The following is a 66,449-nucleotide window of genomic DNA, read 5'->3' on the forward strand; positions in this document are numbered from 1 at the left end:
TCGGTGGTAGAGGTCAAACTTCTCTGCCTTGGGAAAATGGCTATGATGTATTTTTGAGTTGGGGTGGTGGTAGTGGAGATAAGTTACAAAGAGGCATGCATGTTTGCATCCATAAACATGTATTATGTGTATGTATGTGTGCAAACTATATGCATGAGTGTTTAAAAAAAAAACACAGGGCTGAAAATATGGCTCAGGAGTAAAGCACTTGCCAAGTATACTGTGAGCCCTAGTATCTCAATCCCCAGGACCACATACCAAAGATAGATAGATGATAGATGAGATAGATAGATATAGATAGATGAGATGATAGATAGATAGATAGATATAGATAGATAAATAGATAGATGATAGATAGATAGATAGATAGATATAGATAGATAGATAGATAGATAGATAGATAGATAGATAGATGATAGATAGATAGATAGATAGATAGATAGATAGATAGATAGATAGATAGATAGATAGATTCTCCAAATACTTGGTGATTGTTGTCTCTGGTTGATGGGATTTAGGGGTATCTTGTTACCTCCTTGCTTCACCCACCAGCTTACAAGAGAGCATTGGCCACAGATGGTGAGCATATTCATTTCCCCACAGAAAACACTACCCTAAACCTGGTGGCTTAAAACACAGCCCAAATGTACTTACTAACCCACAGACTGGGCAGGCGCAAGTTGGAAACGGTTCTCACCGAGCTTCTGTGGCCTCTCCATCTTCCGAGCCAGCGAGAGCCAGCCGAGCCTTTTCCACTGGGTTTGGGCCTGTTTAAAAACGATAATTTAGAGAACCACACCTGCTGGCGTTAGGCTGTTTCTGTAAGTCAACTAGTGTTTAGAGGGAGGTTGGTGTTCAGAGTACCCAGTTCCCCTCCCACGGAAAGGAGATTCAAATTCCCTCCTCTGGTGATGGTCTCCTAGTCCTCTGTGGGCAAGGCTGGAGCCCATACAGCTCTGTGTTGTGTGCTGTTTACCAGCAGGTCCACGTGGAGCTGGCCACATGACCCATTTTGTCCAGTTCCTCTTCTGGTTTACAATGGCTTTCCATCGTGGAAAGCCTCACAGGAAGTCATGCTGAGGATAGAAGATGGAAAGTGAAGGGATGTACGGGGCAAGGAAGAAAAGAGAGCACGGGTTCAAATAGAAGGAGGCTATAGCAGTCGGGAAAACTCCAGAGGCCTGGGGTACAGTCCAGTGGAAGAGCACTTAGCCAGGATGTGTGTGCCCCTCAGAACAAAGGGGGAAAAGCCGCTGGGCAACCATGTAACCAACACTTCAGGCAAGACACAATCTGCTTCCTTATCCAGGAAAAAGTCTCCTGTCCCTTCCCAGGACTGTCCCTGACTCTGATTTCTATTCCCATAGATTAGGTTACCTGCTCTTGAATTTTATGCAAACAGATTAGGGATTCTTTCACTCGGTGTGTTTTTGAGGTTTATTTATAATCTATATGGGTCAGCAATGCGTTCCATTTTCTTATTGAAATAACACTCCATCTATGAACTTGTCTTAATTTGTTTATCCATTTTCCTGTGGATGGACACTCGAGTTGCTCCTGGCTTGAAGCAGTTGTGGTTGAACAATTTTTGTTCATAAAAGGCCACTGCACTGATAATCACCACCATTTGCACAGGCCCAAGGAAACAGCGTCCCACCTTTAGCTCGTTATTATGGAACGGTAGCCTGAAGTCTGGTGCTTAGGGGGAGCTTTTGGTACGGTTTGGTTTTGCAGTCGTAGGAACAGAACAAGGAACTCTGTGCACCCTAAGCAAGTGCTCCACCACTGGCCTACAACCCCAGCCCCATGAACCAGAATTCTGAGGCAGAGTTTTGCCTATCAGAATGTGAGGAGATGGCAGGGATGCAATAAGGACGAGGAAGCAGCTGTGTTTTAGATGTCCTGTGTTTTGTGCTTTCACTAAGTGTTGTGCATGGGATAGGGGACCCACTCCCCTACTTGGAGGATGTGTGGAGACATAGGAAGGGAATGGGGGAGAGGAGAGTAAGAGTTTAGGCGTGCCTCGTTCTAGGACGTGAGCTGTAATCAAAACAGAAACAAAAGGTAAGCTGCTGGAGAGAAAGCACAGCGACAGCCTTTGACATTAAGGAGATAGACGCATTTTGAATGTCAGATCTGGATAATTCATCCATATGGGCTTGGATTCTCCAGATAGAGAGTCAGTCTCTCTCTCTCTCTCTCTCTCTCTCTCTCTCTCTCTCTCTCTCTCTCTCTCTCTCTCTCTCTCTCTCTCCCTCCCTCCCTCCCTCCCTCCCTCTCCCTCTCTCCCTCTCTCTCCCCCCCTCCTGTGTGTCTGTCTTTCTCTGTCCATATCTGTGTGTGTGTATATCTGTCTCTCTGTGTCTGTGTGCGTGTGTGTGTGTGTGTGTGTGTGTGTGTGTGTGTGTGTGTGTTTTGTCCTAGAAACCAAGCCCAGGGTTTTGTGTATGCTAGGCGAGTGCTCTACCCCGACTCCCGACTCGATCCCTGGTAGATTCTTCAAGCAATGGAAGGAATTGGGTAGGTGGCAATTCCTTCCATCAGTTTCCGAGCCCTTGCTGCTGGGCAATGGCTAGGAGGCAGCAGTTGGCCATGCTGAGAGACAGAGCATGAAACTAACACAGAACAGAAGACAATAAAACAGAGTGACCCTGGTGTTGGAAATATAATTTTTTTACTGAAAAAAAAAAGATTAATATTTCCATTGGGCCAAAAATTGAAATTACACTCTTGGCAGAAAATATTATTGCTATGGCAATAAAGTACAAATAATTTTTAACCTTCACAGAGAAGAGATTCCTGGCATTGTGCCTTTAAAGAGAAATGACCATATTTTTCAAATTTGATAGTTTATTCTTAAGTGTAAGTCAGTCTGATAATGTAGTAAAATGACCTTATAGCTAAAAAAAATTTCTAGGGTTTTCTTTTTCTTTCTCCTTTTCAGTCTGGAAAGCACCAGACAGCTGCCCTAGATAAACTAAGAACATATCCCCTTTGGAATAGGTTAGCTTAAAGTTATTAAAAATAGTCTCCACACCAGATCTTGATATGGACACTCTTACACCCCTTGGAAATATCTCTTCTGAAAATGTGGGTTATCTTCACAACACTCAAAGTATAAAGTTGCATCCCTGGGGCAGTCTAGAGAGCTTGACACAGAGCAGGGTGAGGGTTGTTCTGTTTGAAAACTGAATATTTGATAATTGCTTGACTGCACTGTTAAAGGCAAGACCCCTGGACAGCAGATGGCATTAATCACTCTGGGCAGTGGACCCTCAAATCATTCCTTGCTGACAGAGTCTAGCTGATACCTTAAGAGATAAAGTCTAAATTATGTACACATTAAAAGGTTAAGCTGGGAATGGTGGTGCACAACTCTAATCCCAGAATTCCAGAGGATGAAGTAGGAAGGTCACAAGATCAAGGCCAGCCTGGGCTACATGACAGGAACCTATCCGGGGTGGAGAGCAGGGAACATTAAATATTAGGGTCTGCAAAGTGCCCAGGCAAACCAGCAGGGTCAGATCATTCACTCTCTAGCAAAGGACTGGTGGGAATCTTAACAAATGTGCAGTTGCACAGGTCTCAGCCCAGAGAGCAATGGCATCCTCTGAGATTTTCCAGTGATATGACATCCTGGGAAGTGACATGCCGTGCCATTAACACAGAAGTTAGACAAAAAGTCCTCTTGAGTTTTTAGAGGGCTCAAGGGAAGATGAGTGCCCCGACGGAGAACTCTTTACTCATAAAAACCGTGAGTTCTAAACTAATTCATTAGTAACATACGGTAGAAACATGCCCGTTTTATGGAGTGGCTTGTATTTAATACTACACCACACTGGGCTTCCTTTATTTTTAAACCTTCTCCTTTGCTGTTGACACCAAAACAACTGGTTATCTCAAGATAACAGGGGAGGTGACAAGATTGTGAAACTTGAAATAACCGAGGTGTCAGGAAGGAATGGGATGCCAAGTCAGGAAGCTGAGCTGCCACACACAGAGAACACACTGGCCCCAGATGTTCCCAAAGAAGCAGCGACCGGGAGCACTCAGCTCTTGATGGGCATTTACTTATTCCTCACTTTCTTTCAGGCCCAAAAATGGTCCAGGACAAATTGTCTCTTACCCCAGACTCACCAGTGGGAGGCAGAGTCAGGACTGCACATGCCGATGCTCATGGTGTCTAGCCTGGGCTCTGTGCTCACAGGGCAAGAAAAAAAAAAAAAGAGGTCTCTAGTCAACCCCTCAGTTCAGTCTGTGAGCTCCAACTCTCTTTTTTTCTTTAAATCTTTCAATGAAGAAGTCTCAGGGTTTAATACAGTAGCACATAAGTGATTAGGACGGGCATTTTCAGTAGCTGCCAAGATCTGTGAGAAGGAGCCCAGATCCAAAGCTCAGAGCTCTTTGTATGTGCAATGTACATGTATGTATCCATATATGCATGTGTGGGGCAAATGCACATGCATGTATATGCACAAGAAACCCAGTGTCTTCCTCCATTGCTGTTCACTGTATTTACTTAGGCAGGGTCTTTCACTGAGCCTGGGTCTCACACATAGGCTAGCCTAGCTAACCAGCTTGTCTTGGGGATTTCCTGTCTCCACCTGTCTGCTTCCCTGAGTTATGAGTGGGCCACCATTCCCACCCAGCTTTTACTTAGCTTCTGAGGATCCAAACCTATACTGTATGGCAAGCACTTACCCACTCTGAGCCATCGCCAAGTCCCAAACTCAGAGCTTGTCTCTCAGGTTCCTGGGGGTCAAGATTATTCTTTAGCAGGTTGGGTACGACCATGCCTAGCACTCTCAAATGGTTGTATGTGGACACTACTTAACTAAGATGCAACAAGACAGTGTTCAAGTTCAAATTCTCTTCTTTCTAATAAGACCTCTGAGTATCTAGATAAGGACTTTATTTTCTGGTGGCACTGAGAATTGAACCCAGGATCTTACACATGCTAGGTAAGTGTTCTACCAGTGAGCTATGCCTCCAACCCCAAGACTTTGGGGTGTTTTTGTTTGCTTGTGTGGAAAAACAGACATGTCCCAGTCTGGTCTGAGTTCATGATCCTCTTGCCTCAGACTCCCAAGTGCTGGGATTATGTCTTAGTATTCTATTGCTGTGAAGAGACACCATGACCACAGCAACTCCTATAAAGGAAAACATTTAATTGGGGTGGTGGCTTACAGTCTCAGAGGTTCCGTCCATTATCGTCATGGTGGGGCATGTCAGCGTGCAGGCAGACGTGGTGCTGGATGGGGAGCTGAGAGTCCTACATCTTGATTTGCAGGCAACAGGAGTGTGAGACATACAAGACTTGAGCTTCTGAGACCTCCACAGTGACACACTTCCTCCATCAAGGTCACACCTACTCCAACAAGGCCATACCTCCTATAATACCACTCCCTATAAACCAAATATTTAAACACATGAGTCTGTGGAAGCCATACCTGTTCAAACCACATAGAATATAAGTGTGCAACATCAAACAAAGCTAATGATTGTTTTTATATTGTTACAACGCAACAACAACAAAAAAGACATCACAGTCTGGTCATTTTTACTTTCTGCCTACATTGCGGGTTTTACTATTTCAACAATGATAGACAATGAAAGAGATCATTTTGCCATGTCATACATCGTGGTAGATAAAAAATACAGGCCCAGGACTAAGGAGAAGGCCTAAACTAGATAGGGTTGTTTTACTTCTTTAAGCCTTATGACCAAAGGCTACATAGAAACGGCTCTTACTTCTCCCCATCCAAGCACACACTAGGACATATTCTATCCCTCCATTAAATTTGGACAGCACATTTGATTTGCTTTGGCCAGTGAAAGATAAAGTGAAACATGTCAGTCCTGGGTAGCACTTAAAAACCAAGATGGCGTTCCCATGGCTCCTTTTCTTATCCCGTGGCAACTGCATTGGCCTGTGTTCCAGAGAGACAACAACTTGAAGCAGGCTCACAATGGGATGACAGCATGGCCAAAAGATAAATTTAGAATATTTAAAACAATTAGATGTTTGGTATTGTTTGCGGTGGCAGCGGCACCTAATCCAGGTGACCGACACAGCCTCACTTCCTCATTGGTCAGCGGGGATGTAACAATATTCTTAAGATGTTGTAAAGCTTAAATAATACATGTTTTTAAAGACTTAGTACACTACCAGACACACAAGTCTTCTGCAACACTAAAAACTACAAGAGGCCTGGGGATGTTGCTTAGTTAGTAGAGTGCCCAGGGTTAAATTCCCAGTGCCCCATAAAGCCAGGTGTAGTGGCTCATAGCGATAATCCTAGCACGTGCAAAGTGGAGACTGGAGATTCAAGGTAATTTTCAGGAACACAGCACGTTCAAGGGCAGCCTGAAATGCATGAGACTCCATTTTTTTTAATTTATTTATTTTATTTTACAATACCATTCAGTTCTACATATCAGCCACGGGTTCCCCTATTCTTCCCCCCTCCCACCCCCTCCCCTTACTCCCAGCCCACCCCCCATTCCCACCTCCTCCAGGGGAAATTCTCCCCCGAGGACTGCGATCAACCTGGTAGACTCAGTCCAGGCAGGTCCAGTCATTTTTTTTTTTTTTAATTTGCAAAAAACCATCTCAGCTCATCCAACTTTTTTTTTTTAATCTTTGAGACCAGGTCTGTGTTGTCAACTCCACAGAACCTTGGATTATCTGGAGCCTCTGGGCATGTCTACGGAGATTAGCTTAACTGCGCTAATTGAGATGGGGAAATCCACCCACTGTGGTTGGAGAAAGAGGGCTAAGGAGCAGCAGACATTCATCCTCCTCTGCCTCTTGACTAGATGTGATGTGGCAGCTGCTCCAAGCTCTGGCCACCTTGACTGCTCCGCCATGGCGGGCTGTCCCCATGAGTGAGCATAAGCCCTTCCTTCTCCTGAACTGCTCCGCCATGATGGGCTGTCCCCATGAGCCACCAGTGAGGATGATCCCTTTCTCCTGAAAGCTGCTTTTTTCCCCAGGGTATTATATCACAGCAACATGATAAGAAGACCTGATCTAACTCTTCAACCAGCCCAGGCTGGCCCCAAACTCACATTCCTTGTGCCTCAGCCTCCCTGGCACATGCATGCACCACCACACTCAGCTTTCCTCGGGTCTGTAGTGAAAGAACAAATCTCCCACCCCTCAAGCAGCCAGTAAAATGGTTTTCCTCCACTTAGACCCACAGGTTCTCACATCCAAATACAGACATTTTCACCAACATATGTCAATACTAATGGTCATAACTTCCTCTCTATTTATCATCTCTCAAAGGCATATGTTCATTCTAATAAGAAATAGAACCTACCAATCTAGGCTTTGCTTTTCCAAACTAGAATAGCAAGTGTGTCTGGAGAAGCTACTAGAATTCTTTATTCTGCCCCATTTTAGCTGATGCTGAGACAGAGCCTTCTCAGGAGAGATTAATGTGTGCTTCATCATCAGACATTGTCCTGAATAATGAATCACCCGTTGGTCTCCTAAATCATAGAACCATTACTATGTAGCCAAATGACAACTGGTCTTTCTCAAGTCAAGGACCCGACAGAACAGAGGAAAACACGTGAGCCAACAAATACAGTGTTTATTGTTGTCTGTTTTCTCAAAGCTTTAATTTGCTGCTATGCTAAGTATTTAAAAAGTTTGTTCTTAGTTCCCTCGCCACACGTGGTCTAGCCCAAGGCATGTCTCAGTCCATCCTGGCTGTCATAACAAAAATATGACAGAAGTTGATTGTTCACAGTCACGGAGACCGAGCGTCTATTGAGTATCCAATGAGAGCGAGTTCCTGGTGCTGAAATGGCCAGTTTCTCACTGCTTCCCACCAGGCCTTAGGAGAAAGGCAACTCCCTGACACCTCTTTTCAAAAGGCACCGATCCCACTCAGGACTCTACCATCAGGACCCACAGGCCTCCCAAGACCCCACCTCCAAACACCACCACATCAGGAATCGGTTTCAAACATTTCAGAGGCCGTAGACACCAGCTCTGTTTTCAAGGTCTCATAATTACGAGGATAACAAATTCACCTGAGTTGCTAATTAGGTGAATTAACAATGCAAGGCAAAAGGTAGACCTCCAATTCAGTGTTTTCACACTATACCCATTTTCCTAATCTATAATAAATGCATCAAACCTTTGAAAGCCCTGTAGAACCATAGCCTAAAATAGTGCTCCTACTTAATTGCTCCAGGTTCAAGCCTTGATGCTGAAAAAAAAAGTATAAATGTGTGTGTATTACAATATTTAAGTACATATATGTGTATTCCAAATATATATATATATATATATATATATATATATATATATATATATATATATATATTCTGAAGTAGCCATGGAAAAACACAGACACTCCGCAAGCTAAATTAACACCTAAGATCAGAGAAGGTGGGAGTTCACAAGGAAACTTGCCACATTAGATCTGCACACCTGTAAGTGGTATCTTGTATGAACTCTGGCCTTTTCACCCAGCAGACGGGGGTGGGGGGGGGTGGGGGGTGGGGGGGTGACAGATGACTAGACGAAGAGCATTTGAGAACATCCAAATGTGTGTGGATGGTCAGTTGGAGGCAATAAATGTTCTCACCACCCTTTTAATCTGTTTCCATCCCCATAATTATCTGCTTTGAATGGATTGTTAGAAGAGAGCATTGTCTAAGCTGAGGAATAAATTACACGGTAAAGATCTTCACGTTGGGAGATAATGCCCTATGGTATTAAACCATACAGGTCAAGACAATGAAGGGTGGGTGATATTTCGCTGCTCTGACGAGGTCCATCCTCTGAAGTACCATTTATATATGCTGTCAGACTTCCGAATACACCCTCTATGTGACTTCTGGAGGACTGTGTGCTCAGCATTACCTAATTTCCTCATAAACCTCTTGCTTTTTAATCAGCTAAGTGGCTCTCTGCTGAATTTCTCCCATTTATTGATATATTGTGAGTGCTGAGGTTATGCCCAGAAACTAAGTAATTCAATGTGGACGAAATGGCGCATTACCATAATTATGATAGAAAGGAGAGGCGTGCCCAGGCATACAGAAGAACTTGAGGAGACCAATGTTTACATTAAAGCTTCCTTAAACGGCAGGCTCTGGTGCTGCAGAGAAAATGACACTCCCAAGAAGGTTTCCCACAGAAACCTTCCCGGCAGCTCTCATGTGGTGGCTGGTTCAGCATCTCCTCAGGACAAGATCTTCTCCCTTATTGCTCACTGCCTGGGGCCTTGATGCTGGCCACAAGTTACAAAACCGGATTCCATTTGCACCTTCACCACCAATCTCCATGTGAGTGAAATGTGTCTCCACAACTGTTAATTGTGGATAATCCCTGCTGAGGACCGTCCTGATGATATGCTCTTGAAAACAAACACCAGAGGGTAAGGTGTGTACATCTTTAATCCCAGCACATCCAGATGCAGAAGCCAGTGGAACTCTGGTAGTTAAAAGCCAGCCATGACTCCACAGTGAGACCCTGTCTAGAACAAAACCAAACTCCACTAGGCTAGTGAGACGGCTCTGTGGGTAAAGAGTAAGCCTGAGGAACTGTGTTCAGATCTGAAATGCCCACACTAAAGTTGGGTGTGGTCACAATCATCTGTAACCTCGGGTCTGGGAAGCAGAGACAGGCAGGTCCTGGGGCTTGACTGGCCAACAAACCTAGCTGAAACAGTGAGTTCCAGGTTCAGAGAGAGACCCTCTTTCTTTCAAAAAAATAAGGTAGAGAGCAATACAGATAGACGCCTGATGTCATCCTCTGACCTCTACTCACAAGGAGGCACACACAGGCAAACAGATCTGCACACAAATACATACACACCTTCATTCTCTCTCTTCCCCCATTTCTATCTCTCTCATCTCTCATCTCTCCTTCTCCCTCCCTCCCTCTCCCTCCCTCCCTCTCTCCATCTCCCTCTCTCTCCCTCTCCCCCTTCCCCTTCCTCCTTTCCCCCCCTCTCCCCAAATACTTTATTTTAAAAATCCTTTAACAAACAATATTGAAGCAATGTGAGATTGCTTGCTGTTACAAGGAATCCTGAGGCCACTACAATTGTTACAGTGCCGCTTGCTGGAACCCCCACTGGTTAAATACATATTAATTGGGTGTCAGACACCCCGGTATCAGGGGAGAAATGGTGCCTGCCCATCCAAATACAGTAATAACAACGGCATCAGCAAAGTCCCTTCTGAAGAGGGATGTAAAGATAGTGTCACCAGTCTAGTTGCAGTTCGCCACGTGGGGGAGCCAACGAGCAGCTCCCCATTTGAATGGGTCCACAGCAGGTGGTGGTGTTTGGGGAGGCTCTAGATTCTCGAGTCCAGAACCTTTGGAAATGTGGCCGAGCTGGCATTGATGGGAGGTAAACAGCAAACACTCATTGAAAAACCTATTTTAAGTACATTATGGAGAATGAGAGACTATTTCATTCAGAAATCTTTAACACTCACATTCAAAAGTATAAAACTGTAGCCAGGAGGTGGTGGTAAGTCTCTGAGTTTGAGACCAATCTGGTCCAGGATGGCCAGGATACACAGAGAAAACTTATCTCAAAAAACAAGCAAACAAAAACCCTGCAAACCATTGATCACTGCAAAGAACTCATGCACCCACTCAGTCCCAGTGCAGCCCCCAAGCAGGTATATCTGCCTTTGCCTCACAGGACATCTGGTTCTGAAAAGCCGCACATAAAGAAAATTGTGAATGTACCAAGATATTTAATATCTACAAAAGAAAGTCATGCTGCACCGCTGTAATCCCAGCACTCAGGAGGTCGAGGCAGGAGGATCAGGAGTTCAAAGCCAGCCTGGGCCACACAGTAAGACAGTCTCACAAGAACAAGAGCTGAGAGATGGCCCAACGGGTAAGTCACTTGCTACTTAGGTGTGAGGAGCTGAGTTCGAATCCCCAGAACCCACATAAAGCCAGGCCTTGCAATGGGATGCTATAATCCCGGCATTCCTGTGGTGAACTGGGAGGAAGATGCTGAAGACCCTTCAAAGGCTTGTGTCTCAGCTAACTGGTGTGTATGTGAGGGGACAGTGAAGAGACTGCCTCGGACAGGGTAAGAATGGACATCTGAGGCTGCCCTCCGACCTCCATCTGAGAGCTGTGGCCCATGCATGCCCACACCCATACATATGTGAGTGCGTACACACACACACACACACACACACACACAGCTAAAATCAAGATACACACATACAAAGTTCCGAAACAGGTTAATCTCAAACAAACACACACAGTGTGATTCTGTTTCCATGAGTTTAAAGTCTTTTAATAATATGAACATTTACCCCAAATTTCTTTATTATGCTTATACAAAAAAATGTACATAGTTTTCCGAAGGTGGCATTCTGGTGGCTGACATTATGCTGAGGCTACACGGTGACGCTGTACTGAGGAACTGTCAGAAACCTCAGAGCACTGTAAACCTGTGGGAAGAAGAAAGACACATATCCTCCCACAGCGGGGATTCCAGGACTCCAGCACACATTCTTTCTGGAAAATCATTAACATTGTATTTTTGTCTTAACGATAATACATTTTTCAACCAGGGACAGTAACCAGATTCTCATCTTGCTGTGAGAACTTGCAACAGGTTAATTTTCTCAACTGTGGCTTAGTGAGATGAGGTCCATGGGAGTTACTCCTGGGCATCTGAGACATTTCTAAAGGGTGACATGAGTGGACTGACTTGGAGAACTCTCAGAGTATGGTGTGGGGCTGAATGTAAGGGATGCCCAGGGTAAAAGGCTTTGAGAGCCATTTGCTTTGGAACTCGGAACAGGGGAGCAGGGGGTGATGGGGGAGGGCGATTTGTTATAAAAGAGAAAAGAACACGATTGGGAGAGGATTCCTGGATTCTTGCATTCATTAGCTGCTTTCAAAGCAATCCCGTTTTATCTTGGGAGGTCTCAAATGCTGCCCCCACCCATTTTCCCCACCACATGCCATCAGGGACCAGGCGTCATGGGTGTCTAAATTCCATGGACAGTGACTGTCGCCAAAGAACAAAAACCTGAAGCTTCCAACAGGGGAATCTTTTTTTTTCTTTTTTCTTTTTTTTTCCAGAACTGAGGACCGAACCCAGGGCCTTGTGCTTGCTAGGCAAGCGCTCTACCACTGAGCTACATCCCCAACCCCCAACAGAGAAATTCTATTGCACAACCATCCCAGACTGTCTCAACTTCTAACTACCTGAACAGCCCTGAGGCTAGGTCCCCCATCCCTCCTACATGTGTCCCTGAGACCCCAGCAAGGGCCCCGCACATGTCTCTCTGACACTGACAGGTACTGGTTGGTACTCAACACACAGAAACACTACCCTTGGGTTCTGCTCTGTTTTTGTATTTCTAGTTCGGAACCGTTGCTCAGCGTTCCTTTCTAAAATCTAACCACAGATGCCATCCGACGCAGAGGGTGTTCCCTCTAGGGCTGAGGTCTCCTCAGATACGTCCTTGGCAGGGGCAGGCTCTGCTCGCGCTCTCCTGGTGCCACATGGGGATCTGTGGCTTGTCCAGCTACAAGACTGCAGAGTGGCTCTCTGAGAGACCGCTCTCCTCCAGCTTCAGTCCCAGGTTGTCGATCCCGATGCTGGTGACGGGGGGCACGCTGCTTTCCGCTGGCTCTGCCGTGCGTGTCGGGGTGGAGCAGTACAGGATGAAGCCCACCATGATGACCGTGAACGACAGGATGTAGAGCCCTGAAAACTGGGAGCAGAAAACAGTTACGTTCCCTCACACAGCCTGGCGCCGCGGTCTCCTGCCAACTGTTCTTTGAGATTCACCTTCACGGTCTCTTTCTAGAAGAGGTCAGAGGAGATGCCAACACCCCCAGCCCCCCTCCTCCCATATACTGGTGAATACAGGGCTCGGACACGGCACCTGGCTTGACTGTTAGCTGGGTCCTTGGATCTTTTTTGTTTGTTTGTTTGTGACAGGGTCTCATGTAGCCCAGGCAGATCTCAGACGCACTGGGTGGCCAAGGCCGACCATGAATGTCTGATTTCTCCTTCCTTCCATGTCCCAAGTGCTTTGGGCCACCACATCTGGTTTATACAGTGCTGGGCATTCGATCTAAAGCTTCATACATGCTAGGCCAATACACTACCAACTGAGCTACATCCCTGACCAGATCCTTGGGTCTTTAGGGGGAACCTCTTTACCTTTCTCCATAGTGATTCACATATTGGATCCCATCAAAAAAGCACTCTCACAAAATGGAATCATTTCTTGGCCAGCATGCATTTGGCCAGCATGCACACCACGAGAAAACCCAGCTTATGGTTTTGTTAGCCAGCACAGGCCCATCTGCTCAGGACCATCTCAGCCTATACTAGTCCAGTGAATTTCATCTGAGTAAATTCAGATTTCCAGAGCTAAAGAGAGTCAGGACATCATTTCTCAGGACACTCTGAAGTCCAGTGGGGTGACCAGGACAAGGAAGTATGGGGAATGGTTCCCACAGGAGGCATCTGCTTCCCCTCTCCAGAAAGACCAATATGGAAGGAGCCCGGGCCGACAGGGCCGCCACAAGGATGGAGGGAGTTTTTGGTCCCTAACCTGGTCTTTCTTTTTTTTCCTTCGTTTTTATTTTATGTGTATGGATGTTTTGCCTGCATGCATGTCTGTGTACATTTGTGCAGGCCTGCGTAGGTCAGAAGAGGGCATCGAATCCCCTGGGAATGGAGGTACAGCCAGTTGTGAGACACCATGGGTACTGGGAAGTGAGTCTGGGGCCTCGGGAAGAGCGGCCAACACTCAACCACGGACTCATCTCTCCAACCCCTTTTCACCTCTTCTTTTTAAGACTGAAAATGACCTCCCAAGGCAGAATGCCAGAGGAGGGAACACCAGTCCACCGGCATGTACCCCACAAATGGCATCCTGACACACCCCAAATGTTAAAGTCAGTTACACTGAGTAATTTGTGTACTTGGTCTTCTTTGAAGCAGAATTGTTTCTGAAGTTCAAGTTTAAATCAATGCAGTTACCCCCATTTATCTGTGATCTTTCAGTTTCAGCCGCCCACAATCCACAAGGATAGGCCCAGCACAATAAGAAATGGTTTGGGTTTGGTTTGGGGGGTGTTATTGTTGTTGTTTTGAGTCAAGTTTTCATATAGTTTAGGCCATCTGGATTATAGTCATGAAACATCACACCTCCTAAGGACTTGATCTGCCTCCCTGAGACAAGGCAGCCTTCCCTAGATTGGGTGATGACATAAACCCAGGGACACCCTGGCATGGCAGCACACACCTGTAATCCCAGTTCTTGGGAGGTAAAGGAAGGGGACTTGAGATTTCAAGACCATCTGGACTTGAAAGACATAGAAAGACACCCTATATCAAAATTAAATAAATAAATAAAACATAAACTAGAGAGACGGCTCAGTGGTTAAGAGCACTTGCTGATCTTTCAGAAGACCAGAATTCGGTTCCCAACACCATGTCAGACATCTTACAACCACGTGTAACTCCAGCTCCAGAGGATCCAGCATCCTCTCCTGGCCTCTTCAGGAACCCACACAACTGGCAGGTATACAAAAGAATAGACACACAATCGTACACACATGCACAAAATAAATTTTAAAAATGAAATAAAATAACAGCAAAAGCCAATGACAATGACAAGCTGGACAGCTGACTCACTTTCCCACCATGAGCTTTTAAGTCTTACATCTAGTATTTAGCATGCTGCCCAACACATCAGTGATGTCTACTGTTTGTAGGGGTCGGAGGATGACTCAGAGACCATTAGAGGAAGTTAAAGCTATTTAATATGCCCTTAACTTTTTTTTCCCTTTGAGATTGAATCCCATTATGTTATTCAAGCTGGTCTGGACTTCTTGGACTCAGGAAATACTCCTATCTCAGTCCCCCAAGTAGCTGAGACTAGATGCTAAGTTCAGTGCTACTGCACCAGATTAGTAAACTTTTAAGATCAGAGTTATAAAAGTTATTCCTGTTTTCTAGGAAGTATTCATGTGACCAGTGGGAAAGCCTGTATAGTTTGTTCAACACGGGTCCTATTTAGTGATGTTTCCAGTGTCCTGAGAATGTCACTTCTAACTCTTGTGTCACTTCTTTGAAACAGAGAGACTGAGTGAAGGGTGTAGGTCTCCAGAAGCCTTTCCCCACTTTTAATTCAATCCTTTCTGTCGGGGTCTGCAACAGGTTTCTAAAGACTATTCTATTCAGCAGGTATTCAATCAGGATCAGTACCAGAGATGCCGGGTGCTTGAGGGCTGAAACAGGGTAAGTTTTAAAAAGAGAATTTAAGCCTCTTTTTAAAATGTTTGCTTGGGCCGGGCGGCGGTGGCGCACGCCTTTAATCCCAGCACTCGGGAGGCAGAGGCAGGCGGATCTCTGTGAGTTTGAGGCCAGCCTGGGCTACCAAGTGAGTTCCAGGAAAGGCGCAAAACCACACATAGAAACCCTGTCTCGAAAAGCCAAAAAAAAAAAAAAAAAAAAAAATGTTTGCTTGGAAAAAAATATGAGCCAAAGTTATTTCAGGGACTGTAACTTTTTAAACTGGTGGCTTGCAAGAGTCTGTCTTCAGAGACTACATCCAGGGGACAGGGTATGGTTCAGAGGTAAGAGAGGTAGCTGTGCAAAACATAGGACTTAAGTTCAGATTCCCAGCACCCGCAAAAAAATCTAGGTGTGACCCATCAGTCTGTCATCTCAGCACTGTGGGGACAGTGGAGATGGCAGGGGCCCCATGTCCTGTGAGAGACCCTGTCTCACGGAAATGAGGCACAGAGCGTGTGTCCTCTTCTGGCCTCCACACATGCATACATACATGCACACCCACACAAACTGCATCTCAAACTCTGAAGACCGTGGTAGAGCTGCCCTTTGCTCTCTGAGTCTTCAAATGGCCTTTGACCAAAAACAATAAAGTCTGATATCAAAGTGAGAGCTGCTAGACAGGCAAAGACATGGTGATCATGAGATGGCATTCTCCCGTGTTTGCGGTCATATGCCCAACAACAGGACACATAAAAACACTTCTTCATGTTAATGTTAGGAGCGAATGATGAGAATGTATTCGGTATCTTAGGCTAAAATATTCAGGGTTTATGAAATAAAATATTTGTTATGATTCAAAATATAATAGGTTGTGACAAGTGTACCTTGAACTGGAAGGTTTTATTCTTTTATCTTTATCTCTGCCTGGACATTATTTTGCTCAGAGCAGCAAATAAAAAGCTAAATTACTAACAATAATATGGTTGGTTAAAAAAATAGGAAAAGTGGGGCCAGGGAAAAAAGCTCAGCAGGTACCTGCAACCCCAGTTCCTAACAACTGAGTTCAACCCCCGAGACCCACATGATGGAGAGAGAGAACTGACTCCCAAAAGTTATTTCCTGACATCTTCAGGTATGTGGTATCACATGTGTGAGCACACACAGGACATCTTCAGGTATGCCATGTCACATGTGTGACACACACAATAAATAAATAAAATGTAACCATGTGGGGTTTTTTTGGTTTTTTTTTTTTTTTTTTTTTTTTTTTTGAGACAGGATTTCTCTATGTAGTTTTGGTGCCTGTCCTGGAACTCGCTCTGTAGACCAGGCTGGCCTCGAACTCACAGAGTTCTGGGATTAAAGGCACTGCCTGGCCATAATCATGTTTTTTAAATATAGAGGAAAAAACCAAACAGGTGAGGGAGGTCACAGACAATGACTCCCCTAGGTTAGAGTCTCCTTAAAGAGCATCCTCGTCCCCTAGAGGGCCACATGCAGCCTCAGCACCAGAGAGCAACGCCCTCCCTCCCTGCCCTTACAAATTCTCATAGGAATATACGTATATACATATACCCATACAGTAACAATTAATAGAAGAAGAGGCCATTTGAGGGAGAGCGGGAAGAGAATAGGGAGGGCTTGAGGGGTGGAAAGAGAAGAGAGAAATGTTGTGATTATAATCTCAAAAAGTAAAAACCAAAACAAAACTGGGCCTCTCATTAAAACTATTTCTCTGATTCACTTTAACCTTTTTATGGGATGCTATCAATAATCTATAAAGACTTTGCCAGTGTTGATTGAGACATTCCTTCACCAGCAATTATTCAAAGACAACAGCTGGTTCCTGTCCCACGTCACTATGCAGGGTAAAAAAGGTTTTTCACTTGATTCACACATGTTTCAGAGAACCCAGTGAGCTTTAGGTATCAGTAATTCAGACAAGCATTGTGAATTCGTGGCTGCTAGTTCCCAGGAAGAGAATAAATCAGCCCCAAGCATTCCTGTTTGGATATCTGGAAGGGAGCCAGGTGTGGTAGCACATGTCTGGAATCCTACCACAGAATGTGGAGGCAAGAGGGTCCTGAGTTCAAGGTCATCCTCTTCTACACAGTGAATTTGAGGCTAGCCTAGGCTACATGAAACCTTGTCTCAGAAAACTAAGAAAAACACTACCAACTAAGATGGAACCATTCCAATCACACATGCATGATAATATGCCCATCTCTCCTACCCTTCCACCAGCTACTTCAGACCTTCTGTTTGTGCAGAAACAGTGAACAGAGACTCTCTGAGGATCCAGCCTAAGTTGGATTGTTTTTCAAGGTCAATAGCAGCTGGAACATGTGTTAGAATTTCTGAAGCTGGTGTTCTCAGCCCTACATCAAAGATGGAACCTGCCATATTTCATCACTTTGCAAAGCCTTAGAAGGGCAATTCTTCTCTGGACCAAGTTCTAAGCTGTACTCGGTAACCATGAAGCTTGTCCAATGAGAGTATTATTAAGAGGAGAAGACAGTTCTATTCTGAGATCCAGAACCTTAAGAAAACTTGCTCTAGAGCTGGGGGTGCATCTCAGTTGGGGGAGTGCTTGCCTGGTACACATGAAGCCCTGGGTCCCATCCCCAGCAATGTAAAAATGTGTGATGATGGAGCAGATGTGGAAGGTTCTCCCCAGCTACATAGTGAATCTCAGGCTAGCCTAAGACAGCCGAGACTCTATCCCAAACAAATAGTAAACTTGTTTTAAGCCGCAAATGTTTTCTTATTTGAACACAATCTATTTTGTTACCTTATACTCGAACAGAAAAAGGCCAAAGAAGAGGCTGTAGAGGTCAGCTGTCAGGATGCCCAGGTTGACGGAAGTGGCACTGGTGACCTTAATCACCAACGGCATGAAACTGTACAGGCAAAACATGCAGAGGGCAAACGCCACAAACAGCAGGGCTGTGGAGAAATGGAAGAGCTCAAGTTATGAAGAGACTGCAGAAGGCAACGCGCTTGGGGTCTGGATGTTCCACAAAACTTCCTGATCCTTTGTCACACTCCCCACAACACTTTCTCTAACAGTCAGCATTCTAAAAAGACGACAAAGCTTCCTGAAAAACAGTAGCCATAAACTAACAAGTTGTGAAGATCCAACAGGGAGGCAGATGGTCAAGGCCATAAAATCTTCCTTCTGGTGTGACCGAGTCAGCAGCCCATCTCACCCTGCATCACCCACCCTCCCAAGACAAAAAGAAGACTGCGATATAAAAGTTCAACAAAAGCCAGGTCAGTATCATGTGTCAAAAAAAGAAATCCCTTGCTGGCCTTGTTTTTATCTGGTTGGTTGGTCAGATGTATGATTGGAGTCACAATAAAGTATTTTTAGGACATCAAAGGTAGACATTAGAGCCACTATATTTTCTTCAGCCCATTGAATTACATGTTCCAAGACAGAACAACTTTATTCTCCACTTTAGGACAGTGCTGACATGCAGATGGCTACAGTAGCAATGTCTGTTTTGTCAGCAATTTTAAACCACATCCTATGCTCAACACACATAAACACACACACACACACACACACACACATACACACACACACACAATCACACATACATACACACACTCACACACACAATCACGCACATACATACATACATAAACACACACTCACACACTCACATACACTCACACACACAATCACGCACATACATACATACACACACACACACACACACACACACACACACACGTGCACGCACTTTGGGGACATCTAAGATATTTAATTTCCCTGAATTATCTAAGCATGGCATACAATCTTCAGCAACATTTATGTATTATTTAACTACTTCCTGCTCATCATTAAGGCTCATATCTTCCCTAACTATCTTAAACCTTTATTCCCATAAATATCAAAAGCGTGGAGCAACAGGAGGCAGCAGATGGTTACATCCATCCATCACTTGAGGTTATTGCTCCACAAGTGACATGAAGCCCATGATAAACTTTACAAGTCCAAGGACCTGAGATGTGGATTCATTTGCTTGATAGCTAGAGTGTTGAAGGTCAGTCTTGGTTCTATTCAGAATTCCTAGGAAGGAAAAGCTATTTCTTACCAAGATTAAGAATGAATTCTAGAGGCTTATCTACTCAGAACAAGCCACCACTGGTGTGAGTTCCCAAAGTTACGAAAATATGATTAAAATAAAGTGTTCATTTGTTGGTATGCAATTTTGTCAGCCAAAGGTCAGAATATTGATTTTAAAAGTCATCATTTAATTACATACCAATTTTCCAGTCCCAGTGAATCCTGGCAATGTCCTTATATTCCACAATCAATCTAAGATCAAAACAAGAGGCTATGTAAAGATCCACGTTAATTTTTCTTATTTCATAGATAGTTTAGCTGCTGCAATTCAGCTAAGGTAAAGGGTTATGTTGAGTTCTCTCTCTCTCTCTCTCTCTCTCTCTCTCTCTTTATTTCTTTCATAGAGATTAGTCTGGCTCTGTTTCCAGAGTGCTGGGATTAAAGGCATGCGCCACCACCACCCGGCCTATTTTCTTTTCTTAGAATATAAATATATCTAGACAGGCATGTGGATTGCACTTGTAATCCCAGAACTCAGGAGGCTGAGGCAGAAGGATTGCCATGAACCTGGGCAGCATAGTGACTAGCCTGAGCTACAGTGTAAGATCTTGTCTCAAAAACCAAACAAATTTAATAATTAAAAAAAAAAATAGAATCCTCTATTAGATTTTTATCAAGTTAGTTATTTCAAATGTGATTTTTGGTTAACAAATATTAGTAATTAGAGAAAGTGATCAACTATCAAATATTTTCTCATTAAAAATCATTTTAGATTTATTTTATTATATGTGTATGAGTGTTTAGCCTGCATGTATGTCTGTGTACCATGTGTTTGCTGGTACCCTTGGAGGTCAGAAGAGGGAGTCAGGTCCCCTGGAACTGGAATTACAATGTTTATGAGCCATGATGTGGGTGCTGAGATCTGAACCTCTGGGGTCCTCTGGCAAGGCAGCAAAAGCTCTTAACTGCTGAACCATCTCTCTAGCCCCTACTTTCTAATTTTAAAAATTTAAGTTTGTATGTTAAGTAATGGGTTTCATTTTGCCATTTTATTTTTATTTTATTTTATTTCTCGTGTGTGTGTGTGTGTGTGTGTGTGTGTGTGTGTGTGTGTGCGCGCGCGCGCGCGCGCCACACACATGCCTCAGCATGCAGTGGATGTGAGAGGACAACTTGCAGGGGTTTCTTCTCTCTAACATGTGTGTCCCAGGAATTGAACTCAGGTCATCAGGCTTGGCAGCAAGCATCCTTACCTACTAAGGCGTTTTGCTGGCCCTTTTTTTCATGTATTTCATATACATGTCATTATACTTCATTATAATTCATCTCCCCACCCTGCCCCCACTCCCTTATTTGTTCATGTTGTTTTTATGAAAAAATTTAGGTTCTTACAGCTGTATGCCACTGATAATTGTTCCAAATAGGCCCACCATTCCTAAAAACTCCTGTCTGCTCAGCTTCTTCACGATGTACTCTTCACACACATTAGACACAGCATACAGGGAAGCCCCAAGCAGGACCAAGATGTCACCGATCAGAACATCACTCCCTACAGGGCATTGAGACACAAAAAGAAATGTTTTGTCAACAGGTAAGCCAGGAGTTACCAAACTCTGTTCATTTGAATAAAACTTTATTTAATCCTAGTTTCTGTAAGTTTAAAGGCTCTTGTCCTTACTGTCTGGCACAACACTGCTATGATTTTCACATTCTGACTCCCTGGGAGACCAACAGACTGGAGGATGGTAGTGTATACCATCTCAAAAGAAAGCCATTTAAAAACACAACAGATTGATGGACTGACTGTATTGAAGGGGTTTGTTTAGAACTCTAGGAAAGAATGCTTGGTAAGGGAAGTGACTTTCTCTTGAGTCAAGGAGACCCTGAAGTTACTACCATGGAGACTGGATAACTTCAGACCTGGTTGGACATCCATGCTGTCTGTTGAAATATTCAAAGCATTCAGATCAACAGGCATTAAAAAGGTTTCCAGCCAAGTCCTTTTTTTTTTTTTTTTTTTTTTTTAATAAAAAATGAAGCATTGCTGAGTATGGCGACAGGTATGCTGTCCCTCAGCAACTGGGGGCTGAAGAAGGATCCTGAGTTCAAGGACAGAAGGGAAAGAGAGAGGGAGAGAAGGTGGGGGGGAGGGAGGATGGGAAAGAAGGAAGGAGGAAGGGAAGGAAAGAGATCTAGAGAGAAGAAACAGAATAAAAGGAGGAAGAAAAGGAAACAGAAAGAATGAAATAAAAAGGGAGAGACTATAAGGTTTTGGAGTAACTAACCCAAAATGTTTGAAGCAAAAGATGATTTCTCCAAGTACATTTGAAATAAAGTTTTAAACATGCATGGATGGGAAAATGCAGTTAAAAGGGAGAAATAATCGCCAAACCAAATATTCAGCAGCAAGTGAGCAACGTGCTACAGGAAGTGCAGAGTGCCTGGGAAAGCACACCAACACCCCCCACTGATGAGGAGCCAGCCCAGCAAACAGGTGTGCATCTGCTCACAGCACAGACTCCTGCTCACCTTCCGGAGTTCCCCCATCACCCACTTTCTGCCAGTGTGACTTCGCCAGACTGACCCGAAAACACACTTCCGTGGCTGAGTCTCACCTGAATTATCTTCTCTCCCTGCTAATATATCTGCACCAACCATGGTCCCTACACCCAGCAGACAGACAAACACGGCAATGAAGTGGATCACTTTGTATCTTGCCCGGAGAATAAACCAGGAGAGAGCCATCAGCACAGGTATCCCAAAGCAATCCAAGAGCTGCGGGGAAGGAAAGCAAGCAGGTTCAAACATCTCAGCAGCTTGTAATTGAGTAGTCACGGGAGGAAGTACTCCTGGAACATCGACTATGGCCGGCCCTGCATTGCAAACGCTTTACCTGAGCTAACTCATTCGATCCTCACAGTAACTCTCAGACTGGAATTGCAAACCTGTTTCAGATACACACACAAAACCCCAATGGCTAAAGAGAGATTAGTTGTCCCAAATGATACAGTTCAAAGTCAGGCTGGGCTGTAGCTCAATTGGTAGGGTGCTTGCCTAGCAGGTACAAAGCCCCCATTTTGATTTCTAGTACCATCTAAAACCAGTACTTTGGAGGTAGAGGCAGGAGGATTAGGAGTTTAAGGTTATTGTTGGTTATACAGTGAATTTTAGACCAGCCTGGGATACATGAGACCTGTCTCAAAATAGAGAGACTCAAGGGCTGTCTATTCATTTTGCCCAGGACCCTATGCATTTCCCTCTGTGTTTATTCTTAAACTCAGGAGATAGAGTCTCCTTCCAGTACATCCATTTACACAGTCAACAGGCATTTATTAAGCATGCCCAGTGTCCAAGACTCTATAAGAGGCTTTGGGTATCAGCCCAGTGACAGAGTACTTGCCTGGCAAGCATGGGGGAAGGGAGGGTCTGTCTGTCTGTCTGTCTGTCTGTCTGTCTGTGTCCATGTGTGTATACCATAAGAGGAGCTGGGAATACAGAACTGAACAAGAGAGATGTAAGTCCCATCCTGAGGAACATACACTAAACTGGACAGACATGAAATAGAAATCACAAAGTCCAATATTTAATTGTAATTGAGCAAAGTGCTACCAAGTACAGGCTACTATGAGGGACCAAACAGACACCATCTCTCTGACAATAGAGTTCAGTTCTACCATGTGAGATACAAGCTTGCTCCCAGCATGGAGTCCTGTTCATCTTTAGTATATGTTCCTCTATCATTTGGGTCCATAAGATACTTGCTATACCCCTCATACTGCCCATCTGATCAAATGGGGACAGAGAGCACTCAAACCATAGCAAATCCAAAATCAATGACAAGAATAGAGAATTCACTTACTCAGCTCTTTTTTTTTTTTTTTTTTTTTTTTTTTTTTGGTTTTTCGAGACAGGGTTTCTCTGTGTAGCTTTGCGCCTTTCATGGGACTCACTTGGTAGCCCAGGCTGGCCTCGAATTCACAGAGATCCACCTGGCTCTGCCTCCCGAGTGCTGGGATTAAAGGCGTGCGCCACCACTGCCCGGCACTCAGTTCTTAATTTGACGTGTGTGTGTGTGTGTGTGTGTGTGTGTGTGTGTGTGTGTGTGTGTGAATTCAAAGATAAAATATACTGAAAATTGTTTTTTTAATGGGGGGGGTGCAGGGATGTGCCGGCCAGAAGGTGTTGAGTCTTCTGGATTGTGAGTCACCTAATGTACATCCTGGAAACAACTCCAGCTGGTTGCAAGGGCAGCAAGCGTTCTTACCCACTCAGCCATCTCTCCAACCCCTGAAGGATAGCTCTTGATATATTAAAGTATGTCCAGGAATAAGTGTAAATGTATGCCATACACTGGTTATATTCCTGAAACTATATTCATTGCTCACTCTCTGGGGTTTTAAGTTTGTCCCTGGTTCTCTCCTCATTTAAATCGTGGGCAAGACAGAGCCTTAAGCCCCAAGCAGTCTGTGGGATCCTGTCTAAAGCAGTTTATTGTTTGTTTCCATAGCAATTCGAGGCACTGGAGGCCTGCATACCTCCAGTGATGGGCCCTGGTCATCCTTTTGGGAGCCTGCCTGAACAACAAATCACCAAGCAATGTCCTGGAAGACATCAGGAGAATCCAACCATAATGGCTTAACACCATCTAAGCTGTATTTCTTATTTAAAAAAAAAAAAAAAAAAAAAAAAGGTAAGAAAATTCCACTCTAAAAGCTGTCAGAGGAGACTTCCTACCGAAAAAGTACATCTTCACATCAAACCTAAATTTAATCTATCTCTTAGAATCCTTGGTGGGGCATGACTATGAGGGATCTGCTTATGTCATGGAAGAACACAGAGGCTTCAGTCCAACCTTGTCTCTGAGTGATCTCCAGCCAGCCAGTCCCTGAGCCAAATACAAAATGCTGGGACCAGATCCTGTGATCTTAGGTCCCACTCTGAAAGGCCATCGCTTCTTATCTGACACCTGTCACCGTGGGCCATGTGTCTACAGGGACTTCTTTTCTGGATGTTTTCTTGGGGGTGGAGGTCTTTTCCTTTGATGCTTCCCATTCCAAGTCTCATTTAATGTAAGCTTTAAAAATCATCATATTGTCCTAGTGAACAGAGTACTAATAAGACCCTAGTATAGGAGGAACACAGATATAAAAATGACTTTGACCAGATTAGAGGTGAAATCATTTCATCTATGATCACATTGGGAAACACTGATTTTCACCAAGCTTGCCTTTTCGAGGTAAAATAAGCTCTATTTTGCCTCAGTTTCTTGATAGTTCCTAAATTTTGGAGATCTAAAGAACCTACTTATCTTAGGACAGTGAGAAAAATGAAACCTCAACAAGTTACAGGAAAAGGCTAGAGAGATGGCTCAGCGGTTAAGAGTACTGGTTGATCTTCCAGAGGACCAGGGTTCAATTCCCAGCATTCCTATGACTCACAAAAACCCATAACTCCAATTACAGAGGGTCTGATGCCCCTTTATGGCCTCTGTGAGTACCAGGCACACACATGTGGTACAGAAACACATACACACAGGCGAAACACTCATATGGGGCAGGAGAGGTGGCTCAGCAGTTAAGAGTACTTGTTCTTCATCTTCTTCTTCTTCTTTTTTTTTTTTTCTGAGACAGGGTTTCTCTGTAGCTTTTGGAGCCTGTCCTGGACTAGCTTTGTAGACCAGGCTGGCCTTGAACTCACAGAGATCCTCCTGCCTCTGCCAGCAGGTTGGTTCTCTGTATCTACATGAAGGCTCACAGCTGTCTGTAATTCCATTTCCAGGGCATCTGACACCCTCTTCTGGCCTCTGAGGGTACTGGGCATCTACATAGTATACATTCACACATGTAGTCAAAACATTCACACACACACACATTAAAAACACCAAAAGATATGCAATAAAATTTAAATTAGAAAGACTTGTAAGAGGAGGGCCAGGGAGAGTGATTGGTGAGTAGAATGCTTGCCTAACATGCACAAAGCCTTGGGTTCCATCCCTAGCTAGTGCTGCATAAGAATATGGCAGTGTATACCCCTGGTCACAGCACTTGGGGGGTAGGGGCAAGAAGACCAGAAGTTCAGGATCATCCTCAGCTACAACAGAGACCAATCTGCAACACACAAGACCCTGTCTTTAAAAACATGTAAAGCTATAGAAACCGGGCACCGTGACTCCTACCTGTAATCCTGGCACCTGGTGGGAAGCAACTGACAGGGGAGAATTGTGAGCTCAGGACACAGTGAGTACCAGGCTCTCCGGGCTACCTTACAAGACCCTTTCTTGAGAAGCAAAAGGGTTACAGAATCACTGAACACTGAAGTCTAGATCTGACAGTGGAATGTCTCACCTTCCCCTCCATTTATAGAGCATTTGGCTCTTAAGGCGAGTTACGTGACATGTCCCATCGTCTACTAACACTAAGGATCCAGTCTTTCTCAACTCTACAAGGTTGAGAAGTATTGCTAGGAAGGAACATTTTCCTTTCGACCCAACAAGAATAAACCCAATAACGGGCTGGTGAGATGGCCCAGTGGGTGAAGCCACTTGGTGGGCAAGCATGGAGGGCCAAGTTCAATCCCCAGAACCCAAGTAAAGGTGGGTGGAAAGAGCTGACTCCAGAGCCGTCACCTGACCTCCACACACTAATAATAATACGTCATTTTAAAATGAAATCTATGAAGAACTAGGGACAAGAGCTTCACTGGTATTGCCACTTCCCCCTAGTGTATCCAGTAGGCTCTGCCAGGGGCTCCTGTGTCCTGACTGGCTTACAGACCTCCAGCTTTGCAGTACAGAACCACACTTACTTCTGTGTTTGAGCCAAACACACAACAGAACTGTCAGCATCACGACGGCAAGTGCCAGCTAAATATTTACCCTTATTTTACTCGGCACTGTTCTAATCTGCTATAGTGTGAGCAGCCTGGGAAGTCATTAGCGTGTATACATTGTCAGTGATTTCCGGAAACGTGACTTGGCAGAGCATATGCTGTACTGGAAAACACCTATCATCCACCTGTGTTTAGCACTTCTTCAAATGCACAGGTTTCCGATAAAATTAGATGAACATATATGAGCACGTGTTCTCCTCTAGGAAGCATAAAACCCCAAACGTCCAAACTCCCTCTTACCTGGACACTGGTCAGAGTTGTGTATTGGTATGCTCTGACAATCAGATAATTGGCTTCCACATCGGCAAGCCCCAGGAGAGTGTATTTCCACCATTTTCTTCTTAAAATCTCTAAAAGGTTATCACTGCCTGGTTGAAAGAAAGCTGGGTGAGTACACGTTACCCATGACATGACACATACCAGTCTGTAGACCAGAAAATCAAAACAAGGGTCTCTTGCGTACTTCAAGTGCGGCCTGTCCTAACGTCAAGTACCCAGAGGGCAGATGCCAGTGCCGTCACCATCAGCTGTGTCTAGGATGAAGCTGGAGACTGTGCAGCTATGCAAGGAGAAGGCAGGAAGAGAGATGGAGAAAAGTGAAAATATACATAAACTAGTCAGGGCTGGGGAGGGAGCTCAATGGGAGAGTGCTTACCTAGCATGTACACATCCCCAGCACCACATGAGCCCATCATGGTGGCACACAGCCGTAATCAGAAGGCAGAGATGGGAGCACCAGCAGTTCAAGGCCATCCTTGGCTATATAGGCGATTAAAAGCCAGCCTGGGATACCAAGACCCTGACTCAAACAATAATAATAAATAATATATCCATTTATGAGCATGACTGAAGCCATTTCTGACAAGCCACAGACTATTCTTGAAAAGTGCCCCGTTTTGACAAACTAATTGGTTATTGAACCCCCTTGCATGACTTTCTTTGAAGAAAACTCAGCAAGGTCATTCTTTAGAAAGAGACGTACTTTCAGCTGGGCAGTGGTGGTGCACACCTTTGATCTCAGCACTCGGAAGGTAGAGGCAGGCGGATCTCTGTGAGTTTGAGGCCAGCCTGGTCTACACAGTGAGTTCCAAGACAGGCTCTAAAGCTACACAGAGAAACCCTATCTTGAAAAAAGAAAAAAAGAAAGAGACATACTTTCAAGTGAAATTGAAGCCAGTGATAAGCTTAGGAAAAGCTTCGGTGGCATCATTAACAAATGCTTTTAATCACCCACACACAGCACAATTCTACTGCTTTGAATTAACTGGGATTTACTCATCTTTGGATTCACAAAAGACAAACAGTTGGCACATATGTTGGGGAGGCTTTGTGGTAAGATAATCTATAAAGTAATAGCGAGGCATGGTGGTAAAAACCTTTAACCCCAGCACTCAGTAGGTAGAGGAGGGTGAATTCAAAGCTCCAAACCAGCCAGGCCTGCATAGCTGAGATCCTGTCTCAAAAAACAGCAACCAAAAGAATGAAAAGTAGTAAGAATCACAATGATGGTAGTTAATACTGTTAGCCTGACAAGAGCTAGAATTACCTAAGAGACAGACCTCCAGGCTCCATGCCTTCTCCACCATGATGGGCTGTCCCCTCGAACTGTGAGAGAAATAGACCCTTTTTCCCTTAAGTTGCCTTTGTTAGACATTCAGTCACAGAAATGAAATTCATACCATAGCCAAATGGCAATCGCTTCTTGGCATCTTGGCTAAGATTAAGTACAATAACTAACTTAAGTAGAATAAGTTTTTCTTTTAAAGACCAATTATTAGATATTGGTGTTTTTATTTATTTAGTGATTCCCTTAAAGTGCTGTTGTACTGCCTATGGCCAAGCATGACTTCCCTTGCTACCTGGAACAGAATGACCTGGAGACACAGCTGAAACAATGAGTCGTTGCCCTTAACAACCAGCTGGCTGCCACTTACGCTTCTGTAAAATCATGCTTGCTTGCCTGCCCCATCTTGCAGTTTTAGAGTATAAAATGAGAATACAAACTGGACCCAGCAAGGAAGACTTTCAGTTGTCCTGGCTTCCGTCCACTGGGGTCATCTCCCCTCCTCCACTCTCACTGGTGTTTGAGTGTTTGTTCCAGAAAGATTCCTGCAACATAACTACCACTAAAACCCAGTTACCAAGAAGGTTCTGAAAACTCAGAGCACATGACAGCCATGGCTTTGAGGGACCACACTGATGTGCTTGAAAATGACACTGACTTCCTGAAGGCACGTGCCACCCAGGAAAGCGGAGTCCAGAGCTATCACTTGTTTGCTCGTTCTGCCCACCCCCACCTTGCCCTAGAGATCTTGCCAACTGTGGTACCTTAATGTGTTTCTCTAATCTCACAATGGCTTCTATTTCCTACAGTAGTGGTAATAATTAATAGTAATAATATTAATAGGCAGGTCTGGCGGCTATAATCCCAAGGAGGCTGAGGCAGGAAGGTTAAAAGGTAAAAGAACAACTTGGCAAGATCCTGCCTCAAAATTAAAATTTAAAAAGGACTGGAGAGATGGCTCAGTGGTGAGAGCACTTGCTGCTCAATCGTGAGGAGCAGAGTTCAGATCTCAGAACCCACGGAAGAAGCGGGCATCCGGCACACATTCCTATAACCCTAGCTCCAGGGTAGGTGGAGTCAGGAGGATCTCTGGGGCTTGCTGACTTCCAATCTAGCTGGAAAAAAACACAACTCTAAGTTTAGGGAGAGATCCTGCCTCAAAGAAACAGGAGAGTATTGGAAGAGAACGCCCAGTGCCTTCTTCTGGCCTCTATGCATACCCCAACACCCATGCATACATAGACTCACATGGACACATACACACAGGTAATAAATAAATAAATCTTGAAATATACAAAGAGAGGACTGGGGACAACACCATAGACTCAATCCATAGTACCATAAAACAAACAAAGTTATGAATCTTGCCACGTAGAAACAACACTCCCTTAGGGAGTAACAACATAGTAGTGGTTTTTAAATGTTGGAAATAGAAGTACTGCACCCTCCTAGTCAGTTTAGGTCACACACATACACACATGCAAACATGTAGACATACATACACATGCAAAAAAAGGGGGGGGCTTAAGAAGGAAAAGCAAAAAATGTATGGAACAGATGGTTCCTACATTTGACGTACCAGATCGAAATGCCAGAATCACTGTGTAGACCAGGAACAGCAGGCAGTAGTTGATGAAGCTCTGAAGCATGGGCGTGTTCACTCTGTACTTTTCTGCCAAATACTGGCTGGTGATGGCTGTGCCACATATACATAAGGACAGCATCTGGCCCAGAGCTATGGTCTTCAAAATATCCCTAGAGAATAAAGGAAGGACTTGGATCGACTTGCAAGAAGCTGCAACTCACACATACGTACATTTTTGGTTATAAACACAATATGAATTACTGTGGAAATATGAATTAGTCTAAATTTTATTCTAATAATTATTCTAAATAATTGTTCTTTATTTCTTCGTACACATTTGTACAATGTGTGTTTGATGGGTCTGTATGTACATGTGTGTGTGTACCTTCGCAGCATGTGGCGGTCAGAGGACAACCTTGGCTATCTCTGTTCCTGTTCTACCTTCGTGAGATCGGGTTGATTTATTGTCTCTCCACTGTGTACTCCCAGCTAACTGGCCTACAAGCTTCAAAGACCCTCCTGTCTCCAGCTCCCGTCTCACTGTAGAATCACTGAGATTACAGCTGTCCATGACTGTGCCTAACTTTAGGTAGCCTCTGGGGATTCAAACTCAGATCTTTACACTTGCCTAGCAAGCACCTCACCCACTGAACCCATTGAGTCATTTAATTTAGAGGCACAGTCTCATGTGGCCCCCGGCGGGACTTGTACTTGCTGTGGAGTGGATAATGACTTTGAACTTATGATCTGCCCACCACTACCTTGCTAGGGTTACGGTCATGTACTACCATATCCAGTTTATGAACCCAGAGCTGCATCCATGGTAGGCAATCATCCTACCAACTTAAACATATCCTAAGCCTCTTGGATTCATCTTATTGATTACTTCATGAGCACAAAAGTCGAATTAATAGAGTTTGAAAGATTATATTTTTTATTCTCTTTTATTTTTCTCATAACCTGCCCCAATTCCCAAGGAGAGTTACTCTGCCATTCACTGACCATCCATTTAAAGATCATTTTGTTTACTTGGATCTTCATGGACAAGTGGTGTGCGGTGGGGTGTATGATGCATGTGTTCCTACACACACACACACACACACACACACACACACACACACACACACACTAAATAACTGTAAAATTTTTTAAGAAGTAAAAGAGAGGAAGTGCCAGGAAAACGGCTCAGCATGTAAAGGTGCTTGCTGCCAAGCCTGATGACCTGAGTTCAATTCTCAGGACCCACATGGTGGAAGGAGAGAACCAACCCCTGAAAGTTGTCCTCTGATCTACACACACACACCACGGCCGTCATGCCTGCCCCCCACACACACAACACACACACAATAAAGAAATAAACATTTTAAATAGAAGAAGACTGAAGCAGAGGAATTGATCACTCACAGTTCAAAGACAGCTTAAGCTACATAGTGAGTTCCAAGGTCAGTTTATTTATTTAGTGAGACCCTGTCTAAATATATAAAAGGGAGACAAATAGGGAGAGGAGTTTGGGAAATTAGCAGCAGTGGAGGACAGGGTATGTATTAGTTAGAGTCAAGAAAACTTAAACCTGTTTGGCAGACAAACAGAAGACAGCAAGAATAAAACTGAAGATTGACAAGGACGAAATTTAAGAGACATGAAAGACAGCTCTTGGAAGGGTCTAGAAGGAACCAGGCCTGAGCACACTGCAATGTAATCGAAATGCCCTCTAAATCAACACTTTGGGGCAGGGCAGGGCGGGGGTGGGGGGGTGAGAAAGGGTCTCACTATGTAGCCCTGGCTGTCCTAGAACTCACTCTGTAGACCAGGCTAACCTTGAACTCAGAGATCAACCTGCCTTTACTTCCACCACACCTGGCTTGAATCAATACTTCTTAAACTTAAATCATTGACATAAAATTCATATAAATGAAGCTGAGAATCAACCTAAGTTTTTAGTTGTCCATCCTGGCTGCACACTAGGATTGATGGGGGAGCTGCTCTTAAGATACTGACTGCTGGGGCTGGGGCTGGGGAGCCCGGTGATAGAATGCTTACCTAACAAGCAAATCCTAGGTGTGCCTTTAATCCCAGCACTCGGGAGGCAGAGGCAGGCAGATCTCTCTTGAGTTTGAGGCCAGCCTGGTCTACAGAGCGAGTTCCAGGATAGGCTCCAAAAGCTACACAGAGAAACCCTGTCTTGAAAAAACAAACAACAACAACCAAAAAAAAAAACGAAAACAAAACAAAATCCTAGGTGTAATACATAGTACCTCAAAACTAAACAATCAAATACCCCACTAAGATCAAAGGCTTAAAGAAATGTAGCCACAGAATACTATAAAAAATATGGAAGAATTTTTAAATATTACACTTACTGTGTCGTGGATACTCACCCAAACACCTGTGGCAGTCAGAGAACAACTTGCAGGAATCTAGTCTCTCTTACCATGTGGGTTCTGGAGACTGAATTCAAGTCACCCAGTTTGGCAGCAAAGCAACTTTACCCCCAGGCCTCTCACCAGTGTCCCCCCACCCACCCCCCGTCCCTTTTTAATATTGACCGTTGGGTTCTGTGGATGTGGCCCAGTTATGTGCTGTTCCTACAAGGGGTCCTGTGGTTTGGGAGGCAGTGACCCTTTCCTAACTGCTCTCCTGGGGCACCCTCTCTCCCCAAACCCAGCCTCCACACTCCAAGAGTCCCTTTCTAAATTCTGATCTAATGGAATCATCCCTTGTCTACAGCCTTAAGTGGCTCCCCTCTGCCCTCACATGAGGGCCCAACTTTAAAATGGCTGACAAGGCCACCCAGTGTCTGACCTCTGTGCCTGGCTCCAGTTAAATCTAGAAATGTTCTTTCTCGTAGCTGATTTAATTGTCAAATTTTCTTTTCTTGTTTTCCATCTCTTTATGTATCTATTTATTTTTGCTCTGATAAAGGGCTCATGTAGCCCATGCTGATCTCAAACGTACTATACTATAGGATGCCCTTGAGCTCCCATCCTCCTGCCTCTACTCCCCGGCATGGGAGTTACAGGCAAGCAGCACTTTATGCAGTCCTGGGGATAGAACTCAGGGCTTCATGAATGCCAAGCAGGCACTCTAGCAACTGAGCCACCTGTGCCCCAGCCTCACCTGCTAAAATTTCTTACAGGACATTTAGCATATAACGAAAGTGTCTCGGGGTATCGGTTCGAGGACCGGCTGCAGATGTCAAGTTCAATGAAGGCTGGGTACCTTTTGTAAAATGGTGTAATGTTTTCATATAACCCATGCACACCCTCCTGTGTGCTGCAGCATGTCCAGATCTACAGTGCCTAATACAATGTCCGTGTCATGTCAGCTGGTATGTGCTTGCTTCTCAGGGTCTAGTGCCAGGAGATCTGCACATGTTCAGTATACATGTTATTTTTTTCCCTCAATACTTTTAAATGAAATTGGTTGACTCCATAGGGTAAAATGTACAGCTATGGAGAGCCAAATTTCTAATGTGTAATCAGTACGTACTGCCTACCTGGGGCCTTAAGAAAATACTAGCAACACCAACACTCTTGGTTCCCCCAGTTATTGTTGGACCTTCCCTAGGGGTACATACTTTCGAAAGCTTGCTGCTTACTATTCTCATCCATTTCAATTAACATGCATGTAAGTATCACTAGCGGTAAACTGTAGCTTTCCATCTTCCTCAACATTGAGAAAATTCTCCCTATTAATTCTTTACCTCTTTTTCCTTTTCACAACTGTACAGTATTTTGCTGTGTGACTCTATCCCACTTTATTCTTTTGTTGATGGATATTTCGGTTAAATTCCAAGGTTTTGTTGTTCTTGTTTTTAATAAATAATGCCTCTTGCATAGGTTTCCTAATCACATATCTGGTTTGTTTGTTTGTTTGTTTGTTTGTTTGTTTTAGCAATGGTACAAAGGGGTCATGGATATGCTAAGAGAGAGCTCTCCCAGGCACTCTGGGTTATCTGGTGAGAGCCACCTGAGGCTTCCTGAAAGAGGCCAGCTTTTGCTGTGGCTTCAGTGTCCCATGGTGACTTCCTGTGTGTCATCGAGTTTAAGTAGTTACTGTGAAGGAGACTCTGGTGCTAGGATATAAGCATGCCCCACTTCGCTGGTTTGCTAGATTCCTCTTCAAAAAGTTATCCTTCCCGGTGGTTTAGTCTCTTGCAGCCCCAAAGAAGGAGCTGGAAGGATCTGCACCATTCGAGAAAGAGAAGGGTGTCATGAACTAGCCAATCCCCACTAGGCCGTTGAAAGGAGTTTTCACCAGGATGAACGTAGGATTGAAACTGGCTCCCAGGAGGTATGACTGCTTTCCAGACATTTCACCTCTACAGGCCAGGGCACGAGCAAGACCCGAGGGAGGCTACCTCTCCCTCTGGAGCTCGCCTCACTGAGGGGGCGTGGTTTGCACTGGCTGGGGCTGAGGAGGCCCTACCCAGACAAAAGCAGCTAAGGCACCAACCGTTGAAACTCAGATCCCCTTGGGTCTTCCTGTCCCTCCCACCGATTACTGTCTTCCCAAATTTGCATCTTCTCCCCACTCTCCCTGGCCCCTCTCTACCACTCTGCCCAGCCTTCTCTCCACAGGGTTGTTTAGCACAGCTTACCTTAGGAGACCTCTTCTTCAAAGCCCCGCCCTCACCTTGCCTTAGGAAGTAACCCATCCTGGCCTCTCTCCTCTTATCACACCCCTTCCTCAAGCAAAACCAGCAAGTCGGGTGGGTATTCACAGTAGAAAGCACAGACAATCCAATCAAGCCCCCGAGAAGCTAATCAAACCCAGACTGTGGGTCATAGCCCATAAGGGACTTGAAAGCAACAAGAAACGGGAAATAGGTTAGAATAAGAAACGTGGAGGCACTGAGCCCTGCTCATGAACTGGCAGAATTCCTCCAGGCAGCTCATTTTTGTAGTCTACAAGAGCCAATTAAGCCAACTGTCCTCCAAGTTAAGTCTGACTGCCTCCTAGAAGAGAGTGTGTGTTCCAAGTCGAATGCGGAGATTTAAAGTGACAGAAACGCTCTCCTGGCTCCAAATCCTAATGACCTCATCTATAATGGGGGCGGGGGCGGGGGGGGGGGGCGGGGGGGCGGGGAGAGACAGAGAGAAGCTGGAGTGGGTGGAGGTTTAAGGAGAAGGGAAATCAAGAAGGCCTAGAACACCGTCAGGCCCCACATGCATATCTGCTTGTTACCAAAAGGGGCCGAGTGTGGAAGAATTCTGAGCAGACTCCACACCACACACCACGCTCCCCGGCTAAGGGAGGCTCCCGGAAACAACACGCGTCCCACTGTGGACTGTATCCTGCCACAGTCTTCAAACAGAGGTGAACTTCAAAGGGCCGGAAGTGCTCTGCCTGCAAGGCGGACTTCCCAGTTTCTGCCTGCTCGCCCTGGGAGCAGGGCCTCCAGGAACCCAGGCACCGCCTGGAGGGGCTTCGAAGGTAGAAAATGGGCCGAGTTTGTTAACTCTCTGCTGCGCTGCTGTTGACAGATAGTCTATGAACTTGAGAAGCAAAAAAATGAAAGAAGAAAAGCATTACCCCCTCTTCTTTCTTCCAGAAAAGTCTGAAGTACATAGCTTAATATCTCTTCCACTTCAAAACACAGTTGTGCGTTGCTTTTAAGCAAAAATATACTTCATTTTATTCACTCAGTAAATTCTTTTAAAGTTTTTTATTAATATATACTGATCACACATAACACTGAGTTGCATAATATTTTGATCATATTTATCCCCACTACGCTCTCTTAACCCCTTCCTCTTCCTAACTAATCACCTTCCCCGTCATGCTCATGTGGGGGGGGATAGGTGTGTGTAGATGTGTATGAGAGAACTTAATTAGGGTTAATTACAGGAGTATGGGCAACTTGCCAGTGGCTACACCACTGATGAAAATATTTCTCCCTTCCCTTCCCTAGCAACTATTAGCTGTCAACAGACCCCCAGGGAAGATCAGAGCCTCGGGAGTCCCTCCCACTTCCATGACAGAAGGTTGATAGGCCCAATCATGTTCAAGTCTTGTGCAGTTAACCATGGCTGCTAAGAGTTCAAGAGTGCAAGAGTCACGTCATGCCCGGAAGACAGCATTCCACAACACTTCACCCCCTCCCTCCTCCAGCTTCTAACATTCCTTCTGCCTCACTCAGTAGGTTTGTCAGTCAGCTCTGGATGTCAGCGTATACCAAACCCAAGGAATCTAGAACTTCTTCAATGTACGTATTTTCCATTCCAGGCTCTTTCCAGAAGCCCCTGGAGCACAGTACCCCACAGACTCCTTATGGCTCACACTCCAAAACCCTAAGTTCCAAGAGCAGGACACTGCAGCCTTCGTGGTCAGCACAATGTCTGCACAGAATGCGCGTTTGTTGCTGCTGAATATCCCTAAGTTTCTGTCTCCATGAGGATCTAGAGCCAACCATACAGAAAGGATACAATGGGAGAGTGGGAACAAGAGCTGTGCCGGCAGCCAAGGGTCAGGACTTCCCGCAGAAGGTTCCTAACGGAAGACAGGTTGGAATACTTCCTGGTGAGCTTCAAGGGAAACTGAAGGAAGGCTACCATTTGGTTCTGTGCCTAATTCAAATGCAAACTTTACACAGTATACATAAGAGACAGACACAATGATCATCACCCTGTCCCCAGATCTTCTTCACAATGACCACCTTCCCTGTCCCCAGGTCTTCTTCACAATGACCACCTTCCCTGTCCCCAGATCTTCTTCACAGTGACCATCACCCTGTCCCCAGATCTTCTTCACAGTGACCATCACCCTGTCCCCAGGTCTTCTTCACAATGACCACCTTCCCTGTCCCCAGGTCTTCTTCATAATGACCATCACCCGTCTCTAGCACTTCTTTAATGTAGCTTCAAGTTGGGCCAGATGTCCTTTACTTGGATGTATATTTCAAAATCATCAGAGGCTAAAAAGCAAATCAAAGTAATAGCCAAAACTTCTGCTTACAGCAACTTGACCAGATTGTCAGGAAGCAGAGTCTAAACCCCAGTGGGTTTATTTAAGCATCTCCTAGAGAAGTATAAGACAAGATGAGAAAGGCAACGGCTTGATTAGTCCCTCCTTTTCATTTGATTGTTTAAAGTGGTCCAAATGACCGGTGAAACTGGTCACTTGACTGTGATCCATGGCTCCCCTCCACTTCATGTCTCAGTAAATCTGTGTTGCCAAAACTACATGTTGTCAGCTGAAGAAAAAACTTTAAAGCTGAAAGACATCTATGACGTGTAGCTACTTTGGGCAGACTCAAAGCCCCATCTTGTCTACCACCTATAAACACCTCACGGGGGATAATAACTTTCTGTACACTTATTTAAAGAAAACTGAAGAGAAATATTCATTTAGCCAAGTCCTCACACTTTACACATAAGCCACCCAGTTCTGTTTCTAGAGCATTTTAATTATACTGTAAACAAACTCAATTAATTCAAGTAGATTTTTCTCTACACAGCATGATGGTTGATCTTCATTGCCAACAAGAGTGAATTAAGACTCATCATGAAAATATACCTTTGGGTATTGTGGGTTTGAAAGGAAATGGTCTCCTTAAGCCCATAGGGAGGGGCACTGTTAGTAGGAGGTGTGGCCTTACTGGAGGAGGTGTGACTTTGTTGGAGCAAGTGTCACTGTGAGGGTGGGCTTTGAGATCTCAGAATCTCAGATGCTCAAACCAGGCCGGTGGCTCACTGTCTCTTCCTGCTGCCTTCAGATCTGGATGTAGAACTCTCAACTACCTCTCCAGCACCATGCCTATCTGCATGCCGCCATGCTTCCCACCATGATGGCAATGGACTAAACCTTTGAACTGTAAGCCAGCCCCACTTAAAGGTTTTCCTTTAAAAAAAAAAGGTTTTCCTTTATAAGAGTTGCTGTGGTCATGGTGTCTCTTCACAGCAATAGAAACCCAAAGACATGTGTGTCCATGAGAGTTTTTCCAGAAAGGTTTAATAGAAGAAGGAAGATCCGCTTTGAGTGTGGACAGCACCATCTCACGGACTGAATAAAAGGGAGAAAGTGAGCATAAAGCTTTATGGCTCTGCTTCCTGACCCCAGATGCCATGTGCACAGCGGCCTCCTGCTCTTGCCACCATGCTTTCCATGCCATGACAGCCTCAGACTGTGAGCCAAATGTACCTTTTGTCAGGCGTTTTCTCACAGCGACAAGAGAGGTGACCAATGCGCACAGTGAATGGCAATGTAGGTGGCTGATTTTCAATGAACGTTCAGCTATGGTGTTGACAGGCACAGCTCTAGCCCAGCACCTTTATTGTTGAATGGGATGTGAACCACCTGAATACCTTTGTCAGTTGCCCTGAGATTCTCTGTTTCAAAGAAGCTAAATGCTGAGGCCCACTAAAAGAATAAAGAATGTTGGGGAAATGGCTGATTCCAGAACTGGGGTAGGAAGTGAACAAAACAAGCTTGGGCCATTCTTATCAAACCAAAACACATGGGGTCTGGAAGCAGCTGGAAGAACGGACCTTCTAGGTACGGTAAGGATGCTGCAGTGGGCTGAGACATAAAATGTCTGCACCTGGGGCTTAACAGCAGCACCAGCTTGTAAAGGGGCACTCTTTGTTTTATGTACATTGGTGTTTGCCTGCAAGTGTGTCTGTGTGAGGGTGTCAGATGCCCTGGAACTGGAGTTAACAACAGACAGTTGTGAGCTGCCATATGGGTGCTGGGAACTGAACCCAGGTCCTCTGGAAGAGCAGCCTGTACTCTTAACCGCTGAGCCATCTCTCCAGGCCCTACCCTGTGTTTTCTATCCAAATTATGTTCCATGAGGTGACCAAAGGATGGATGAAGGAGGAGAGTTTGTATAAACTCTGGAAAATTATTGATGATGAAATAATCACTTTTTAAGTCATAATCTTAAAAAAAATGGCTATAAATTAGGCATGGTGGCTTATGCCTTTAATCCCAGAACTTGAGAGGCAAAGGCAAGGTGAATCTTTGTGAGTCTGAAACTAGTCTGGTCTACATAGAGAGCTCCAGGCCAGCAGAAACTACATGGTGGGACCCTGTTTTCAAATAGACACACACACACAGAGTTTTGTGCACTTACGTGTGTGTGTGTGTGTGTGTGTGTGTGTGTGTGTGAGAGAGAGAGAGAGAGAGAGAGAGAGAGAGAGAGAGAGAGAGAGAGAGAAAGAAACAGGATCTCACATACCCCAGGCTGACCTCGAATTCATTATGTAGAATCCTCCTGCTTCCACCTCCAGAGTGCTGGCATCACAGCCCCTCATCACCATGCCCAGTGACAAGATTTTTCATACACACTAAAACATCACATATGTGTGGTCTCAGCTATAATTATATCTAGTGTGGTAACACTCATTTGCTCTTGCTAATCAGGAGTTCCAGTGTGTGATCAGTTAAAAGACAGAGGAAAAAAATACTTTCATTATTCACAAATGCAAGGATAGGAACAATGTGTAGCAATCTTTCAAAATAGAATTCCTACATTCCTAGCCAAAATAAGAAGGAAAAACAAAAGAAATTTGTAATGGAGGAAGACCTAAAGTTAAACAAAGCATCTGTTTCTGTCCGGATTCGTGTGCAAGTCTCAGGCCCCTGAAAGGCAGCTTCACACTCATCTCGGGCTGGGTGTGAATCAGTAAGAACTGGCTGGATGGACCACAGCAAGGCTAACACTGCAGGGAGAGCCAGGCTTTCTGAGGGCTGCAGCGGCCCATCCGCAGCAAACGGATGATGGAGCTTATGATGGGTCCTAAGACAAAACCACTCTAGAGTGCAACCCAGAAGCACGTTGTCAGGAACAAACGAAGAGTGATCTTGGTCATGCACAAAGGAACACATGCAAAATATAAAGTAACTCAGCAAAGCAGGTGTGTGTGCCGGAACCCAAGCACACCTGGCCAAGAGGGCTTCTTTATTTTATCCCTGGTGGTGGTGGTAGTGACTGCATCTCATCCCATCAGTGGGAGCTCAGCTTCACAATTGGAAGGCAATTGGTTAATCTGTACAAATGGGAAGGTTCAGGAAATATGAGCTCTTACTAGGCTAAATATCTCTGATAGGAAAAAGAAAAAAAAAAAAAGGTCCTAATAGTGTGGACCCAAAGACAAATACCAGCAAGCAATCATTTAAATATGGTGGAGCCAGGCATGGAGGCACACACTAGTAACCCAGCATTTGGGAGGTGGAGGCAGGAGGATAAGGAATTCAGGGTCATCCTCTATGATGACAGAGTGAATCCAAGGTCAGTCTGGACTACATGAGACCCTGTCTCAAAAAGCCTAATTAATGAATTAACTAGAGCAGGAGAGATAGTAACTTGGTAGCTAAGAGCATATACATTTGCTGAGAGCTCTCGCAGAGGATTAAGCTCAGTTCCCAGCACCCTCGTCAGTTCACAGTCACCAACTCCAGTCCCAGGGGATCCAATGCTCCCTTCTGGCCCTCTTGGGCACCTGAACGTACATAACAGCTACAAAGATGTACACATAAATTTAAACAAATAAATATGATGATGATAACATCAATAATGTGGGGCTAGGGTGTAACTCAGTGGTGGACACAAGGCCCTAGGTTTGATCCCTAGCATGGCAAAAAATAAAAAATAGAAATATAAAATAAGCTACAATGTACAGTGTAATGGAGCAGAGTGGTAGTGATCAGTTCTGCTGGGCAGCATGAATTCTAGAAAAGAAACTTGGCAATGGGGGAAGTCTCTTGGTCCATTAGCAAGACTTCTGTATCTGAATGGAAGACAGAGCCCAAGGTGACAGGATGGAAAGATGGAGAAAATTATGGGGTACCAGAAGAGAAGAGGGCTCCTCACCACAGAGTCTGGTTGGAACCTCTCACAGACTGAGATTCAAAAACTCCAATACAGTTAACAACATTTGTCATGAAGGCTGCCAACACAGAAACAATACATAAATGTTAAAATAACAATGAACTTGGCTTAGAGCCCAAGCCTGTGTGACCTTCAAGCAGTCTTATTTCTTCCCAGATATTTTCTGGGAATCTCAAAAACAAGACCAAAGCTTTGTTTACAGTCAAAAATCAAATATTCTCAACTTTCCTGCAACCCTTGCAAACAAGAGTTTTACCTTATCATCTGCAGCCTGAACAATGCATAGGAACCAACCACCCTAGGACATCATCTAAGTCTGAGGTGAGAAGCCACCCCAACCAGTAAAGACTTCATCAGCTCCCCCTCCAGATGTCCCACACCCATTGCTCGGGTGTTTCTTACTGTCTTCCCAAGCACCTGTCTTTCAACTCTTGTGCTTAAAAATGCCTTCTCATAAACTCCAACTCTGGCTCATTCTAAAATTCTTTTCTGCCACAAGAGTCAAAGTCCTTAAAAGATAAGAAACCTTCAGCTGCTGCTTCAGCTGGGAGGCGTTTTCGCCCCGAGCCTTTGAACACCAAGAGTAGAAAAGGTTCAGGAAGTCGAGCTCTAGGGCTGGATTTGTGAAGAAACTTCAGATCTTCTTTCTTACGGTGGGTTTACAGGCTAGCTGCCGTGCCCAGCCAGCATCTGCAGGTGGTTTAACTGCTGAGTCGTCTCCTTCGTCCTCATCATGACTTATAGTACACTCTTTTCTACCTGTCTGTCTGTCTGTCTATCTATATTTTATGTGCATTGGTGTTTTTCCTGCACATATGTCTGTGCAAGGGTGTTGGATCCCCTGAAACTGGAGTTACAGACAGTTGTGAGCTGCCATGTGGGAGCTGGGGGTCGAACCCAGGTTCTCTGGAAGAGCAGACAGTGCTCTTAACCACTGCGCCATCTCTCCAGCCCTATATGACACTCTTTAGTGATATCAGTTAGCAATAGTTTTAGGACCCAGGGGGATCTTAACAATGTGTGACTCTGAAAACATAGAGAAATAGAGAGAGATCCCCTGATGTCCTGGGATTCACAACACGGAAGTAAAGAACAGTCAAGAACTTACGGAAAGTGGGTGAGTGTTAAGAAATGGGCAGCCGGGAGGGGATTTCATGGTATTTCATAGACTCAAAGAATGAAGAGAAGTTATTCAGGTCAAGATTAAAGCCATGGAAGATGGGGAGGTATCTTAGACTGTGTGCAAGCATGATGACCTGAGCCCAATCCCCAGAGGACATGTGAAAAGTTGGACATGGTGGCACACCTTCGTAACCCCATCACTAAGAAGGCAAAGGCAGGCAGATCCCAGGGGCTGGCCTAGCTCAATCGGTTAGCCCCAGCTCAAAGTGAGAGATAATCTTTCCAAAAAGGAGCCAGAGATGGCTCGGTGTTTAAGAGTACTTGTGCACAGTAGTGGTGGCGCACGCCTTTGATCCCAACACCTGGGAGGCAGAGACAGGCAGATCTCCTAGTGTGAGGTCAGCCTGGTCTACAGAGTGAGTTCCACGATAGCCAGGGTTACACAGAGAAACACAGTATCGAAAAACCAATAAATAAACAAACAAAATAAGAGTACTTGTTACTCTTGCAGAGGACATGGATTGAGTTCCAGGATAGCCAGGATTACACAGAGAAACTCTGTAGATAGATAGATAGATAGGTAGGTAGGTAGGTAGGTAGGTAGATAGATAGATAGATAGATAGATAGATAGATAGATAGATAGATAGATAGATAGATAGACAGAGATAGAGAGATAGATATAGATAGAAGAATACTTATTCTTACAGAGGACGTGGGTTTGGTTCCCAGCACCTACATGGTGGCTCACCACCAGGATAGCCATCCTGAGGAATGACACTCAAGCTTGTTCTTTGGCTTCCACACCACATATGCACACGCATAAACATTCGTACCAGCACACACACATGAACATACGGTACACAAGCACACATACAAGGGATAGGTGTGGGGAGACTCCATGAGAACCACCATCCCATCAGATGGAAGAGCATTCTCCAGCACCATTGTGGACGAGTAACTCATCCAGGGGAATCAGCACCCACAAAATCTCTCCCAACCCTGTGGCACAAACAGAACCCAGCGGGAATAGTTCTTGACTGGTAATTTCAAAGAATGAGTATGCGTGGAGAGCTACCTAACTGAGAAGAACTGAGAAAGATTTCCCTGATGTAAATGATTGCTACACTGTTACCAAATCCAGGACAGCTCACTGCATAGCCCAGGCGGACTTCACACTGTTCATCCCCCTGCTTCAGCTCCCCAAATGGTGTGATTATAGGTGTGCTCATCCACCCTTAAAGCTACTTGTTTCATTATCACCATTTTAGATCCTGTGACTAAATGTGGGAGGGAAGTAAAGGCCATTCCACAAATAGCCACATTCTCCCCTCAAACATGTAAACAGGACACTGGTTAAAAGCCTTGAGCTGGGGACACTGTCGTGGATTATTATCCAGGAAGGTCCAATAAGAAAGAAGCTTTCTCAACTTAATCAGAGAAAGAGGTAACTACAGAAGGATTAGAGACATTGACTTTGGAGATGAGAAGGAGCCAGGAGATAGGACATGCAGGTGGCTCTTAAGAAACTGGAAACAAAGGACGGGATTCCCAACTAGAGCATCTAGAAAAAGACACAGCTCTACCAATACTAATTTTGGCCCAATGAGGCTTCTGTTGGTTGGCCTTCTGAGCCACGGAATGAAAGATAGTAAAGTCACATTGCTTTGGCCTAAACTTAATGAAGATGAAATAACAGAGACACGATCACTTTATAAGCCATAATTTTAAAACATGGCTAGAGGCTAAGGCATGGTGGCACATGCCTTTAATCCCAGCCCTTGAGGGGCCGAGGCAGGCAGTTTGTTAGGACAGCCACAGACAACTAATAGACAAAACTGATTAGCATGAGCTATTTTAAAAACAGTATAGAGCTTACTGTTAGAACTACTTACATTCTTCTTAGTAAATCTGCTTAGGAGAAAGATAATCAAATCAAATAAAGGATCTATTAAGTAGCTGTGGGCAAAGTCAATCAGGAGCCACTTTGGATTAAAACACTCACCACTTGTGGGGGTGGGGGAGGTGATAAAAACCAGGCCTTCAAGCCAGAAACTGATAAAATAGTTTTACACAAATGAACAAAAATTAAACTTGTAAATCTGGTGGTTTCTTCTTACACCTCAAGTTCTGTGTGAGCCTTACATAGTCAAGAACATAGAGGACGTGTTAATAGTCTCTCTCCCCCATACAGTAAGAGGAACTAGGGGAAGCACCGGCCACCACACTGAGTTCCCACATATATTATTAACTTGCTGGATTTTCACATAACAGTGAGAGTACACATCATCTTTGCAAAGATTCTGTCACCTGACCAAGTTCAAATGTCAATCAAAACAGAAACACTGAAGTCCAAAGATGATGTTAGCGCCCGTCTGTGTTCTTTCCATCTGCCAGGCTCAGAAGATGAAAAGAGGGAGAAGAAGGTAAGGAAAGAGATGGGGACTGGCAAGTTGGCTCAGTGGGTAAAGCCATTTGCTGCTAAGCCTAACTATCTGAGTTCCATACCTGGGACCTGCATGGTAGGAGGAGGGAACTGACCACAGTGGCTTGTCCCCTTGCTTTCACACACTCACACACACACACACACACACACATGCACACGCACACACACGCACGCACATGCACACGCACGCACGCACGCACACAAAGGAAAAGGGCCCAGTACCAGATTGTCAACCTATAAATTCCTACTTCGTTTTGATTATAATCCTCCTAATCCCATTTTCTACATTGTGACAGCATGCATTGCGTTTGTTTTACTGGTCTATGAATGCAGACACCATCATGGACATTCTGACTGCTTCCCCCATATCTACAGTCAAATAAAACATAGTGGTAACAGTAATGGTAAGGATCATGACTGAGTGCACACTACAGAGCACTAGTCTAAGGATTTCACATCTCTACTTCATTTTTAACCCAACAGCCTATTGAGGGAGGCGATGTTATTGCTCCTATTTATTGATAAAGATGCAGAGATATGGAGCTGTACTGAAAAAGGACTACCTCTGTCTCTGAAGACTCACAAAAAGAATATTAATAATCACCTTCATATCCTAACAGATGTGAAGTGGTGGAGTGAAAATACCTGTGGGCCAGATATCACATTAAACACCCTTACTCGTCACTCAAACCTGACCAAAACTCTTGCAAGACAGGGACTACAGGTGCAGTCACATGGGAAAGAGACTGAGCTTCAGCCATTCGGGGAAATAACTTGCCTAATTCGGGGAAGTATTAAGTCTGTGTTCTTCCTGCTTTTCACACTGTCCCTTGATAACCGTAATAAAATGTGATCTTGAGGATTACAGTGCCACACAGGGACCGGCTGATATGAATTACCCCACATCTCTAACAACAGGCACTGACGAACAGCCCACTGGGGCATGTTTGACAAATATTTCAATGCATGGTGTTTTGGTGAAAATCAGGGAGACAGCATAAAATCTCTCCTGAAAGGGGCTGAGGGGAGAATTAAGACGCGCAGGATTAACCTGGGGTGACATCCACACCACTGACCTGCAGGAGTTTCCATCCCTAAGACAATCCACGAGGCAGGCTCTGCCCACCACTTGGCAAAAGAACTGAGGGCAGATTAACCCTGCTCTCAACAGGCAGCCAGGAAGCCACAGCCCATAAAACATGGAGTTCTTAGAGATGCCTGCATTTATTAGAGCGAGACCTAATGAAAAGTTTGGAAAGGCTACTTTTTTCAACGTCTAAATTTACCTGCTTGTGGATTAGCAAAGCAAAAGTCATTTTCCCTCTGGTTGCTGGTGTGGTTTACACTGCAGCAGATGCGTGTCTTCAAATGAAGACAACTGTCTGACCCGCTGTCCGAAGCAAGAAGCCCACAGTGAAGGAAGGCGGGACACGGAGCTGGAGCCCTAGTGTGGTTTGGGTTCCTGGCTCCGGCTGCCTCCGCGCTGCGGTTTGGCAGCTCCGCCCTCCTTGACTCTGTAAAGCAATAGATCTGTCTTCCCATGCCAGTGGTGAGCTGGATTTCCCTAAGAACCCATCACTCAGCGGTTGCCAGCCAGTCGTCTGAGGACAGAAGTGGGGACCAGATCTCAAAGCTCCTGGGGACCGGGCCCAGTGAGAGGACTGGGAGGGGCGGTGTTTGAGGAGATTTCCTGTGAGTCACTGGGTCCTTTCCAGCGTTTTAACACCCACCAGTTTCAAACCAGAAAAACTGTCACACCCCTCCCTTAAGTCAGGCCCAGCTGGCACTGGTTTCAGCCAGCCCACTCTCCCTCGGTGCTCTCAAAAGAGATCTTCTACTACCAGACAAGAGGAAAAGAGCATCCGTGTAAAGCTAGTGCACTCACACACGCACGCACGCACGCATGCACGTGTGCAGGCACACACATAGAATTAAGAATAAAAAATAGGAGCTGACTATCTTATTCTTTCTCTCATGTGTAGAATCTAAAGTTTTAAAAAGAGAGACGAACGAATAGGGGTATTCTGACTAGTCTTACGTCAAGCTGGCACAAGCTAGGGTTACCTGAAAGGAAGGAATCTCAGTTGAGAAAATGCCTCTATAAGGTGCAGCTGCTTAAGAAAATGAAGACATTTTCTTAATTAGTGACTGGTGGGGGAGGGCCGCATTGTGAGTGGTGCCATCCCTGGGCTGGTGGTTCTGGGTTCTATAAGAAAACAGGCTGAGCAACCATGGGGATCAAGCCAGTAAGCAGCACCCCTCCATGGCCCCTGCATCAGCTCCTGCCTCCTTCCAGCCCTGCTTGAGTTTCTGTCCTGACTTCCTCCAATGATGAACTGTGATCTGGAAGTGTAAGCCAAATAAACCAAAAAAATGGGGGGAGGGGGGGGGAATGGCCCAACAGTTTAGAGCACTGGCTGCTTTTTTAGAACGCTTGGACTTAGTTCCCAGCACCCACGAGGTGACTGCCAACTCCCTGTAGCTCTCATTCCAGGGGATCTGATGCCCTCTTCTGCCTCCTTTTAGGCAGGGTGTGGTGGTGCTAACCTTTAATCCCAGAATTCTGGAGGCAGAGGCAGGAGGATCTCTGTGAGTTGGAGGCCAGCTTGGTCTACAGAGTGAGTTCTGGGACAACTAAGGCTACCACAGAGAAACCCTATCTTGGAAAAAAAAATAAAATAAAATAAAATACGTTTTAGAGCTGGGTGGTGGTGGCACACATCTTTAATCCCCGCACTCAGAAGGCAGAGTCAGGCAGATCTCCATGAGTTCAAGGCCAGCCTGGTCTACAGAGCGGAGATCCAGGACAGGCACCAAAACTACATAGAGAAGCCCTGTCTTGAAAAAAAACCAAAAAAATAAATAAATAAACAAATAAATAAAATACCTTTTAGATATATAGATATTTCCCATTGCAGTATACAGCTGAAAATCCACAACACTAAGGAGGTGCAGACAGGAGAATGAGGAAGGAGTTCAAGGTCATCCTTGGTTATATATGGAATACAAAGCCCATCCTGAGGTAACTGAGACCCAGTCTAAAAGAAAGAACTGGGCATGGTGGATCCAAGCACTCTGGAGGCAGAGACAGGCACACATCTCTATGAATTAGATGCCAGCCTGATCTACAGTGAGTTACAGGCCAGCCAAGGTTATATAGTGAGACCCTTTTCACAGAGAGAGATGGAGGGGAAGGAGGGAAGAGAAAGTCATACAGATAAAAACTATATTTAAGCCGGCCGGTGGTGGCACATGCCTTGAATCCCAGCACTCGGGAGGCAGAGGCAGGCGGATCTCTGTGAGTTTGAGGCCAGCCTAGGCTACAGAGTGAGTTCCAGGAAAGGCACAAAGCTACACAGAGAAACCCTGTCTCAAAAAACAAAAAACAAAACAAAACAAAAACCTATATTTAAAATACATACATACATATAAATATGTAATAGATCTGAAAGCTAGCAAATGGTGAAGGGAGGACTCAGGTGGTGACTATCTATAGTTATCTGTAGTGGAACAGATAAGGGGTGAAGAAGGGAATGACTACTGGCGCATATAAATTCTAGTTTAGGGATAGCAGTGGGTTTATGGGAATGCATTACATTAAAAAAATTAATAGAGCTATTCATGTGCCAACACTGAGAGTATATCATGAGCCAGGAATTAAGATTAATCTGCTTTGTGCAACTGGAGTCTGAACAAATAAGTTAAGTGATGTTTCAGGAAGATATTTATCTTGAGGTTAATGTACTGTCAGGCATGCTTAGAGACACAAATGGCTGGGAGGGAGGCTGCCAAAGGTCCTTTGAGGGTGGGTGGGCTGTGTGCTTGCTTGCTTTTACTATCCTTCTCACAAGGGGCAACAAAGTACCCAAGGCTAGCAGCACAGAACACCAGGCCAAACTGCCTGACTGGAAGGAAGCATGGCTCGTTCCAGGCTACAGTATGACTGATCCTATCAGGTGGGATTACTAATGCTCCCTCTGCCTCGGTTTCCCCATGTTCAAGTGGGGAAGCTAATGCAGAAAATTAGCAGAAGCAGAATGTGGGTCAGATGTAGACTGCTTGCTTAGCACGCTAGATTTAATTCCCAGTACTTGGAGCTGGGGTACAACTTAGGAGGCAGAAGCAGAAGGTTGAGGCGTTGAAACAAAAACAAACAAGACAGTTCTTTAAAGCGGGTCACACCTTTAATCCAACACTGAGGAGGTTAAGACCAACTGATTCAAAACCAGTTCCAGGCCGTCCCATATCCCGGAGGAAAAGAAGTTAACAGAAGGATTACATGAACTAATGTTCCCTGAAGCCCTGGAATACTGTGATCACTCTGGAGTACACAGCTAACCATGCTCGGCAAAGCTCAGCTCTTGCTGTTTTTACCTCTCGCCTGACAGCCCGCGTGAAAACCAGGCAGGAGCTGCTGGACACAATGTCACACACCTCTGTTCCTAGCAGTAGGGAGACAGAAGCAGCATGACCGCCAAAACTTCAAGGCTAGCCTGGTCTACATGGAAGGAAGGAGTTACTCTTTGAAAATATTTTCTAAATTCATCTAGAGCAGGAATGTCTCCAGAGTGCTCTGGCCAGATCTACTGCACCATGCATGGACCCAGCCTCAAGTTTTCAATAGGAAACTGAATTATATTCTCTCTTAAATATTCTGGTTTTTAAAAAAAATAACTAGCCAGGTGGTGGTGGCACACACCTTTAATCCCTGCACTTGGAATGCAGAGGCAGGGGGATGTACAAGTTCAAGCCAGCCTAGTCTACATACAGAGTGAGTTCCAGAACAGCCAGGAGAAGAAGAGAAACTCAAAAACCAAGAGAGAGAGAGAGAACAAACAGACTAAAAAGGAGTTTTGGACCTCGTCGTGGTCTTTCATGGAAGCTGGGTCACATCATTAGTATAGTAGTTAAATTTGTCCAATTGTTTTAATTACTGTAGACTCCTATAACCATTCAAAATAAACATCCCCAAATCTGGGCAACAAGACCTTTCATAAATCAGGCATGGTAGTGTGGTGCTTGCCTGCAATCCCAGCATTTAGGTGGAGGCAGGAGGATTAGAAGTTCAAGGTTGTCCTTGGCTACATAGTGAGTTCAAGGCAGGCCTGGATGATAATCTGTTAGAACTTGTTAAAAACCAAAACTATTTATACGAAGTCTTCATGCATGCCACTATTCCTACTTTGCTTTTCAGTAGTTCTAAAATACTAAGTAGCTTGGTTCCTGGAGGGTTTAATAGTTAGAAAGTATAATTTTAAAAGAACACAGGTTTCCAAAGACATGCTTGATAACACAGAAAAAGTCACACGTGACAACGTGGGAGTAAAAGTTAGAAGAAATAAAACAAATAATTCACTTAGATGGCCTGGAGCACATCCTTGTTACTCAGAAAAATCAGTTAAACTCACAGGAGGGAGGTGGTGCCAGGGTGAAGGCACTTTGTGTATGGAAAGGAGAGTGTTCTTGGGTTTTAAATGTGCAGTGAAGAACTTAACTGTATCTCTTGAGGCTAGAAGGATGGCTCAGTGGTTACAAGAACTTTCTGTGCAACCCAAAGGACCAGAGTTCGAATCCTAGCACCCATGTAACAAGCTAGGGCTCCTGAGTGTTCCTGTAACCCCAGCTCCAAAAGAGATGGAGACAGAGGAATTATTAGGGCTTGGTGGGTTCCAACTGATCCAAGAAAACTTGAGCCCTGGGAGAGATTCTGCCTCAAAGGAATGGGTAGAGATCAATAGAGGAGGACACCCAACACTTCTGACCTCTGTGTGCATAAAGATACATGCACTGCATACACATGAACAAATACATAAATATACACTAAATAAGTAAATCAATTTTTTGGAAAAAGAATTTTATTTCTTTTCTTTTTGTTTTGTATGAGACAGGATCTTGCTAACTATCTCCAGCTGTCCTGAAACTCTTTATGTAGCCCAAGCTGGCCTTAAACTCACAGCAATCCTCCTGCCTCAGTCTCTCAGTGGTAGGACTACAAAAGTGTACTATGATATCCAGCTAAGAATTTCAAGTAAAGTTTTTTTTTTTCTTTACAAAATCTCTAGGATTAACAGCAAATGGGCCTGCTGAGTAATTAAATGGAGTGGCCTACCCTAGAGAGTTGTCCAGCACCAGCCAACTCAATATTGGAGAGTAGCTGCCAAAAATCCTGCATAGATGAATTAACAGAAGTGAGAGATCCACTACACAAGAAGTGCCACTCGATTCAATTTTTAAGTAAAGTCGGTGTTTAGAAGAGGGAGCTTGAAGCCTTCTGGAAAACCAACCTGCTTGAAATAAGTTCTCTAATGATCCTCAGTAACAGAAGGAAATCGGTGTGTGTGTGTGTGTGTGTGTGTGTGTGTGTGTGTGTGTGTGTGTGTTGTAAAGATCCAACTGTTTGGTTGTGACTGTTTTGAGACAGGGTCTCATGTAGCCCTGATAGGCCAGGAGCTGGCTCAGTCTGGATTGACCTTAACTCCTGATTCTTCTCCTCGGATGAAAGAGCTGTGTGCCACCATCCCAGTTTAGGAAGTGCTGGGGAATTGAACCCAGGGAATTGAACCCAGGTCCTTCGGTGTGCTAGGCCAGTGTTTTACACACTAAGCTACAGCCCCAACGTCTAACTTTTAAATGAGTTTACCAAAACATTTCTCAAAAGAGTTTCCAGGAATGGCAGCTCCCATCGTCTGCCCATGTGGCCACCTTCTAAACATCTCTGAAAGCTGCCCTTCAGAAAGAGCCTACTTTTCCTTCTGCCCTAGCTCTCACATCTTATTTACCACAGCTAACAAGAGGAGGGGACCACACATGGGTAGACCATGATTCTCCCAGATGATGGGTTGTTAAATGAAGGTCTCAGTGCTGGGTATGGGATACCTCCCTGTGGATGAGCTACTGGTCAGGGAAGGCCCCCAGGCTCCCAGAACAACACAGGCTACCGCCGTTGCTCTTGGTTACCCACTAGAACTAGATGGTAAGACTATTGCTGAAGACACAATACACTTTGGGTGCAAGACAGAGAAATCAAGCTGGAAGTGACCTGAAAACTCTCTTTAATGACTAGTTTCCATAGTGCCAGAAGGTGCTATATAGACCACTGGGAGAGAAAAGACACCAATGGTACCTATGCAGCCAACCCTCTACGCTACAACACCGACCTGAAAGGCAAGGTGTGTCCAGCGATGTAATAGCGGTATGAACGGCAAGGGGTTAAGCAACTGCTTTTAGATTGAATTTGAAAATGGCTTCACAGGAAGGAATTCATGTCTGGTACTATAAGCCTGGTCAAAAGCCCATGGCTAGGGAGGTCACAGGCCCCAGGAGGAACCTACTCCTGCATTTTGCTAAACAACATATTGTCAAACTGCCTTCTAAATATTTGTGCTTATACCTATAGATTAGTGCTTTCTTCAACCTTGGCCAAAAAAGCTTCTCTCTGCAGTGGTCAGCAGTGAATGTGGAGACTCGGAACTAGCCAAGTGCTGAGAATAAGTGTCTATTGGATGCCCAGCCATAAATGAGACATCTACAGCCACCCCACCCCATCCTTCAGGCTCACGAAAGGGGTGGGAAAATGTAGGAACTGGAGGACGGGGAGGAGTGTGTGAAATTCTGTCTTTGGGTCATGATATGGCCGCTGCACCCATCAACTGAAGACACCTATACTTACCTGCACAAAGTCAAGTCAACAGGTCAGCTAGCATTCAACAGGCAGGGCCACCTGGACTCAGAGGGTCATTAACAACCAAAGCAGAGAGGACACAAAGAGGAAGAGAGGGAGTCGGTGGTGCATCTATAATCAGAGTGCATTATTTACATGCATGAAGCTGCCAAAGATAATAAGTCAAGATATTCCATTTTTAAAAATAGGTTTTTACTGTTCCCATCGGCCTGTCCTATCTTCAGAAGGGGAAGAACTGCTACCGTTTTTTTTTTTTTTTGGATTTGTGCCAAGGGCAAAGTACCACAGGGGCTTCTGAGATGAACTCCAGCCTCTGCCCTAAGGCATTTTCCAGGGCTAGTGGTAATTATTGCCAAGCTTTCAACAGTAAGCGCAGGGAGGGGTGGGGAAATATACCTTACAGATAGAGAAGCGGGGCATGCGACCGAGCTGGGTGTGAGGGCGGGTGGGAAGGAGTCGTCGCACATCCCGGCTTGGCACTGTCTACAACACTCTTGAAGCCTCCACAAGAAGAAAGAATGCAAAAAGCACCAAGGAGGGAGCCCCGGGGAAAAGGCTGGGTGGTCACAAGGGAAGCACAGGGGTCTGTCTCTGAGCGATCATCATTCTGGGAGATGAACCAGGAGTCGAGGGTGGGCAGGGGACTGAGACCCTGGACTTGGCACGGGGAAGTCTAACTACCCCCACAGAGACAAATACTGTGTGAGTCCAGGCCATCGCTAGGGGCATCCAGAGAAGTCAGATTCGTACACGAAGTGGACTGGGGTTGGGGATGTGGCTCAGCAGGTAAAGGCACTTACTGCCAAGCCTGATGACCTGAGCTTAATCCCCAGGGCCCACGTGGTGGAAGAAGAGAATGACTTCTACCCGAGTTGAACTCTGAACTCTATACACTTGCAGCATAAACATGACCACACACATACACAGATAAATATAAGTAAATATACAAATGTCTTTAAAGGCAAGGAAGGAAAGAAGGAAGGGAGGAGAGGAAAAAAGAAAGGAAGGGACGAAGATGAGGGCTGGGGGGGGACTGCCAGGGCCAAGAAGGCAGGGTTGGTTTTGGGGTTTTTTGTTTTGTTTTTGGAATTATGAACACATTTTGCAAGAGGACAGTGGTGGAGGCTGCACTGTATAATGATGCCTGCCTCTAATGTCTGTAAACACCACACACAGAAGTAACTAAAAAGAGAGAATTCAAACTATGTACATTTTAGCCTAATTTTTAAAGCACTGAGTCAACTGTTATGAACAGGCACAAAGGAAGAAGAGGGAGACGGAGGAGGGAGGCCACCAGGAGAGGGACTTGCGGTCCTGGGAGATTGGGTGACCGTGGCTTTCACACTTGTGTCCGCTGCCACTTTCTACAAACCCAGAGAGAGACTAAACATTGTCACCCTCTCCACATTCTTGTGTTAGCCTCTCATGCCCAAGCGGACAGTAGGCAGGGGCACAGTTTTGGGAGGTGCTTAGGGAAGGAGGATGTGCACTGGTTAGTTTTTGTCAATTTGACAGAAACGAGTCACCAGAGAAGCTGAAAACATGGAGCCTCAACTGAGGTACTGCCTCCATCCAACTAACCTATAGGCAAGCCTGTGGGGCATTGTCTTGATCAATGACCAATATGAGAAGGCTGAACCTCCCCTGCTGGTGCCACCCCTGGGCAGGTGGCCCTGAGTTGCATGAGAAAGCCAGCTGAATGAGCCATGGAGAGCAAGCCAGTAGGCAATGTTCCTCCATGGCCTCTGCTTCAGCTCCTGCCTTGAGTTCCTTCCCTGGCTTCCCTGTGTAACGGATTGTGACATAAGATGAAATAAACCCTTTCCTCCCCAGGTTGCTTTGATCACAGTGTTTATCACAATGAGTAAAGTAACTAGGTCAGGGTTCTTCTGTATGACTGGGATTGGCACACAAAAGAGGTCCCAGATTGCTCTCTAACCTCATCTGCCATGTCAAGGCATCATGCATGAGGCATCGTGAGAAGATAGCCATCCATGAGGCAGTAAATAGCCTACACCAGACACCAAACCTGCAAGAGCCTCAATTTCAGGCATCCCACTCTCCAGAGCCACAAGAAATGAATTCCTGCTGTCTCCAAGGCATCCAGCCTGGAGTACTGCTCTTAATAATCCGGACATCTTGCATAAAATCCCAATTACACGAACGGCAAGAACAATGAATCTGTGGATGCCAGAGACCAGCTAAGAAACTCACCAGGTCCTGTTCTTCACTTGCTCCCCAGGGGAGCCTCCGAGGAACCTCCATGGACTCCCAAGACACCTCTTAATTTATATGCCATCGGTACAGGGCAAGGGCAGCACCCTAAAGCCTCGGCTTTCAAAAATGATAAGGATGAGGCCTCAGAACTAGCAAAGCGGGTTTCACTTTAGAATCAGCCGTAACCATCTCTCTCTGCCACTCACTGGCTATGTGTTCCAAGCAAATTACTCATCTGCTCCGTCAAATGGGAAACCAAACCGTGTAGGTGTGTCACAGGACTGATGAAATGTAAACAGGGAATTCTCGTTTGATGGTGGCAATGGCTACCCTTTTGTTTGATTTGACATCTCTCTGATGGTGTGAAACCATGGGTGGAAGCCACAGAGTCCAGATGAGAGATGATAAGGTTTACACGGAAGTAAGGGCCGTAAGGATGAAGGGGAGATGGGCTCCAGGAATATTCTAGAAATGTTGTCAAGATGAGGAATAAGCTCTGACCGCCGCCATCTTCTCTGCTTTCAGATTAGCCCTGGAAGGAGCAAAGTAGGATGAACCTAGAAGTTGTCTAGAAATATTCTGGGGAGAGGACTGCACGCTGGGTCCAGAGGCCAGTGGAGGGCCTCTTAGAAAAGTTCTACTCTGACGTCTCCCCGTACCACACAGAGAGGGTCACTGCACGTCCTTGGACAACTCCCTGCAGTGCTGAGGAAGTAAGGACACAGGTCAGATGGGAGCAGCACCCAGCAAAGCACTCAACTGTGCGCTCCCGCCAGGGTCAACAGGAGAACCAACACCCAGCACGGAGCTGTGCTCCGAGGGTGGAAATGGGAAGTCACTGGGCACCGTGGAGCCCAGATATCTGAGGCAGTTAAAAACAAACATCTGGGGCTGGAGAGATGGCTCAGAGGTTAAGAGCACTGACTACTCTTCCAGAGGTCCTGAGTTCAATTCCCAGCAACCGAGTGGCAGTTCACAACCATCTATAATGAGTTCTGGTGCCCTCTTCTGGCCTGCAGATAGAACACTGTATACATAATAAATACCGTATATATAATAAATAAATAAATAAATATTTTTTTTTTAAATCTGACAATGTCTGCAGACATCTTTGATCGTCATATTGTGTGTATGTTGAGAGGTAAGGGTGTTGTGCTGGCATCTGTTGGGGAGAGGCCAGGATGCACAGCTGCTCCCCCATGAGGAATTATTCAATTCAAAGTGTGCTATAATAAACTATAAAACAGTGGACAAAACTTAACATTATTCCTGACTCCTAAGTCTAGAGGAAGCAGATAGTAATTAATTGCACAATAGAATGGGGCTGGGAGAATTTACAAAGACTGGTAGGATAAAGGATTACCCAGGCCTGCACAGCACAAAGCATATAAATGCTCTCATTTCCTATAATTTCCTTAAACGATGCCATATAACAACACCCTTCATGGGGCTAGAGAGATGAATCAGCGATTAAAAGCATTGGCTGCTCTTCCAGAAGACATGGGTTCAGTCCCTAGCACCCACATGGCAGCTCACAACTGTAACTCCAGTCCAAGGTGATCCAATGCCCTCATCTGATCTCTCAGGCACCAAGCAGGCATGTGGTGCACAGACATACATCTAGACAAAAAAAAAAAAACCATAAACTGATATTCCTATAGATTGGTGAATGGTCAAGAAGTGTGCCACTCCTGTAGACTGATAGATGGTGATAAAGAGGATCCACTCCTGTAGACTGATGGATGGTGGCAAGGAGTGCTCCACTCCTGGAAACTGATGAATGGTGGCAAGAAGTGCTCCACTCCTGAAGACTCATGGATGGGGACAAGGAGTGCTCCACTCCTGGAGACTGATGGATGGTGGCAAGGAGTGCTCCACTCCTGGAGACTCATGGATGGGGACAAGGAGTGCTCCACTCTTGGAGACTCATGGATGGGGACAAGGAGTGCTCCACTCCTGGAGACTGATGGATGGGGACAAAAGAGTGCTCCACTCCTGGAGACTCATGGATGGTGGCAAGGAGTGCTCCACTCCTGGAGACTCATAGATGAGGACAAGGAGTGCTACACTCCTGGAAACTGATGAATGGTGGCAAGGAGTGCTCCACTCCTGGAGACTGAAGGATGGTGGCAAGGAGTGCTCCACTCCTGGAGACTAATGAATGGGGACAAGGAGTGCTCCACTCCTGGAGACTCATGGATGGGGACAAGGAGTGCTCCACTCCTGGAGACTCATGGATGGTGGCAAGGAGTGCTCCTGTGCACTGACCAAAAAAAGAAGTGCACTTGTAGACTGCTGGCCTACTACTGTTCACCCTCCTCCAGTCCATGCCCTCTCCACACTAAGTTCCTAGCAGTCCTTTAAGTGAAACACTCTCTAGCCCTTCCAACCTGGCTACCTCTCTCACTTGGTAGGAACAAAACTTCAAGTTTCTCAGCTGGTCCTCCCCCTGGCAGGCCTGCCCTCTGCCCCCCTTTGTGCCAACCCTGAACTTTGGAAGGCGGCTCTATTCACTACCGTAGCCCAACACCATCAGCGAACTTTGGACTTACTCCTCTGGCACTTACCATGATTCCTTTACTATAATTTGATTATGAGCCCTCTTGCAAACAGAAACTAAATCATATTTACCCTCCACTCACAAAGATTAGTTTAGGGCCTAGGACACTACAGACACCTAAGGTGTATTGAATGAAAACAACAAAACCAAACCTGACCAGCATTGTGTTACAAAAACACAATAAAAAGCAATGCATCAACAGCTTGTTAAGGAAAGATGAGCACATGAAGTAATAAAGTTTTCTGCTAGAGACAGAAAGTTGACAATCGTAAGGAATTCTGCATTTTGAAATATATGAATAAATTAAGTTCTGTGTATCAGATATCCGATAGTTTACAAATAATAAGTGTCCTCTGGCACTTCTGGAAATCCATGGCTTTTTGTTACAGTATATTATTTGACTAGAGGACAATAAACAACAAGTCAGGTTCAAGGCCCATCGATGGTGGCGCACGCCTTCAATCCCAGCACTCAGGCAGAGGCAGGCAGATCTCTGAGTTCAAGGCCAGCCTGGCCTACAGAGTGAATTCCAGGACAGCCAGGGCTACACAGAGAAACCCTGTCTCCAAAAAACAAACAAACAAAAGGTCAGGTTCAAGGGCAGAACCTATTGGGGAACATTCCAGGTCTGTTACTGTGAACGCTTCAGACAGTAAGTGCTCACTGAACTTGTGGGATGAGTACTCAAGTGATCCTATACTTCTTCCCACTCTCTTCCGTCTTTGAGACACGGTATCACTACAGTTGGCCTTGAACTCCCAGAATGCCTTTGAACATTCATCCCACTTTCTGAGTGCTTGATATTACCGTCAGGCACCACCATAATCAGTCTAGTCATCTAGTATTCAAAAAGTCAAACAAAAAAAAAAATGTCCGTGCCCTAAGGGAGTTGGGGTCACCTAGAATATACACTTCAGATAAAGAAGGCAATCTGCTCCACACCCTTAACTTTTCCCTGTACTTAGTACCCACATGTCAAAAGTGGTGTTCTTGGTGAAAGGCACAGAAAAGGGAAAAAAAAAAAAAAAGAAAACAAAACAAAAAAATCTCTATGAAACTATAAGCTATCTCCTCTGCGTCCCATCTTATCTCCATACCCATGGTACCCTGGACAAGAAGGTTAGGAGTTCAAGGCCAGCTTCAGATAACATAGCAACCTGAAAGAAAGTCAGCATGGCCTCCTTAAGACAGTGAAAAACGGCAATAACAAAAAAAGAAAGTTTCAGGCAGTGACGGTCAGAACAAACTTCACCACCACAGGGAGGCAGTCAGAGTGTGGTATAATGAAAAGGATGCTTCACAGACTTTGTCATGGAAACCAGATACACACACCTGTAGTTCCAGGTACTCAGGAGGCTCAGGCAAGAGGATCAGTTAACCCCAAGAGTCAGTGACCAGCTCAGGACAATAGAAAGACACTGTATGGGAAAAAGGGTGTGGGGAAGCTAAAGCCAGAATAAGAGCAAATATGGTTACGGACTCTAGAAGCGTAGTGTTGGGCTTCATTTCCTTTCCTGGCATGCAATTTTGGATCAGAAAAAGAAATGGTTCATGAGCAGAGAAAAGTAGGAAGAAAAGAACTTTATCATCTCTCAGCTATTTATTCACTCACTCATTCATTCATTCACTCACTCATTCATTCATTCTTGTGCTAAGGGTCGTGCAGAATGCACAAGTGAAAAGGAACAATGCCTGCTGTTAAACAGGCCCATCCGCCAGGAGTGTGAAATACCCACAAACCACCATCACTCAAGAAAGTAAAAGTCCCCCAGGGAGGTGCAAAATAAACCTCACGGAAAGATGGAAGAAATCCCAAGAGGCTATTAGACTCTTCTGATTATAAAACATACTATCTGAAAACACCCTATGAAGAGAAAATCATATTTGCAAGTACCTCTGGCTGAGCTGATATCTGCTAGATTATCTACCCCAGCCTTGGGGTCACTGGCACCTTCCCAATTACCACATGTTCCCATTACTGGGGACTGGAGAGAGCTCACGGTGGCAACTAATCCGTGCAGGACACTGTAGTGGGCCAGCCTCTCTCTTCCCACTGCTGGCTGGTCAACCAAGGAAATCCTCTCACAGCCCCAGGGTAAGCAGGTTGGGGGAAGGATGCTGTAGAAGACTGTTAGTAATCTTTTCTTGCATTATCTATCCATCCATCTATCTATCTATCTATCTATCTATCTATCTATCCATCTATCTATCTATCTATTTATTTAGTGTGTCCTTGTATGTGGGCATGGGTGGACATGCATGCCACTGCACATGTGTGAAGAGCAGAGGACAGTTTTGGAAAATTATTTCTCCTTCCATCGTGTATATTCTGGGAATTGAACTCAGATAATCAGGCTTGGTGACAGGAGCCTTTAACCACTGAGACATACTACTGCCTTCCTACCTACCCTCACCCCCCACTTTTTTTCTTTTCTTTTTCTTTTCTTTTTTTTTTTTTTTTTTTTTTGCTATTGTTGAGAACTGAACCCAGGGTCTGACCCATGCTGAGCATGAACTCTCACACTGTGCTGCAGTAACCCCAACGATCCTCAAACAGCACACAAGAATTGAGTGACTTGTCCAAGCAAGACCAGCTCACTAAGCTTTGAATTCAAAGTCTGAGCCCTCAGTGATATCACTGTAACGTCTCCCCGCTAAGAAATTACTGCTAAAATATCAGGACATTACACGGCTGTAAGAGAATGGTCGATTTGGGGCCAGTTGACCCCTTTGAACATGCGTATCTATTTAAAACTATGCTTATTTATGACCAAAAAAATGCATGTATACACATTTATCGACCAGCTCTGAAAGTGAGATGCCTTTTCAAGGGCGTAGCTTTCAAAATCTTTCCTGAAATTCATTGCCCAGGGTGGATAGCCGCATATGCCTGTAGCCCTGGCACTCTCATAATCCCCAGGTGAATTGCTTAGCCTTGTGTTTCCCTAACCTAAAAAGTGGCTCTAACAATAGCGCCATATCCTAAAGAGAAGGAGATGTGGTGCTGTTGTCCACATAAATGGCTAAGCGCAGTGCCTGGCACGGAGTGAAGGCTCGGTAAATGGATCTCGTTATTTGGATGTTAGCCTCTTATGTGTCTCCAGAACGCAAGTCGTCCAGTGACCACAGAAAGCTTTCCCCAGAGTCGCTGCCAACTCTTTAAGAACATCTCTACCTACGGCCCAACAGAGCACAGTGACATCAGCCACCTGCTTCCCAGGACCTTAGCTCCAGAGGTGGCCATGTCACCTCGCTCAGGCCCCAAAACAGGGCAGACGCAGTCTCAAGTTCGCAACAGCACAAAACTTAACCCAGCTTTCTCACTTGAGTGAACTCCAGTTGGAGGCACTATCAGGCCGGGTGGGAAAGGATCCCGAGCTGAAAGAATGCGGGCGCCGCGCCAGGAAAGGCAGCACTTCCACCTGCCAAGCGCCAGGGTGGGCAGCCCTCCTCCACGGCGTCCCCCCAGGACTCCCACCCTGCCGCGGGGGAGCGCACGGGGACCGACCTCACCATGCCAGCTGGATGAATTCCCTGCACATCCTCTGAAACGCATCGCCACGGCTTCTAAGGGTGTATGTATGGGAGCATCCAGGTGAAACCAGACCTCCCGAGTGCGCGGCGCCAAAGTCGGGGCGCCGCCGCTTCCGCAGACACGTGTGCGCGGGTCGCCAGCGAGTCCTGCCTGGGTCCCCGCCACCCGGGCCCGCCCCGCGCTGCACTCACCAGGTGAAGAGTTTGCCTCGGATCCTGCTCAGCAGGCTCCCGATCGAGCCCACGGTGCCCAGCGCCTGGGGCTCCGCGACCCCTTCGCTCGCCGGCGACTCGTCCTCCATGGGGTCCCTATGAGCCTCGCGTGCCCGGAACCCCGCGAAGTGCCCCGGCCCGGAAGACAGGAGGCGGCGCCTGGGAGGACGGCGAGGACTCAGCCCGCGCCTTGTCTTGCTCTCCGGCTGTACTGGCTCGCCTGCCTGCTCGCGTCCCCGCGCTCCTCCGCCCGGCTCGTGCGACAAATCATTAACTGTCAAGCCCTGAGGGCCAGACAATGCTTTTGCAGATCATCACCTGGCACCTCAGGGAAGCTGGGAAGCTGGGAAGCTGGGGGAGAAAGGGCAGGTTTGTTTCCTCAGCTAGCGTCAGTGCTGGGTAGGGCACAATGTAAATTTAAGAAATTAGGAGGTTGGGCTTCTTTTTTTTTTTTTTTCCGGGGTGGGTGGAGTTGATTTGATTCGTTTGTTTGACCTAAAGTCTCGCTCTATAGCCCAGATTATCCTGGAACTCACTACGTAGCCGAGGCTAACCTCGAACTCGCAGCACTCTCCCTGCCTTAGCTTCCAGAGGGCTGGGATTTACAGGCCGGCGCTATCCTGCCCAGCGCAGGTCAGGATTTTATAGTTCCTTGTTTGAAATCAGCAAATGAGGTGATCTGTTAAGAGGTTATCTTGGCTGGTTCCCATAATGTCCTACAGGACCCTGAAAGCTGGTGCCAGCCTGAACTTTGCTAACTGGAAGGACCCACTGACCCCGCCCCTGTGTCCAGGTCTCCCTCCCTCTCCCTGAAAGAACTAAAGAAAATTACAGTTTCTTTTCCTCGCAAAACAAAGGTCTAGGAAGTGTGTCTTTGGGGCGCGGGGTGAGGCAAATCTGTCTCATGGGTGTGTTGGGTTGCCTTGTTACACTCAGCCTGTCCTGGCCTTGACCCGGGCCATGCCTTCGGATGCTTGGATGGACCCAAAAGGGACAAGAGGGATTAAAAAGTGGACTGGGAAATTTCCTGGTTCTTGCTGACAGAAGTCTGTAGTGTTGATTAAACACCTTTTCCCCGAAAGAGACCAGGTGTTGAGACCGATCCCCACCTCCTCAGCCCCACCCTAACCTTCTTTCCTGGATAAAGGAACACAGTAAACAGTGGATTCTAGAAGTCTGTGGATGCAAAAGAGTAGGCGGTTCCGTAAGAGACACTATGAAGAACCAGGTTTTAAACCAGCTGGTACCTCAGGCCTTTAATCGCAGCTCCTAGGACCTAGGAGGTTGACATGGGCATCACCTTGAGCTGGAGGCTAGCCTAGAATAGTGTAGTTCTAGCCAGCCTGAGCTAAAGTGAGACCCTGCCTCAAAAAAAAAGAGGTTGGGATAAGGGGTGTGGCTCAGCCGGTCAAGGTGGCTGAAGCCAAGTCTGTGTTCGATTCCTGGAACCCACGTGGTGGATGGAGAGAATAGACTTTGGCAAGTTAAACTCAACATCCAGGCAATAGCATATACAAACACACAATCAAATCAATGTAAAAAAATTTTATATAAAAAAAAAGGGAATAGGTTTTGAAAACTGTAGTTAAAAGCCTCAGCTTTACCAACTACAAGTGCTGCAAAGTTTAAATATGGTTATTTTGTTTGTTTTGCCTTTTTGAGACAAAAATCTCACTTCATAGACCAAGGTGGTCTGAAACTCAACTGTGTAGCCCAGGCTGGCCTCCAATATAGGGCAGTCCTCCCAAGAGCTGTTGCATGAACCATATGCCTAGTTTAAATGACTGTTGAAATTTTTTTCTAATTTTTTTTATTTTGGGTTTTTTGTTTTTGTTTGTTTTGATACAGGGTCTCTCTAAAGAGAGACTGTCCTGGCTGTCCTGGAACTCACTGTGTAGACCAGGCTAGCTTCAAACCCACAGAAATCCACCTGCTTCTGCCTCCCAAGTGCTTGGATTACAGGCATTGGCCAACACACCCAGCTATTTTTTCTAACCTTAAAAGGACTTAATCAGCCGGGCGGTGGTGGCGCACGCCTTTAATCCCAGCACTCGGGAGGCAGAGCCAGGCGGATCTCTGTGAGTTCGAGGCCAGCCTGGGCTACCAAGTGAGTTCCAGGAAAGGCGCAAAGCTACGCAGAGAAACCCTGTCTCGAAAAACCAAAAAAAAAAAAAAAAAAAAAAAAAAAAAAGGACTTAATCAAAAATTCTTTACAAACACTTGGAAAAAATAGTCTAGGCCAGATGGTTATAAAGTCCTCAGGATAAGTTGAGACTGAATGAAATTATTTTTACAACTGTTAAAATAAATATCCATTATAAAATATGTGTTGAGCCGGGCGGTGGTGGCGCACGCCTTTAATCCCAGCACTTGGGAGGCAGAGCCAGGCGGATCTCTGTGAGTTCAAGGCCAGCCTGGACTACCAAGTGAGTTCCAGGAAAAGGCGCAAAGCTACACAGAGAAACCCTGTCTCGAAAAACCAAAAAAAAAAAAAAAAAAATATGTGTTGAAGTAAGGATTAATGGTAGAATGCTTACTCAGCATGCTTAAGACTCTAGGTTCATCTCAAGATACCAAGATATAGTTACATAGATAGATAGATAGATAGATAGATAGATAGATAGACAGACAGACAGATAGGCCAACATTTCGTTTATTTATTTACTTCGATGGGCAGATGTATTGTGTATGTTTAGACATATAGTTGAAGATAGGAAGAAAACTTCAAAGCTAGACGACCAAAGAAGACTGTCTGAGTGCTAAAGAACAACTTGATGAAGCCTTCTGAGAGCATCAGAAGCACGTGTAAGGGCTTGGGATATGGCTCAGTTGGTAGAGAGAGCCTGGGTTCAGTCCCCGGTACTGAAGAAAATCAAGAGTGGTGACATGTAATCCTGTGATCCCAGCGCTTGGGAGGTAGAGGCAGAATGATAAAAAGTTCAAAGTCATCCTCAAATACGTAGTGAGTTCAGAGCCAGTCTAGGATCCAAGAGACCCTGTCTCTCGGGGGGAGGAGAGACTAATGAACTACATCCCATTAAACTCTACATATGGACAACGTGGGATTTTTAGACATTGTGGCCTAGGCCTTTAATCTTAGCACTTGGGAGGCAGAGGCAGGTGAATATCTCTGAGTTGATGCTAGCTGGTCTACATAAGCTACAGAGAGTTACATAGGGAAACTCTGAAAGAAAAGAAAAAAAAAAACCTACAGTGTGGAATTTCCCTTGAACCCTGTCCTCATCTATGTTCTTTAAGTGACAGTACAAAGAAACCCCTTCCCCTATGTGATTGTATAAGACCCACAAGTGACCTTTCAGATTCCTAGTCTTACCACAATGATAGACTGAACTACCTATGCCCACTGATTAACCAGAGCAAAATACTTGTTAACCAAATTTTAACTAATTATTTGATGGGGTTGTTTGGTTTTGTTTGTTTGGTTGGTTGGTTTGGTTTTTTGAGACAAGGTTTCTCTGTGTAGCCCTGGCTATCCTGGAACTCTCTCTGTAGACTAGACTGGCCTCCAACTCAGAGAGATCTGACTGCCTCTGCCTCCCAAGTGCTGGATTTAAAGGCATGAGCCACCACCACCTGACTGTTGCTGTTTTTATTTTATTTAGAAACAGAGTATCCCTATGTCACAGCACTGGCCTAGGAATCATGATCCTCCTGCCTCATCCTCCCAAGTGCTGTAATTATACAATTATCACCACACCTAGCTTTACCCCAAGTTGAATTTTGTCTTCTAGCCTCAGGCCTTTGAACTTTCACCACCTCTGAGGCTGCTTGTCAGCCTTCCAGAAGAGCCCCTCCTTAGAATAGGCTACTTCGGGTGAGCTGCTCTTCCCAGCCAGCTCCCCCAAGTCTCAGGATTGCATCCTTCAAGTAACTCTTGTAATGATTCCAGATATTAGACTGCTCTGTTTCATATGTGATGATTACAGAGAAAGATATGGGCTGTATCAGTACACATAACCTTAAAATATGGCCAGGGAGGTAGCTCTTAGTAGTAAAGCAGGCACTTAACATGAGCTAACTGTGCCTGGAACTTTCTAGATTCGATCTGCAGCACCAATGCCTGCTCTAAAAAAAGGTGTTGGGGAGTGAGTAGTAGCCAGAGAAATTTTTTTTTTTTTTTTTTTTTTTTTTTGGTTTTTCGAGACAGGGTTTCTCTGTGTAGCTTTGTGCCTTTCCTGGAACTCACTTGGTAGCCCAGCCTGGCCTTGAACTCACAGAGATCTGCCTGGCTCTGCCTCCCGAGTACTGGGATTAAAGGCGTATGCCACCACCGCCCGGCCAGAGAAAAATTTTTTAAAAATTTAAAGAAAAGAAAAATTACCAAAAAAATGCACACACATACACACACTTGAGAAGGGGAGGGTGAGGGAGAGAGAGAGAATATGAATTAATAAAACTGGACACTGTAGCTTAGGTCTGTAACCCCAGAACATGGCTGACAGGGCAGAGGAGCAAAGTTCAAGACATCTTGACTACATAGGAAGTTTGAGGTCAGCCTGAACTCCATGAAATGTGCTGCAAACAAACAAAAAGTAAGATGGGCTTGGTGGTTCCGGCTTATAATCCCAGGATTCAAGAGACCAAGGCAGAAGCCCGGAGGTGGTGGTGGTGCACACCTTTAAACCCAGCACTTGGGAGGCAGAAGCAGGTGGATCTCTGAATTCAAGGCCAGCCTGATCTACAGAGCGACATCCAGGACAGCCACGTTACACAGAGAAACCCTGTCTTAAAAAACAAACAAAAAAAAAAATCCCAAGATTTGGGCTGGAGAGATGACTTTAGTGGTTGAGAATTAAGGTCTTTCCGGAGGGCCTAAGTTCAAGTTCCAGCACAAGTCAGTTCATAACCATCTGACTGCAGTCTCAGGAGACCCAAGGCCGTCAGCCACTCACATAGCACACAGACACACATGCAGACAAAACACCCATATAAAATAAAATAAAACATACATATAAAATAAATAAACTAGGTCTATGAAAAAGAAGTTCAAATGTCTCAGACTGGATGATGCTCCCCCTCCAAATATGGACTGGATCTGTAGAACCTACAGTGGTTGTCTTACACAGCAAAGGGGACTTGGTAGTGCTGATAAAGATCCACGTCCTGAGATGGGGAAGTGATCCTGGGTTATCTAGTGGGCCATAAGGGAAGTGTCCTCACAGAGAGAAATGGGAAGGGGAGATTTTCACCAGAAGAACTTACATAAGGGGACAGGGAGGGATACATTTTAAAGACGGAGGAAAGTATGTATGCAAGCCATACATACAGGTAGCTGCTACAAGCTCAGAGCCTCCAGAACAAAACAGCCTTGACAACTTTAGGCTTGATTGTAACAAGGTAAAGCTGATCTTAAACCTCTGGCCTCCAGAAAATCAAAGGAGCTATAAATTGATGACAACCTGTGACAGCAGCCAGGGAGGCATAGGGCCGCTTCGTAAGAGTCAGGATCTGCCATCAAGTGAAACAAGTGACCTGCAGGAAGCTGTGCAGCATGATCCCATTAACGAAAGCCAACAGCCAAGTAACTGCGCGTCTTCATATCTACATAGGCACTATACACATACTTACACTGGCTTCTGTTCCCCTGACCCGGGAGAGTAAGGCAGCTGGGTGTGCTGGTGAATCTTTGTAACTTCGACACTTGGATGCAGTACTGGGGCAGGAGGTTGCCTCTCACCAGGAGCTGGGGTCCAGCCTGTGCACCATAGTGAGCCTCCAGCTCAAAAGGAAGGCAAAAAAAAAAAAAAAAAAAAAAAAACCACAAAAAAGCAAACAAACAAAACCCCAAGCCTGTAATCCCAGCGTTTGGGACGTAAGAAGGTAGAGTGTAAGCATTGCCCAGCCTACTAGTGAGTTCCAGGCCAGCGAGAGCTACATAGGTAGAGCCTGTCATGAAGGAAGGCGGGGACTGAAGAGGAAGACCAGGGACCAGGCCATTGAGAATGGTTAAATCAGGGGCTCAGTCAGCAGCGGGGAAGGTAAACAGAAGAGAGATTGCCCTATCTGTCTTCAACTTGTATTCTTCTGGGCATATTACTCATTTTGAAATTTGAAAACACAGTCAAAGCAATTTTCAGTTGGTCGGATGTTAGGTTCAACATCTCACTCCCCAGGGAAAATGAGGCCAGGAAATCCAGCCAACCAGCACATGTGACTGTCAAGTTACACAGTGTGCATTCTCCATGCAGAGTCCTCCCCAGAAAGTAGCACTTCCTAGCCTGCTCCACAATGAGCTCATCCCTGACTGAGGCGTATTGATCAGCCTGCATTATTTTGGTATCAGGATTAAAATATATTGAGTTGATCTGTGGGCACCAATCCATAAGTTTTTGTCCAAGGAAATTTACTGGAGGGAAAAAATAATGGTTGGGGATTTTTTTTTTCATATAATAACCTCACAACAACCACAAAAAACTACCACTTACTAAACACCTTC

At 45.3% G+C, this 66,449-nt stretch overlaps 1 protein-coding gene across 1 annotated transcript; it reads right to left on the minus strand.

The window, feature by feature from the left end:
• Positions 1-11,270: 11,270 nt before the first annotated feature.
• Slc35f2 (solute carrier family 35 member F2) lies at positions 11,271-60,381 on the minus strand. The gene is made up of 8 exons (XM_028864970.2): positions 59,972-60,381; positions 29,382-29,557; positions 26,479-26,606; positions 21,966-22,125; positions 20,743-20,899; positions 19,550-19,602; positions 18,067-18,221; positions 11,271-12,732 (listed from the first exon to the last, which is right to left on the minus strand). Exons 1-8 carry the CDS (start codon positions 60,079-60,081, stop codon positions 12,544-12,546), a joined length of 1,128 nt encoding a protein of 375 aa, XP_028720803.1. The 5' UTR covers positions 60,082-60,381; the 3' UTR covers positions 11,271-12,543.
• Positions 60,382-66,449: the final 6,068 nt, after the last annotated feature.

The sequence above is a fragment of the Peromyscus leucopus genome, chromosome 7, assembly GCF_004664715.2.
Source record: "Peromyscus leucopus breed LL Stock chromosome 7, UCI_PerLeu_2.1, whole genome shotgun sequence".
NCBI classification, from domain to species: domain Eukaryota; kingdom Metazoa; phylum Chordata; class Mammalia; order Rodentia; family Cricetidae; genus Peromyscus; species Peromyscus leucopus.

Excerpts from the sequence above, each read along its gene's own strand:
- Slc35f2 (XM_028864970.2), bottom strand. The coding sequence starts at position 60,081 with ATGGAGGACGAGTCGCCGGCGAGCGAAGGGGTCGCGGAGCCCCAGGCG. Across the intron at positions 26,607-29,381 it reads GATTCTGGCATTTCGATCTG|GCAGTGATAACCTTTTAGAG; the intron begins GTACGTCAAATG and ends TCTTTCAACCAG. Across the intron at positions 12,733-18,066 it reads TTTTTCTGTTCGAGTATAAG|TTTTCAGGGCTCTACATCCT; the intron begins GTAACAAAATAG and ends TTCTGCTCCCAG.